Source organism: Mercenaria mercenaria, chromosome 2, assembly GCF_021730395.1.
Source record: "Mercenaria mercenaria strain notata chromosome 2, MADL_Memer_1, whole genome shotgun sequence".
Lineage (NCBI taxonomy): Eukaryota > Metazoa > Mollusca > Bivalvia > Venerida > Veneridae > Mercenaria > Mercenaria mercenaria.
In genome coordinates this window covers 56,413,783-56,485,871 of record NC_069362.1, presented here as the reverse complement: position 1 = coordinate 56,485,871, position 72,089 = coordinate 56,413,783, and the positions used below count along the sequence as shown (strand labels likewise).

Genomic DNA, 72,089 nt, shown 5'->3' with positions numbered 1-72,089 from the left:
AATTCTCTAGAAAACAAAAAACAATTTATTGGTGTATAAAGTCTGTATGTAGTTGATATACATGGTGTAGAAAAAGACAATAATCAATACCTTTAGCAGATCCGGTTTGCTAGAAATTTGATAGAAAATGTTCTGTTTGGCAAATAAGTCCTTTAATAATGCTATGAACAGACTTCAGTTAGCTGACTCCAACAATACCGGTAATTTGTGGTATAAAGGTGCAACCTTTCATTATGAAATGTAGGGGGCATTCGTTATGTCCCAACAATTATGTGAGGGGCATATAAAGTTGCCGCTGTCTGTACATCCATACTTCCGTCCTTCCCAAAATATTGTGTGTGCAACTCCTCCCAAACTATTAGCCTGATTTGGTTCAAACTTGCACAAATGAACAAGCTTGATGGATTTAAAGTTGCTCAGAGGCACAACTTTATCTGAATACAACTGGCTTCAAACTTTTCATTGAACATGTCTGATCCTTCATGTGAAGATGGTCTGTATATACTAAAAACTTTGCTATTCACAGGATGGCAAAGTATATTGGGTTTCCATGTCCTATGAACACTAGACTATTCTACTCACACTGGCGTCTGCATTGGCATCAGCGTCACCCCTTGGTTAAAGTTTTGAATGCAGTCATTTAAAGGCATACAGCTTTGAAACTTATTTTTATGCCCCCGGTATCTACTGATGCGGGAGGCACATAGTGATTGTCCTGTCCGTCCGTCAGTTCGTCCGTCCATTCATCCGTCCGTACGAGAAATGGGACCATTTCGTCTAGCATCAATACCCCTAACTAGAACAACTTGATACTAATGCAGATGTAACCTGTGACCATTCCTCATCTTCAGACATCACCTGACCTCATTTGACCTTGACCTTGAACTTGACCTCGTTTTGGACTTGGGTTGCTTTGTATCGACAAGGATGCCACCAGGGACATCAAGTGTTTATTGAACGCAGCTACAGTGTTTCTTTTTCTAGGTCAATTACCAACCTCATTGGGTCAAGTCCCATAACGCTGACATGTATTTTGGCCAAATTATGCCCCCTTTTGGACTTGGAAAATCCTGGTTAAAGTTTAACATGCAAGTACATATAGCTATTACTTAATAGCAAGTTACTATCTCCAAAACTATAATGCAGACACTGAATTGAAACTCTGTAGATATTTTAACATTAGGGTAATATTCCTGCTTCTGGGACAACAATTTGAATAGTCGAGCACTGGCTGTCTTACGGACAGCTCTTGTTTTTTAATGAAATCCCAACAAGTGATAAACATCATGTGTAAAAGGTTTCTTTTGACAAAAAAGTCCTAAAACCATATATAATTGTAACTGTAATATGAAAATTTCATGAACATTTTCGTTTAAGCACGGTAATATTGACTTCACATCAACATAAAATTTGGTGCCATACCCGTGCTGAGAAAGAGTCCTACCACATTCAATCTACTAATTTATACTTCTAAAGATCTCAGTAACTGTTCTCTGTAAGGACTGAAAAAAGTTGGAAACTCGTAACCACAGATTAAATCTCTTGAACAGATTTTTGTCGAGCCCGCTTATAGTTGTCCAAATGGTTGTCCGGACCTTAACTTTGACATGCATGGAGCAATCCCGTTTATATTTAGCATGAATGTTAATCTCAGTGAGACGGAGCGTCATGCACAAACCGCAGGTTCCTATCTCAAGGGCCAAGGTCACACTTTGAGGTCAAAGGTTAAATTCAATAATGACTTTGTCCGGAGCATTTCTTCTTCATGCATGGAGGGATTTTGATAACTTGGCACAAATGTTCACAACCATGTAACGGAGTGTCCTGCACAAGAACTAGGACCCTAGGTTTAAGGTCAAGGTCACACTTAGAGGTCAAAGAACAGATACAAGAATGACTTTGTCCAGAGCATTTCTTTTTCATGCATGGAGGGATTTTGATGTAACTTGGCACAATGAGACGGAGTGTCATGTGCAAGAACCTAGAATTACTTCCCTTTGTTGTTACTATAAATACCTTATTTGTAACTTCTTTATTATTGGTCGTAGGGAAAAATCAAGACCACTTTTCTGTAGTACAATATGCATGTTACATCCAATTTGGAGGTGTATTTTGACCTATCTCTACTGGTAAGGATTATTGTTTGGACTTATATTTTTTTTAAAGATAACTTTCCTTTGTTGTTACTATAAATAACTGTAACTTTTTGCAATCATTTTTCATTTGGCATAAATGTTTGCCTCAATGAGACAGGGTGTCATGTGCAACTCCTTGTCCTTTTGACAGCTGGTGGGCTCGACATGTTGCCCGTGGGCATCTAGTTTCTTAAAGCATGCAAAATAAAGATAATCCTGTTTTTTTGGGGGGGTTTTTTTTAGCTCACCAGAGCACAAAGTGCTCAAGGTGTGCTATTGTGACCAGTCATTGTCCGGCGTGCGTCAGTGCGTCGTGCGTCAACATTTGCCTTGTGAACACTCTAGAGGCCACATTTGTGACCCAATCTTTATGAAACTTGGTCAGGATGTTAGACTTGATAATCTCCAGGTCAAGTTTGAAACTGGGTCATGTTGGGTCAAAAACTAGGTCAGTAGGCCAGATCAAAGGAAAAGCTTGTGAACACTCTAGAGGCCACATTTGAGATCCAATCTTTATGAATCTTGGTCAGAGTGTTTCTCTTGATGTTTTCTATGTCAAGTTTGAAACTGGGTCATGTGGGGTCAAAAACTAGGTAATTAGGCCAGATCAAAGGAAAAGCTTTTGAACACTCTAGAGGCCACACTTGTGACCCAATCTTTATGAAACTTGGTCAGAATGTTTGTCTTGGTGATCTCTAGTTCAAGTTTGAAACTGGGTCTTGTGAGGTCAAAAACTAGGTCAGTAGGCTAGATCAAAGGAAAAGCTTGTGAACAGTCTAGAGGCCACATTTGTGAATCAAACTTTATGAAACTTAGTCAGAATATTTGTCTTGTTGTTCTCTAGGTTAAGTTTGAAACTGGGTCATGTTGGGTTAAAAACTAGGTCAGTAGGCCAGATCAAAGGAAAAGCTTGTGAACACTCTTGAGGCCACATTTGTGTCCCAATCTTTATGAAACTTGGTCAGAATGTTAGTTTTGATGATTTCTAGGTAAAGTTTGAAACTGGGTCATGTTAGGTCAAAAACTAGGTCATTAGGCCAGATCAGAGGAAAGGCTTGTGAACACTCTAGAGGCCACATTTGTGTCCCAATCTTTATGAAACTTTGTCAGAATGTTTGTCTTGATGATTTCTAGGTCAAGTTCGAATCTGGTTCATGTGGGGTCAAAAACTAGGTCACCCGTTCAAATCAAAGGAAACGCTTGTGGATACTTTAGAGGCCACAGTTGTGACTCAATCTTTTTGAAACTGGGTCAAAATGTTTGTCTTAATGATTTCTAGGTCAGATTTGAAACTGGGTCATGTGGGGTCAAAACCTAGGTCATAGGCCAGATAAAAGGAAAATTTTGTCAACACTCTAGAGACCACAGTTCAAGTTTGAAACTCATTAGAATTAGTCAGAATGTTTGTCTTGATTATCTATAGGTCAAGTTTGAATCTGGGTCATGTGGGGTCAAAAACTAGGTCACCCAGGCAAATCAAAGGAAAAGCTTGAGAACACTCTAGAGACCACAGTTTTGACGAAATCTTTATGAAATATGGGCAGGTTGTTTGTCTTGATGATCTCTATGTCAAGTTTTAATCTGGGTCATTTAGGGTCAAAAACTAGGTTACTACAAAGGGAGGTAATAATAATTTTTCAAACTTGCGTTTCTAATGAATTCCATCTAAATATATAATTTTTAATGCAAATATTTTACAAATATATTACAATATGTCTAATATTTATACATTTCCTTAGGCAAAGTATGTTTATCAAATTTATACTTATGATAAAATAACTCTATCTTGGTTGGGCAACCAGGATAGGAAAATGAAATTTTAAAAATACCTCCAGTGAAAATCTAATTTGTATTAAGTGTTAAGTGAACATAAATGAGTGTAAATGATCAGATGCTAAAGTTTCGAACAAATCTGTTACATGGCCAAAATCTGATTATCCACCTTTAAACTGTCCCTGTTTCAAATAATAAGTTGTTCCAGCCATTCTCAGGGACCCAACTTTTGATGTCTATCCAAATTTTTTTTTGTCATCTAAAATTTCTTATTCTATATTTCACATTGAATGGACTCCACAGTCCCAAAGAACCAGAAAATATAGTCTTAATTCATAAAGTACAAAAATATATGTCCAGTAAAACATTGCTACATGTGCCCTTTGTAATATTTCATATAAGAGGTTTGAATCCATGTTACCAGAATAGGTTTGAATCAATGTTACCATGGTAGGTTTGAATCCAGTGGAAAGCAGCATATATCTAAACAGCATTGAACCAAGAACACTTTTGGAGCCCCTCAGTTCAGTTGGTTTTCAGATGCCTTTCCACAAACTAAAATGCAAGAAGTCTGTTAAGAGCTATTTGAATGATTTGACTATTGTCATATAATCCTAGATTTATTGAAAAATATGACTGGCAGTCTGTCAAGCTGAAAAAAAGGTGATTTTCATTAATTTCTGCAATAACTGCTTAATGTGCATCTAAACCTTTTCTGGCTTTTCAAAATACTGTGAAAAATTCTCTTCTTTTGTAGTGAAATGTGTGAACTTACTGTAGAGCAGAATAGCTGCAGACATTATGAAGTTCAGATGTAAAGAGATGCTGGGTTTGGTGTACGAGGGAAACATTGCATAAGGGAGTCTTGGAAAATGTTTCATAACTAAGTATATTTTAAAGTTTTGTATTTAGAATCATGTTTTCACTGGAGAAAAAGGATTTAAAAAAAATCAAAGTTTTATATGAAATAAATTTTACAGTTGAAGGGAGGTAACTCAATTTTAAAAAAAAGGCACTAAAATTGCCTTACTCTGTTTTTTTTTTTTGTAAACCAGTTTGTAGCTTGTTTATTAGTGTCCATGTCAGCATTTGTGCCTACTTGTATGTAAGCTTGTGTCACTTACAGGAAAGGATTAAACTTCATAATACTTCTTCACTGAGGTAATCTGACATGCACTACTCCGGTTAAGTAACTCTGTTTTGAGTTTTAAGGTTGTATACCAATAAAAGAAATTATTGTTCTTTTCTTTATATAAAATTCAGCCACTTCAGATCCATGTTGACACTTTCTGGATTTTTACTCCATTAAAGACCTATTTTCCAGATGACATTCATCCATTTGCTACAAGAAAATGAAATCAGATAGGGGTGTTGAAATAGTATGCAGTAAAATGCAAGTCATCTGAAATCAGGTAAGTGCTCTGCAGAATAAACACCCTACTTTTGTTTTCATGTAAACAACTACAAACATGAGAATATCAACATGAAAAGTGTCTTACTTATGTAAAATACATTTCATGAGTTAAAAAAAGTCCATTAAATGGCCCCCATTTATGCACAAAAGGGCTTAAAATGGAAAAATTAGGATATGTTTATAAGGAACTTTTTTCGACTACAACATGGAAGCATCTTTATGACTGAATTACTGCTATGTAAAGAAATGTTCACTTGAACACTTATTAAATTTCAATAACAAGTTATGGTTACATCAGTAAACAGTCAAACTAATTATTCACAACAATGTCATATATTTATAGGTTTTGGTTTTCTCTATGAATTAATAGTATTCTATAGCCTTTCAGAGTTTTCTTCTGGTGAACAAATTTGCAGTACATGTGTGGAATTTCAAATTACCAAACTATTTCCAGTTGCAAGAAAAGTCAAGTCAGATTTGAAGGTCAGAGGCCTCAAGTAATTTTCCATGTTTGGTCTAATATATTTTTGCATCAGATTGGCTTCATAGTAAGAAAACTTGTTGAATCTAATTCTAACCCTTATCCTGCTGGTGGCAAATGATTCTGCCTTTGCGACCGTGCAGGCTGATCATAGTCTGCATAGTTTGCTGTTCTGTCAGTAAATTTTCAGAGAACACACCTTTGGATAATAAGTGGTACTGCTCAAATTGAATGATGGACCAGTCCATTTTAGAAATATAGCAAGGTGAAGGTTAGGATACAGGTGAAAGATTTTAGGGGATTATCATGAAATTGTTTGGTAACTTCTCATATGAGCATTATTTCTATATATTTTCTGAACAGAATGAAAACAGTCTTTTCTTTTGTAGTGTGAAGTAACTGTAAAACAGAATGGTTACATTAACCATGGACATCAGAAATAAAGAGATGCAGGTCTTTATGCTACATGGTATGTGAGGGAAGCATAGTGGATTTTGGGTTTCATGGCAGTCATAGGAAACATTTATTAAATAAACAGGACATTTGTATCTAGAATCATACCACCAAGAGTTACAAATTTTATGATCCAAGGGAGGTAACTCAATTAAAAAAAAACACCCAAATGCCCTTGGTCATTTGTATTTCCGTAAATGTACAGTTTTCTTACAGAAAAATTTGTTTAAACATTTAATATCTAAATCAAATATATAGTTCTGTAGTTTTTCAATAACTTTTAAGTATGACTATAATAAAGAATATGTAGAGCTGTCCTACTCTCACTGGCTTCTGTGTCCGCACTTTGGTTAAAGTTAAGGTGCTATAATAAGCTTTATCTCTATTACTGCTTGATTGATTTGCTTCAAACTAAAACTAGTCATTCCTCATCATCACCCACATCATGTGACGCAAGGTCCATAACACTCGCACCCATTTTTCATGAATTATGCCAATTCAAGGTTAATTTTGATGCACTTACGCTATATCTTTGTTGTTACTTAATCGATTTGCTTCAAACCTGAAATAGATTCTTCCACTCTCACATCATGACTGTAATAATAATAATAATAAAAATAAAGAATATCAGTGCAGTCACGTATCAAGAGAGTCAGCACATGTTACCAGTAAAAGTAAAGTTGGGCTGAAAAATGATATTTTCAATAAAAAGGCAGATGAAAAGATTTCATAAGTCTCGGACCTTTCGACTGCAGACAAAGTTGATTCAGGATCCATAATTTGCTTATGGTGGACGGACCCGCAACAGCATATCCAAACGTTTGCCAACAGTGCATGCTCACAAGAATCTCTTTGTTTGTACATGCTTTTTATATGCCCGAAGGGACGTATTATGTTATGACGCTGGTGTCCGTCTGTCCGTCCGTCTGTTAGCAATTTCGTGTCCGCTCTGTAACTCTTGAACCCCTTGAAGGATTTCAAAGAAACTTAACACAAATGTTCACCACACGGAGATGACATGCAGAGCACTTGTTTCAGATGACTACCTTCAAGGTCAAGGTCACACTTAGGGGTGAAAGGTCATATGAGTGTGTTTCGTGTCTGCTCTGTAACTCTTGAACTGCCTGAAGGATTTCAAAGAAACTTGCTACAAATGTTCACCACACTGAGGTGACATGCAGAGCGTTTGTTTTGGATGACTCACTTAGGTCACACTTAGGGGTCAAAGGTCATATATGACTTTGCTTTGTGTATATTGCTCTGCATTGCAGCGCACTTGTTTTTATTTGGCAGATCCCTTTTTAGCTCACTTGAGCCAAAGGCTCATGGTGAGCTATTGAGACCGCTCAGTGTCCGTCGTCCGTTGTCAGTCGTGCGTCGTCCGTCGTGCGTCGTCCGTCGTGTGTCTGTCAAATTTTCTAAAAAAATCTTGAAAACCACTGAGCAGAATTACACCAAACTTCACAGGAATGATCCTTAGGTGGCCCCCTTTCAAAACTGTTCAAAGAATTGAATTCCATGTAGAACTCTGGTTGCCATGGCAACCGAAAGGAAAAACTTTAAAAATCTTCTTGTCCAAAACCAAAGGGCCTAGGGCTTTGATATCTGGTGCGTAGCATCATCTAGTGGTCCTCTACCAAAATTGTTCAAATTATTCCCCTAGGGTCAAATATGGCTCTGCCCCGGTGGTCACATGGTTTATATAGACTTATATAGGCAAACCTTTGAAAATCTTCTTGTACAAAACCGCATGGCCTAGGGCTTTGATATTTTGTAGGTAGCATCATCTAGTGGTCCTCTACCAAAATTGTTCAAATTATCCCCCTAGGGTCAAATATGGCCCTGCCCCGGGGGTCACATGGTTTATATAGACTTATATAGGGAAAACTTTGAAAATCTTCTTGTACTAAACCACACGGCCTAGGGCTTTGATATTTGGTATGTAGCATCATCTAGTGGTCCTCTACCAAAATTGTTCAAATTATCCCCTTAGAGTCAAATATGGCCCTGCCCCGGGGGTCACATGGTTTGTATAGACTTATATAGGGAAAACTTTGAAAATCTTCTTGTACTAAACCACACGGCCTAGGGCTTTGATATTTGGTATGTAGCATCATCTAGTGGTCCTCTACCAAAATTGTTCAAATTATCCCTCTAGGGTCAAATATGGCCCCACCCCGGGGGTCCCAAGTTTTAAATAGACTTTTATATGAAAAAAAGTTTAAAAATCTTCTTGTCTGAAACCACAACACTTAGACCTTTGATATTTGGTTTGTAGCATTGTCTTATGGTCCTCAACCAAAATTGTTCAAATTGTACCCCTGTGGTGAAAAGAGGCCCTGCAGTGGGGGTCCTAAGTTTTATATAGACTTATATAGGAAAAAACTTTAAAAATCTTCTTGTCTGAAACCATATGACCTATGCTTTTTGATATTTGGCATGATGCGTTGTCTAGTAGTCCTCTACCAAAATCATTCAAATTATGCCCCTGGGATTAAAAGAGGCCCCGCCCTGGGGTCACTTAGTTACTATCCGAGTTATATAGGAAAAAATACTTAAAAAATCATTTGATCCTATTTCCAAGACTGTTTAATTATAATTACCTGATGACCCCAAGTAATATGATGTCACTTTACTGTGACCTTGACCTACTGACTACTTTGTTGTTTTTTTTAAGATACAGCCTTGAAATTTTGATGACATACACAGTTTTGCACACCAATCGTAAAACTGAATTTCATTGACCATGAATGTGACCTACTGACTTTCTTTAAATATTTTATCATCAGTTTGATCTTTGAAACATGTAGCTCATATTACTCAGGTGAGCGATCCATGGTCATCATGACCCTCTTGTTTGTTCTCTTACAATAATTTTTTTTGTATTGCTTCCCTTTTTAGCTCACCTGTCACAAAGTGACAAGGTGAGCTTTTGTGATCGCGCGGTGTCCGTCGTCCGTTCGTTCGTGCGTGCGTCAGTCCGTAAACTTTTGCTTGTGACCACTCTAGAGGTCACATTTTTCATGGGATCTTTATGAAAGTTGGTCAGAATGTTCACCTTGATGATATCTAGGTCAAGACCGAAACTGGGTCATGTGCCGATAAAAACTAGGTCAGTAGGTCTAAAAATAGAAAAACCTTGTGACCTCTCTAGAGGCCATATATTTCACAAGATCTTCATGAAAATTGGTCAGAACGTTCACCTTGATGATATCTAGGTCAAATTTGAAACTGGGTCACGTGCCATCAAAAACTAGGTCAGTAGGTCTAAAAATAGAAAAACCTTGTGACCTCTCTAGAGGCCATATATTTCACAAGATCTTCATGAAAATTGGTCAGAACGTTCACCTTGATGATATCTAGGTCAAGTTCGAAATTGGGTCACGTGCCGTTAAAAACTAGGTCAGTAGGTCAGATAATAGAAAAACCTTGTGACCTCTCTAAAGGCCATATTTTTCATGAGATCTTCATGAAAATTGGTCAGAATGTTCACCTTGATGATATTTAGGTCAAGTTCGAAAGTGGGTCATGTGCCATCAAAAACTAGGTCAGTAGGTCAAATAATAGAAAAACCTTGTGACCTCTCTAAAGGTCATATTTTTCATGGGATCTGTATGAAAGTTGGTCTGAATGTTCATCTTGATGATATTTAGGTCAAGTTCGAAAGTGGGTCACGTGCCGTCAAAAACTAGGTCAGTAGTTCAAATAATAGAAAAACCTTGCGACTTCTCTAAAGGTCATATTTTTCATGGGATCTGTATGAAAGTTGGTCTGAATTTTCATCTTGATGATATCTAGATCAAGTTCGAAACAGGGTCATGTGCCATCAAAAACTAGGTCAGTAGGTCTAAAAATAGAAAAACCTTGTGACCTCTCTAGAGGCCATACTTGTGAATGGATCTCCATAAAAGTTGGTCAGAATGTTCATCTTGATGATATCTAGGTCAAGTTTGAAAGTGGGTCACGTGCCATCAAAAAGTAGGTCAGTAGGTCAAATAATGAAAAAACGTTGTGACCTCTCTAGAGGCCATATTTTTCATTGGATCTGTATGAAAGTTGGTCTGAATATTTATCTTGATGATATATAGGTCAAATTTGAAACTGGGTCAACTGCAATCAAAAACTAGGTCAGTAGGTCTTGAAATAGAAAAACCTTGTGACCTCTCTAGAGGCCATACCCTTGAATGGAACTTCATGAAAATTGGTCAGAATGTTCACCTTGATGATATCTAGGTCAAATCTGAAACTGGGTCACGTGCCATAAAAAACTAGGTCAGTAGGTCAAATAATAGAAAAACCTTGTGACCTGTGTAGAGGCCATACTTTTCATGGGATCTGTATGAAAGTTGGTCTGAATGTTCATCTTGATGATATCTAGGTCAAGTTTGAAACTGGGTCAACTGCGGTCAAAAACTAGGTCAGTATGTCTAAAATTAGAAAAATCTTTTGACCTCTCTAGAGGCCATATTTTTCAATGGATCTTCATGAAAATTGATCTGAATGTTCACCTTGATGATATCTAGGTCAGTTTTGAAACTGGGTCACGTGCGGTCAAAAACTAGGCCAGTAGGTATAAAAATAGAAAAACCTTGTGACCTCTCTAGAGGCCATATTTTTCATGAGATCTTCATGAAAATTGGTGAGAATGTTCACCTTGATGATATCTAGTTAAAGTTCAAAACAGGGTCATGTACCTTTGAAAACTAGGTCAATAGGTCAAATAATAGAAAAACCTTGTGACCTCTCTAGAGACCATATTTTTCAATGGATCTTCATGAAAATTGGTCAGAATTTTTATCTTGATAATATCTAGGTCAAGTTCAAAACTGGGTCACATGAGCTCAAAAACTAGGTCACTGTGTCAAATAATAGAAAAAACGACATCATACTCAAAACTGGGTCATGTGGGAAGAGGTGAGCGATTCAGGACCATCATGGTCCTCTTGTTTGTTACTATAAATAGCTTATTTTGAAACTTTTTAATTATTGGACGTAGGGAAAAAGCGAAACCACTTTTCTGTGGTACAACCTGGATGGTACATCCAATTTTTAGATGTATTTTGTTTTTGACATAACTTTACCTGGTAAGAATTTTTTTGTGGACTTAGAATTGTTTTTTTGGAATTTTCTTCTTTTTGTTGTTTCTGTCCTTTGGGCTTAAACAGTCAAGTTCTTTAAATTTTGCTCCCATCCTCTGGTGTAACCTGCCCCGTTTGGCGGCGCTCTTGTTTCCCTGTTTGTGCAAGCCCAAAATTAGCAAAAAGCAAAGGTTTTATGCAAGAATCACTACCGTATTTACATAAATGTGACGTCTAAGCCGAAAAATTAAAATAGCATTGAGTAATGAGATTTTGATGTAATATTGACATCTTTATTGTCTGTCAATTGCATAAATAAACTTACGGTGTTATCGAACATATTTTTATCGCAATATTACATTATGTTAACCCAGCCCCAAATCACAAGATTGGACATGGTGTAATGCCGTATTATTCTCATTTCGTTCGTGAAAAGTCCGAGACAAACTGCTAGGTAAATAGCCTCATGATAGCTTTCCCAATTTCCAGCCCTACTGACCTCCCAACAGCAATTGGTCAAAGGCTGTTTCCGCCCTTTGATCAAATAAATCATTTGCTGCAGACGTCTGATTTAACATTCCCGTCCCAGCAAGCAGAAATATTAGATATATTTAGTATGCAGATTGTCTTTGTACCAGTATGGATGTACTTGCTCTTTTCTAACTGACCAGAAAACAAGTCTAGTGCTGGAATGAGATGACTTTTTACTGATAGCTTACTGTTTTACTGATCGCTCTCCTTCATCGTGTTACTGAATAGTAGTCAAAACATAGCTAAAAAAATCAGCTCAGAGATGTTTATATGCTGTCATGGAATGAACTTGTATTGAAACTCGTATTGAAACCTTACCAGAAATCATGCCAGAAATTTATCATGCTATAATATTTATGGTTTAGCTTTTGAAAAATAGTGTGATGTAATGCTGACCAATGTATTGATTTAAAAGACAAACATACAATGTGACTTCATGTGAAAGTAAACTTCAAATTTGTGATCACTAAGTCATTGTTTCAAATCACTTAAATTTACCTAAAAATATCATCAAGAATAATATCAGTACCTGCATATCTTATAATAAGTACATTGAATATATTTTATAGTATCCGATCCACAAATAGGTATCATTTCTATGTCTGGTGACCCCATTTTTAGCTCATCTGATATTTGATATACAGTTTAAACTTGTATCTCAAACTCAATAAATAAGGTTGATTAAACCTTTCTATGACTTTAGTGATTAATATGTTTGTATATAGAACTTTTGATAAGTAATGCAAATGTGTGTTTTTTTGTTCTGTAAATATATATATAATATATGATTTATTGATATGACAAAATATTATGATATAGTGTGGATTTCTTAAGATAAATAAAATCAATAAATAAGGTTAATTAAAATTTTCGATGACTTAATTGATTAGTATGTTTGTATATAGAACTTTTGATAAGCAATATAATTGTGTGTTTTATTATTCTGTAAATATCTACTGATTTCTTGATATGACATATAGTATATGAATTTGTTAAGGTACATTATATCAATGTATTATAACTATTATATCAATAAATAAGGTTAAATAAGATTTCATGATTTTAAATTGATGACAATAGAGTTACTAATTTTTGATTGTGTTGTTATGTGATAGACATTTATAAGCACTCAGTTAGCTAGCCGTGCTATCTTATAATTAAAATTTAAACTTGAAAATTAAAGTAATACAATCTATTGGCACTGCTTTCAATAATTATTATCATAATTGCCCCTTATTTGTCCATAGTGCATCTTTAATAGTCCTTAGTGGTCCATAGTGTCTCCTTAGCGATCTTTGATAGGAAAACTGCTTGAAATAATTTACTCATATCTTTTTTATTTTACCATTTATTTCTTAGATTTTTCTTAAGGGTGCTTATTGTACCCTAAGTCACCCCTTAGTGGTCCTTTGTGCTTCCTTAGTGGTCCTTAGTGGTATATTGCAGGACCCTCTTGTGAGTATTTCGTTTCCTTTGGGTTCGATTTTATTTGTTTCGTTTCCGGCAAAAATGTAAACATAGATTGGTTTGTATCATGCCTCTTCCCCATCTGACTGTTAAACTATTAAAAGCAAAGATTTAATCAGCTTTCTGCTCTCCGTTATTTACGCCTTATTCAAGATGCTAACACAAGCGTTGAATTTATTTTAAAAAATGGAAGTCCACAGGGATGTGACTAAGGAGTAAAGTGGCTTAAGTTATAGACCCTACTTAAAGATCTGCTCCAGACATACTTTTTAACCTTAAATTGTCGCTGAAAAAGTATGAAAATCCTAACTATGAACAGTAATGCCTGTCAAAATAGAGCCTATTTTATATAAAATACCTATGGTTTTGCATGCTTAAGTGTGGCATGTGGCAGGTTAACTGTTACCTCTATCCTGTTTTCTCATATTCTTGGGGGCCTAAGGGGTTGTTTTTATTCCCAATAACAAAATAACCATTACATAAACAACATTTGGGTGTTATTTTGTAGAAAATTCACTTGTCTTTCAGATGGAGTCATAAATGTTACCAAAATTATCCCATTTAATTATTTTGTTACTTTATTTGATACCACCCTCACCCGCAGAAATGGACCAAGCGTTTCTCATATTCCCGTGGATTTAGATTTGACTTTTCATCACAAATAAGTTATAGAATTTAAAACATTAAAATTACCATTGTGTAATAAAAAGATGTATTTTGTAGTAAATACATCAAGAAATATGACAATTGATTGCATAATCAATAATTTATGGCAAACTTGCTAACACCACCAGAAAAAAATAAGGATTTTTTTGAAAATTGAGTAAAATGCTGATAGTTTAGTCAATATGCGTTCAAATCACTTGAAATTTTCAGTGTGTCAGTTTTGAACCATTCCTGTCTAGAAAATAACAAACATTAAATTATTTGACAACTTTAAGGCAAAAAACAAGAATATGAGAAACCCTGAGAATACGAGAAACAGGGATATTTGTAATCATGGGTTGCATACACACAATATAATTTGAATAGCCGCAGAGTAGGGCTTTAAGTACTTATTTAATTGGCCTGTCAAGATGACTTCTTTTATGATCTGTTATTTTATAGTTGTCATCTGCCTAACTAAGTCTTACCCACATCTGCATTTTACTGTTAGGAAAATGAAGTCATTAAAAAAAATGGAAGTGTCAGTCAAATAGTTTGAAAGATATATTATAAACCAAAACCAGGTACTGATTTTTACCAATATTCTTAATATGTAAGGCTTATAAATCAGCTGTGGTTGCTAAGTGACTCTAGTACAGATCCTAGTCCAAATAATAGGACGTTTCGGGACAGCGTGATAAGTTTTGACTGTCACTGTCTCCGTCACGTCCAAATATTTTTGATATATTTCTGTTAGGAAATCCCCAATTAAAATCTGTTGGGAACGTTTCTGGTACATGTACGAAATATTTATAATGATTACATCTCTGATAATGAATTTATGTTGATATTAAAGCATATAAACTAGCTGAGATTTTATGAATGTATATTTTGTGTTTTATTTCTGTAATTTATTGTCAGATTGGCATTGAAACCGGTGTCAGGGTAGATATTGCCTTGCACCTGTCACCTCATATTTTCCAAGATTTAAGTCTCTTATTTAAAAGTATAGATTAAATTCAACTTATATGAAGCTTCTACATGGATATTTATGTTTGATTTATTAAAGCAAGTAAGTTTGACCAGTATATTATGACTTTTTTGGATTTTTTAAAGTCTTCATTTTCCTACCAGTAAAATGTAGATACAGGTAAGGCTTAGAGGGATGACAACTATAAAATATCAAATCTTAAAATAAGTCATCCCGATAAGCCAAATGAGTAAGGCTATATGGATCCGTACTCCTAGAATCAGATTCTAGAGGTACAGAAACAAAACTGTTAGGGGTTGCCTAGGGGTACGGCCCTGATTTTCCCTGATATTTTGGTTCATTTACATACTGAACTTTGTTGGAAATTAAGTATCAAATAAGATTCAATCAATATTATAAACCTAAAACATGAATCTAAATGGTTTACAGATGCCAGCATTCTGCAGATTGTTTGCATTTTCTCCCGAAATGTAAATAACCGAGGAACTCTGTTTCGTGACAATTAATTTATTTGATAAAAATTAATGAGCATATCGGCCTTTAGAATGTATTATATTGGAAAATACCAAAACAAACTTAATGACATGACATGGCATATGCACCTATTTGATATAACTTTTACAGTTATTTTACAAGTATGATAATCGACACGGAAAATTTGATTTATAATCAATTGACAGACATGAGCAAAATGGACTGTTCAATTCTTCAATGTATCACGTAATGTGAGGAAAACATAAATACCATAAAGATTATTTCAAAAAATGTTTGCCACAACGGAATTTACCATTATTTTGTCTAATATGTTGTGTCTGGTAGACTCCTCGTGATTTACCAAAGTTTGGTGTTCCTCAGTTACTTATGTTTCGAAATAACTGTGAATCTTGACAATCGGGTGAATGCTGTTAACCATATAGATTCAAATTTCTTGTGAATATTAGGTAAATCGAATTTGATATTTCGTTTTCAACAAAATTTAAGATGTAAATAACCATAAATATCTTGGAAAAGGAGGTCTGTACCCCTAGACAATCCCTAACAGGCTTGTCTAGAGGTACGGTTCAGTACCTCTGGAATATTTCCGTACGTACATCTAGAGCCAGATTCTAGAGGTACAGAAGCGTACCCCTAGACACATGGTTCAAATTTAGACAAGCATACAAGCTAAATGCTAGTGGAATTTGATAATAGCTAGTGGGCTTGGAATGTACTAGCTAATTTCAGGTAGTCAATAATTTACTTAGAGCAAAATGTCTTCAAAGTTTTAATAAAGTTGGTTCTGCAGGTATACATTTTTCTGGATGAAAGGAATTTTATCATTTATGTTTATAAATGATATTTCATTGTTACAACAAAACTCAGATATAATGCATGATTGCAGCTGGCATTAAGTAAGCAGATAAAAATGGTACTAGCTATCTTAAGCTAATAGAATTTTTTTTTGTGTGACTGGATACTTACAGGGATTTATCAAGAGATTTTGGCCAGTGAAGTATTAATAAAGTAATTAAATATTATTGTTTAACATTAGCATGTATCTTTTAATTTTAGCTAGTGAACAAAATAGGGCTCTACTACTTTTAGCTAGTAGAAAATGTTGCTAAATTTGACCCCTGCTAGACACTTCCTTAAAAAATCCAAAAAGTGATAAAAAACTGGTCAAACTTATTAGCTCCAGTAAATTAAACATTATGATATTCATGTAGAAACTTCAGATGAGTTGAATATAACTCATAATTTTAAAAAAAGAGACAAATCTTCAGAAATTTATTTGTGTAAACAGGTGCATGGAGATACTGGTATCCACCCTGACCTGGATTTCAGTAACAGCGGACTGCCAATGAATGATTAAATTGCAGAAACAAAATCCAAATAATGTTTTTATACACATTAAAAAATGTCAGCATGGCAATTTTATGCTTCAATATCAACATAAATTCATTATCAGAAATTTAATATAAATTAAACATACATAATGTACATGTACCAGAAAATATTCCCACTGGATTTCTTTGGGGATTTTCTAATAGGAAGTCAGACCCATGCTAGCCATTTATATCTTAAAATTTTCATTTATTGTCTTTAAAACTAATACACACCAAAATTACATCAGAATAATTTCTGAATGATACTTAAAGAATATTTTTACAGTAAAATTTCTGTAATTACTGTATTGTATGTCTTTGTGTACGATACATGTCTCTGTTAAGATTCAGACTAGTTTATTTACAATTTTATTTATTTTTATTACTTTTTAGCTCAACTATTCGAAGAACAGTCTAGCTATTCTACTCACCCCTGGCATCATCGTCACACCTTGGTTTAGTTTTTGCATGCAAGTACATACTGTATCATACAGCTATCATTTAAAGGCATGTAGCTTTGAAACTTATTTTTATGCCCCCGGCATCTACTGATGCGGGAGGTATATAGTGATTGTCCTGTCCGTCCGTCCGTTCGTCCGTCCGTCTGTATGAGGTTAACCAAATGGGACCGTTTTGTCTAGCATCAATACCCCTTACTAGAAGGACTTGATACTAATGCAGATGTAACCTGTGACCATTCCTCATCTTCAGACATCACCTGACCTCAGTTTGACCTTGACCTCGTTTTGGACTTAGGTTGCTTTGTATGGGCCATTTTTTGGTTAACCAAATGGGACCGTTTCGTCTAGCATCAATACCGCTTACAAGAATTAATTGATACTAATACAGATGTAACCTGTGACCATTCCTCATCTTCAGACATCACCTGACCTCAGTTTGACCTTGACCTTGACCTCGTTTTGGAAAATCTATCGACAAGGATGCGCATTTATTGAATGCAGCTCCTTGTTTCTTTTCTAGGTCAATTACCAACCTCACTGGGTCAAGTTCTATAACTCTGACATGTATTTTGAGCAAATTATGCCCCCTTTTGGACTTAGAAAATTCTGTTTAAAGTTTTACATGCAAGTTACTATCTCCAAAATGCAGATATTGAATTGAAACTTCCCATGTTCCTTCAGAGTTATAAAACTAGTTGAAAGCAGCAAGTCACATAACTCTGATATGTATTTTGGTCAAATTGTGTCCTCTTTTGAACTTAAAACTCTTTTGATATTTAACATTTTGGGAAATATTTTCCTGCCTCTGGGACAATATTTCGAATAGTCAAGCTTGGCTGTCTTATGGACAGCTCTTGTTAGATAAAGTTCCCCAAAAATCACCGTTCAAACATAAATACACAATGTCTACCTTCAAATGTATGTCTTTGTGTACGTCTTTGCATGTCTTTGTGTATCTTTGCATGTCTTTGTCGAAGTCTAGTCCAACTTTGTAAACTTTACATAAATGACCTCTGGGTAGCCCTCTTTCAAAGTTAATGGTTCCAGTTTTAACGTATGTGTCATTTTGGTTAAAAATAGGTTTTCAGCTATCAGACTTTAAAAATCTTTTTCTCTAGAGCTTTGATATTTGTCATGTGATGTAAAGGTTTGACTCTCTACCATACTTGTCCAAATTACTGCCCTAAGGTCAAAAATATGGCTATGCCCCTGTGTGTGACATGTACACACTATAGGCTAATATATACTTTGAAAATCTTCTTTGAATCAATAATAGCATTTAATGTTTTTATGGTACCTCATTATGGGTCTTTATTCGGTTTTCCATTTTTGATTTTCGGGCCTTTAAAACTAAAAGAAATTCATAAATAAGAATAAAATCTGTGGCGTGAAATTAGCCAGGCATGTTTAGGTATTGTTGTTTTAAATCAGTCGACAGGTGTAACTGATAGAAGAAATTTGTTTGCGCTAAATTTTCACAAAATTTTGTAAAAGTGAGACATGATATAAATATATATTAAATACTTATAGAATGATGCCATAAGTTTTCTGGTTTGCCAATACTTTTCCCTATTTAGAAGATCATATTTTGTGAAAGATAACTTTTTTACTAAATTCCATACATGTGGTTATTCTTCGTATTTTACAATATCTATTTGATGACATTTCATACACATAGTTGTTTAATAGTATATGATTATAATATATCAATTAATATATTTGTACTAAAAATTTGTACTAAAAATTTCATAAAGATCAGTAATGCACCGCATTCTTTGAAACCGTCATCAGTCTTGTTTTCTTATCACTGTATAATCAAGACATGTTTTATTTTCGGACAAGGGTAGTGAGGGAGAAAATAAAGGCCATGATATTTGGCATGTGATGTAAGAGTTGTACTGCCTACCGTAATTGTTCAACTTATTGCCCTAGGTTCAAAAATGTGTGACATGTGTAACACAGAAGAAACCTAACTCTATAGGAGATCGCAAGTTTTACATAGGCTTATATAAGGAAAGACTTTAAAAATCTTCTTGTCTGAAACTGCAAGGCCTAGGCTTTTGATATTTGGTGTGTTGCCTTTGCCTCTACCAAAATTGTTCAAATCATTACCTTGGGGTGAAAAGAGGCCCTGTCCTGGGGGTCCCAAATTTAACATAGACTTATATAGGGGGAAAAAATCTTTTTGTCTGAAAGAAGGTTGTTCAAATTATGCCCCTGGGGTTATAAGAGGCCCCGCCATGGTGGTCACTTGTTATATGAGTTATATAGAAAAAAATATTTAAAAAATTATCAGATCGTATTTCCTAGACTGTTTAATTATATTTACCTGATGTACCCAAGTGATTACATGATACTGGTACAGAATCCAGGAACACTGGTTAGGTTAACTGCCCGCCGTTACATGACTGAAATACTGTTGAAAAACGGCGTTAAACCCAAAACAAAACAAACAAAAAAACAAAAAAAATACATGTCACCTTACTGTGACCTTGACCTACTGACCTACTTTCTTGTTTTTTGAGATACAGCCTAGAAATTTGGATGACATGTACAGTTTTGCATACCGATCTTAAAACTGACTTTCAGTTACCATGAATGTGACCTACTTCCTAATATTTTATTAGGTGTATTTTGTCTTATCTGTTGTAAGATTTTTTTTTCAGTTTGGTTAAATTTCTTCCCTTTGTTGTTCCTGTCCTTTGGGCTTCATCAGTCAAAATTTTGCTCCTGTGCTCCTCTGATGTAATCCTTTGGGCATGAAACTACTGGTCTGATTTGAAAATAATGTTATTTGAAGTAACTTTAAGAAAATTTCAACTATGTTTTCTCATAATTCTTCTGATTGATATTGATTAAGATTTTTTGACCTTCTTGTCCTTAAGTGCAGTGAATACATGTGAGCGATATAGGGCAATTATGGCCCTATTGTTTTATTAATCCCCCGCCGTGGCGGAGGGATTATAGGAATGGTCTGCGTCCGTCCTTCCGTCCGTCCTTCCGTCTTTCCGTCCTTCTGTCTTTCCGTCCTTCTGTCCGTAACAAAATCGTGTCCGGTCCATATCTCCTAAACCCCTTGAAGGAATTTTATAAAACTTGGGTCAAATGATCACCTCATCAAGACGATATGCAGAACCCATGAGTCAGCCATGCCTGCTCAAGGTCAAGGTCACAACTCAAGGTCAAAGGTTTGAGCCTTCCATTTTGTGTCCGCTCTATATCTCTTAAACCCCTTGAAGGAATTTTATAAAACTTGGGTCAAATGATCACCTCATCAAGGTGATGTGCAGAACTCATGAGTCAGTCATGCCGGCTCAAGGTCAAGGTCTCAACTTAGGGTCAAAGGTTTGAGCCTTCCATTTTGTGTCCGCTCTATATCTCCTAAACCCCTTGAAGGATTTTCATCAAACTTGGGTCAAACGATCACCTCATCAAGGCGATGTGCAGAACATATGAGTCAGCCATGTCGTCTCAAGGTCAAGGTCACAACTGAAGGTCAAAGGTTTGAGCCTTCCATTTCGTGTCCGCTCTATATCTCCTAAACCCCTTGAAGGAATTTTATAAAACTTGGGTCAAATGATTACCTCATCAGAACGATGTGCAGAAATTATGAGTCAACCATGCCAGCTCAAGGTCAAGGTCACAACTAAGGGTCGAAGGTTTGAGCCTTCCATTTGGTGTCCACTCTGTATCTCCTTAACCCCTTGAAGGACTTTCATCAAACTTGGGTCAAATGATCACCTCATCAAGAACTCATGAGTCAGCCATGTCAACTCAAGGTCAAGGTCACAACTGAAGGTCAAAGGTTTCAGCTCTGTATCTCCTAAACCCTTTGAAGGATTTTCATGAAACTTTGGTCAAATGATCACCTCATCAAAACGTTGTGCAGAATTCATGAGTCAGCCATGTCAGTTCAAGGTCAAGGTCACAGCTAAAATCAAAGGTTTTACCCTTTCACTATCCATAGCAGTGGCGGGGGATTTAGCTGTCATTCAGACTGCCTTGTTGTTAGCTCACCTGTCACAAAGTGACAAGGTGAGCTTTTGTGATCGCGCGGTGTCCGTCGTCCGTGCGTGCGTGCGTCCGTCCGTAAACTTTTGCTTGTGACCACTCTAGAGGTCACATTTTTCATGGGATCTTTATGAAAGTTGGTCAGAATGTTCATCTTGATGATATCTAGGTCAAGTTCGAAACTGGGTCACGTGCCTTCAAAAACTAGGTCAGTAGGTCTAAAAATAGAAAAACCTTGTGACCACTCTAGAGGTCACATTTTTCATGGGATCTTTATGAAAGTTGGTCAGAATGTTCATCTTGATGATATCTAGGTCAAGTTCGAAACTGGGTCACGTGCCTTCAAAAACTAGGTCAGTAGGTCTAAAAATAGAAAAACCTTGTGACCTCTCTAGAGGCCATATATTTCAGAAGATCTTCATGAAAATTGGTCAGAATGTTCACCTTGATGATATCTAGGTCAAGTTTGAAACTGGGTCACGTGCCGTCAAAAATTAGGTCAGTAGGTCAAATAATAGAAAAACCTTGTGACCTCTCTAAAGGCCACATTTTTCATGGGATCTGTATGAAAGTTGGTCTGAATGTTCATCTTGATGACATCTAAGTCAAGTTCGAAACTGGGTCACATGCGGTCAAAAACTAGGTCAGTAGGTCTAAAAATAGAAAAACCTTGTGACCTCTCTAGAGGCCATATATTTCATGAGATCTTCATGAAAATTGGTCAGAATGTTCACCTTGATGATATCTAGGTCAAGTTCGAAAGTGGGTCACGTGCTATCAAAAACTAGGTCAGTAGGTCAAATAATAGAAAAACCTTGTGACCTCTCTAGAGGCCATATTTTTCATGAGATCTTCATGAAAATTGGTCAGAATGTTCACCTTGATGATATCTAGGTCAAGTTCGAAAGTGGGTCACGTGCTATCAAAAACTAGGTCAGTAGGTCAAATAATAGAAAAACCTTGTGACCTCTCTCAAGGCCATATTTTTCATGGGATCTGTATGAAAGTTGGTCTGAATGTTCATCTTGATGATATCTAGGTCAAGTTCGAAACAGGGTCATGTGCGGTCAAAAACTAGGTCAGTAGGTCTAAAAATAGAAAAACCTTGTGACCTCTCTAGAGGCCATACTTGTGAATGGACCTCCATAAAAATTGGTCAGAATGTTCACCTTGATGATATCTAGGTCAGGTTTGAAACTGGGTCACGTGCCTTAAAAAACTAGGTCAGTAGGTCAAATAATAAAAAACCTTGTGACCTCTCTAGAGGCCATACTTTTCATGGGATCTGTATGAAAGTTGGTCGGAATGTTCATCTTGATGATATCTAGGTCAAGTTTGAAACTGGATCAACTGCGGTCGAAAACTAGGTCAGTAGGTCTAAAATTATTAAAATCTTTTGACCTCTCTAGAGGCCATATTTTTCAATTGATCTTCATGAAAATTGATCTGAATGTTCACCTTGATGATATCTAGGTCAGTTTCGAAACTGGGTCATGTGCGGTCAAAAACTAGGCCAGTAGGTATAAAAATAGAAAAACCTTGTGACCTCTCTGGAGGCCATAATTTTCATGAGATCTTCATGAAAATTAGTGAGAATGTTCACCTTGATGATATCTAGGTAAAGTTCAAAACAGGGTCACGTACCTTTGAAAACTAGGTCAATAGGTCAAATAATAGAAAAACCTTGTGACCTCTCTAGAGACCATATTTTTCAGTGGATCTTCTTGAAATTGGTCAGAATTTTTATCTTGATAATATCTAGGTCAAGTTCAAAACTGGGTCACATGAGCTCAAAAACTAGGTCACTATGTCAAATAATAGAAAAAATGATGTCATACTCAAAACTGGGTCATGTGGGAAGAGGTGAGCGATTCAGGACCATCATGGTCCTCTTGTTTTGAGATGTTGCTTTCCAATCAAATTTATCAAATTTGAATTACGAGACAATGCCTATGAATTGGATACCCGAAAATCAGCCCAATAATATAGCATTATATTTTGTCCGTACTTCAGTCAAAAAGTGCAGGCAGGTCACAAACAAGATCTGAAATAATAATCAATATTTTACGTAAAATCAGCCATCTCTCTAAGATAGGAAAAAGTGTTCCCTAGTATGGATTCCAAGTCATATAGGCGTTATGGGAAACGAAGGGGTCAATCAACTAGCAAAGCACAGTTCCGAAAATGGTAACCAACACATGGTCAGACTGGCAGAATTAGAAGTAAACAATCTAATATAGTCTGGTCTGTATAGATTGAAAAACTCTCCCCTCCAAAGGAAGTGGAGCAACAAGTCTACAGCCTCCTATTACATTTCACCACCAAAATAGGATATATAAATGGAAAATAAACAGGAACAAAACATTATAACAACACAGCACAATGATAACATTACACAGGGGCCCACATATGCTACATTATTCCCTTTTTATGCCCCTGGCATCTACTGATGTGGGAGGCATATAGTGATTGTCCTGTCCGTCCATCCGTCGTCCGTACAAGGTTAACCAAATGTGACCGTTGCGTCTAGCATCAATACCCCGTACTAGAATGACTTGATACTAATGCAGATGTAACCTGTGACCATTCCTCATCATCAAACATCACCTGACCTCAGTTTAACCTTGACCTCGTTTTGGACTTTGGTTGCTCTGTATGGACCATCTCTTGGTTAACCAAGTGGGACCATTTCGTCTAGCATCAATACCGCTTATAAGAATGAATTGATACTAATACAGATGTAACCTGTGTTCATTCCTCATCTTCAGTTATCACTTGACCTCAGTTTGACCTTGACCTTGTTTTGGAAAATCTATCGACAAGGGTGCCACTGGGGGCATCAAGCGTTTATTGAATGCAGCTCCTTGTTTTGACTTGAATGAAATAGCACGAATTACCAGGGGGTTTGAGCTCATATATATGCAGCCCGTCCGGGCGTACCATATAAGGCTTTCAGCACTAGTATTTGCAATAGGGGTGATATAGCCTCAGGGGAAAGGGTGCAGTTGTATAAAATTTTCAAAATTTAAAAATAAAAGTGATAGCGTCAATAACCAGGGGGTTTGAATCTCTATATGCAATCTATCTGGGCATGCCATGTAAGGCTTTCAGCACTGGTATTCGCAATAGGAGCAATATAGCCTCCAGGTGAAGGGCACTGTCAATATAAGTTGTAGCCAGCGGGCGTCCACTATATGTATTAAAAACATAGTGTCAGGAGCTGATTATGATAAGCATAACCAGAAATAGGAGCCCAAAAGATATTTTCATGTTTTCATCTTATTACTATAATATTTTTACGTACGGTAGTATAGAATGTAAATATGTTCTTAGGATCTTGATTTTATAACATAAATTATACAACAACCTCTAACTGCATATTAGCAAACAAATTTCTTCCGCCATGGCAACGATGTTAAAAGGGGGTCATCTCATTCACACGAAAATTATCTAGATAAAGTATCACTCATGTGTTTCGTCCAATATTTGGTGTCCAGAACTAAGATAGTTCTTTGAAAAAATTGTGATTAGATATACATGTTTTGATTTATGGAGGGCCGTACATGCCATAATGTTATAATGGAAGTCTATGGGAAAACAGTTGGTGGTAGTAGTTAGAGTGTCTGCCTACAGTTTTGTATGTCTAGGGTTTGATTCTCAGTAGGGACCTTGGTAATTTCACCTCCAAGTTTACTTCGATGATGTCAAGACATATTTGACAGACTCTTAATCTAAGGGCAGTCAGTTCTGAAAATTTAAGAGAGAAGTGATAATAGGTCTATAAGTCACTTCCAACAGTCTTGCTGTTGGGTTAAAGTGAGGGACCTTTGTATTTTCTCCTCCAGGTTTACTCTATTAAAAGTATGTTTTTTGTGTTCTTTCAGCATGTTCAGTTTGATTTGTCTGCTGAACACTGTGTTACAAATATTGTAACAAAAATGGTAACACTAGTGTGAAATGGTGACAGAAAAATTGTAACAAAAATGGTAATACTAGTGTGAAATGGTGACAGAAAAGAAGAAGACATCTGTTATAGGCAAGACTTTACTTGCTGGAGGTGTGTCTTTAACATCATATTTTAGCTTTTGTCAGTGACTTTTAAATGTTTTTTCAGTTTCAGCTTTTCTAGTGGCATCCTTTGAGTATTGATAAATAAGGCCACTTTAGTTAAGTACTTTATATTGCTACTCATTTCTTAGTATTTGAATCCTTTTGAGGGATGTAAAATAGAGTAGATTCATATTGTTGTGCAGACTTCACTTTAATTTATCATTCTTTTGTGAGACTTGCAAACAAAGGGTTGCCAGTTGCCAGAAGTGCAGGGTTAGTTACTGTGATCGAGCTGTTTGTGGTCCAGTGTTGAACAGCTTCTTCTCATGAACAACTTAGTGGGGGTCATTTTTAGCAAAACAATAATATTATGAAGTATATGAAGAGATATCCTACTCGACTCGGTGTATGCGTCTGTTTCTGTTCAGCGTCCACACGGATAAAGTTTTGATGCACTTTCACTATATTTCTTTATTACTTGGTCTATTTGCTTCAAGCTTAAAATAGTTATTCCTCATCGTCACCCACATTCCTCATCGTCACCCATATTCCTCATCGTCACCCACATTCCTCATCGTCACCCACATCATATGACACTCCTTTGCTAATATCATTTCACCTCCAAGAAATATCCTCCTTTTTACTTGGAATTTCATGTTAAAATTTTGGTGCACAACTACCTCTGTTTTTACTAAATAAATTTGATTCAAACTTAAAAGAGTTGTTCCACATCATCACTCACATCATATGACAGAAGGCCCAAGTTTTAGCTCGACTGTTCAAAGTATGGAGAGATGTCCTACTCGACCAGGTGTCTGCGTCCGCACCTTGGTTAAAGTTTTGATGCACTTTCTCTTTGTCGCTGTAATAACTTGATGGATTTGTTTCAGACTTAAAATGGTTATTCCTCATCATCACCCACAAGGGTCATAACTCTCACAACAATATTTCATGAATTATTTCCTATTTTCATTTAGAATGTCAGGTCGACTATTCAACGTATGGAGCGCTGTCCTACTTGACCCGGTGTCTGCATCCGCATCTTGGTTAAAGTTTTGGTGCACTTTCACTCTATCTCAGTTATTACTAAATGGATTTGATTCAAACTTAATATAGTTGTTACACATCATCACCCACATCATATGGCACAAGGGTCATAACTCTGACACCAATTTTTGGTGAATTATGCCCTCTTTTTACTTAGAATTTCAGTTGAATTTTGCTGCTTTTACATCATATCTCTGATGCTTTTTCATCATAAATATCTCTTTTGTTACTACGTGAATATGATTAAAATTTAAAATAGACTATAAGTTATTCAGAATCACCACCCATATCATTTGTTACAGGGGCCATAACTTTAGCATCAAAATTTTATGAATTATCCCCTTTTTTACCTAAAATTTCAGGTTAAAGTTTTGATGCTCTATATCCATTATTACCAAATGAATTTGATTCAAACTTAAAATAGTTCTCTGTTATTACTTTTGACACAAACAGTTACTAAGTGACACAGACTAAGTGCAATATCTTCATCTACATTGGAGTCATTAAACACTCCAACATTGAAATAGTCTAGTGTGCAGTCTCTTGTGACCACTCTTGTTCATGAATTATACCCCCTTTTAGAATTATGTCTCCCACCACACAGTGGTGTGGGAGACATATTGATTTACTCCAGTCTGTGTGTCTGTCTGTCTGTCACAAAGCTTGTCCGCACTCTTGACAACTTAGGCCCATTTAAGCTTCTTGTTTTGTTAAAATCATGCCTCTCTTTCACAGTTTTGTTCAAATGTTTTCAGATTCCCCACACATCTTTGGCATTATGAGATTATCTTACTTGGCCACTCTGGCTATACAATTTGGCAATATTATGCCCATTTTTCGCTTCAAAATTTTGGTGTACATGTAGTTTTACATGTTAGCGTCTTTCTCAGGAAGTATTGTACTGAATATTTTCAGTCTTCGTAAATCTTCGGCATCATGAAAAGAGCCAAGTTCCATATCTCAGACTTACAGTTTTCAAAAGTATGCCCCTGTTTACAGTTAGAAAATGTTGCTAAAGCTTTTGTGTATAAGCTAGCATTTGGGTGGAAGGGCTTCAAATAGTCAAGTGTGCTGTCAGTAGACAACCCTTGTTAAGTCAAAACCGCTTTTTGCCTAACTGGAAGATTTTTTTTGTCAACATAGTGTATAATATTCTAATACTGAGCTGATACCTGCAAATTTAGGACAAAATCCCTCTGCTCAATTTAACCAAGGCAGACAAAAACTTTAAAATTGCAGAAAGTCTCAACAAATTGAAAAGCTAACAATTTTCAATAATACATAGAGGATATTTTGTTTGTTTCAGTGTAAGATTGAAATATCTTTCATGAGTGAACACCAGATTCAATATTTTCAGGAGAGACACAGCCTTGAGTGAAATTGTAAAATATGGTGTTCATTAGTGAATGATGTTTTGATCTTACATGTATAACAAACATTTTTTCTTTTAATTACATATTTTGACTAAATTTACCCATTTTATAGTTTCTTACCAGTGAAAAATATTTTGATACTTTTACCTGTGAAAATAACATAAGTTTCACTTTAATATATTGATAATTCACTGAAAAACATGTAATAAATTATCTGTTTTTTAACTGAAATGGATTGAAAATTATGATATGTTTGAAAATATCACAAAGGGGAGCTCAAATGCTGTTGGGATGGGGTGGGGGTGCCGTTATTCCAATATCTATGATCAGAGCTGTAAAAAAACAAAATATTGGAATTTAAGATAAGGTGGAGTTTTTTATATGACGTATACAGGTAAGGATGGAATGTACTGTTAAGGGATAGATTTGTGTAAAAAGGGCAGTATGGCACATTTTTAGGGCAGCTAAGTGGTATTTGATAGTTTCCTAGCTCTAGAAATAACTCTAGAAGGGAAAATAACCATAATTATCTGTTGAATTACAACTGAGTCTTGAATTAAAGCTGGACTTTATGTTGGTCAGTACCCCAAGTGGAATTCTGTGGACATTTTGACAGTGATATTTGCAAAAAGAAAAAGAATGTCAAAGTCATTGTTAGTATATTAGATAAGTACTTCCGAATTTTAACAAGATATAATGTTCCCACTGACAGTATACTTGGTTAAAAATAGCACTGTGACTGATAATTTCCCATAGATGTTCACTAGAAAATGCAAATGAACAATTATGGCCTAACTTATCATAATTTTCAAGCCACGTAGATAGAGAATAGATTGTTTATTAAGGTTGTGTTTCAGGAATAGCAGGATGTTGTGCGAAGACTGTCGTAGCTCCTCTAGACAGAGTGAAAATTCTGATGCAGGGACACAACAAGTTCTATAAAAATACAGGTTTGCTCATTGATAAATCTTATTAATATCCCACTGGAGAATATCATAAGCTTTGATGTTGTCCCCCTATCTGTCCACCTGTCCTGGAGCTATATTTAGGACATGGTTTGTAGTATTAAAATAAAATATGGCAGAAATGTTTATCACTATAGGGAAATGCAACCTTATAAGTTTTGGTCAAATTGTTTCAGAAGAAAAAAAAAGTTATGACCCTTTGTGCTTAGATATCAGTAATTAGGTTATGTTACAGTTGAGATAAATAGTCTGCTATTGTAAGTCTTTATATTGCATAGAAGTAATTCATTACTTGTTTGTTTTTTTACTTTCAACATATCAGTTACACATATATTGCTTATGTAATATTTCAGGAGTTTATACATCTTTGACAGGAGTGTATAACAAGGAGGGGTTTTGGGGTCTCTATAAAGGCAACTATGTTCAGATGGTGAGAGTGTTTCCCTATGCTGCGATACAGTTTATGTCATATGAACAATATAGAGGGGTATGTATGGTACTATATGGTATATTTGATATACTCGATATTCCTAAATGTAAGATCTGATGGTAGCCCCTGTATAATCAGACTCCCAGTTTTGCTATTTTTATTTCCAACAAGCTGTTTGATTTGTACTAATCAGATGACTTGTTTCAACAAATGTTTGGCTTACCCTCCAAAATGGTGTCAGTTAAGGGAGATGACCTGAAGATGTTATTTCAGTGTTAGAAAAAGCAAACTAGGTGTGGATTTCGCCATATCTATCTTCTTTTTGCTTTATTATTATAAAAAAAACATGAGGGCATAGTCATGATGTCATCATTAGAGTTATAAACCAATGATGATCACATATCCAAAATTGGAATCCCAGCTAAATATAGATTTTTTTAACTCAAAATGTTGAAAGAATGGCTCTGATTTGCTAGCGGAAAGGTCATCTGAATATGGCCCTATATCGGTTGCCCTCAGGACCTATGGGTTGCGTTAATAGGAGATGATTTTAATCAGATAGGTATGCTATGTACAGTTCAAAGGTGTTTACCTTGATATTCTTGGGGTCACAGCAGTAGATATGTCATGCTGGTGAAAAACTTGCATATTGTTTACATTTATTAGTCCCCTAATGCGCTTTTCCGTCCGTCATTCCGTACGTCCGTCTGTCCGCAATTTCGTGTCCAGTCCATAACTCTGACATCCATGAAGGGATTTTAATATTACTTGGTACAAATGTTCCCCATGATGAGACGATGTGTCATGCGCAAAAGCCGGACCCCTAGTTTAAAGATCAAGGTCACAATTGGAGGTCAAAGGTCAACATGGCTTTTTTCCTGTCGGGTCCATAACTTTGCCATCCATGAAGGGATTTTAATATTACTTGGCACAAATGTACCTCATAATAAGGCGATGTGTCGTGCACAACTTTCAGACCCCTGGCTCAATGGTCAAGGTCACACTTGTCAGTCAGATGTTAACATGGCATGAACAGGATCTGTTTCGTGTCCTGTCCATAACTCTGTCATTCATTAAGGGATTTTAATATCACTTAGCACAAATGTTCCCCATGATGAGACGATGTGTCGTGCCCAAACCCCGGACCCCTGGCTCAAAGGCCAAGGTCACAATTGGAGGTCAAAGGTCAACAGGGCTTTTTTCTTGTCTGGTCCATAACTCTGCCATCCATGAAGGGATTTTAATGTTACTTGTCACAAATGTTTCTCCATGATGAGACAACTTGTTTTGCACATAACCCAGACCCCTAGCTCAGAGGTCAAGGTCACAATTGGAGGTCAAAGGTCAATAGGTTTTTTTTTCCTGTCCGGTCCATAACTCTGTCATCCATGAAAGGATTTTTATATTACATGGCATAAATGTTCCCCATGATGAGATGACATGTCATGCGCAACACCCAGAACCCTAGCTTAAAGGTCAAGGTCACACTTGGAGATCAAAGGTCAATGGGACATTTTTCCTGTCCGGTCTATAACTTTGTCATACAAAAAGGATTTTAATATTACTTGGCACAAATATTCCCCTGGATGAGGCACTGTGTCATGCGCAAAACCCGGGCCCTTAGCTGCAAGGTCAAGGTCACACTTGGAAGTCAAAGGCCAAAAGGGCTTTTTTCCTGTCTAGTCTGTAACTCAACAATCCTTAAAGGGATTTTAATATTACTTGGCACAAATGTTCACCACCATGAGACGGAGTGCCTTGCACAAGAACCTGGTCCCTAGGTGTAAGGTCAAGGTTACACATAGAGGCCAAAGGTCAGATACAAGAATGACTTTGTCCGGAACATTTCTTCTTCATGCATGGAGGGATTTTGATGAACTTGGCCTAAATGTTCACTATCATGAGACAGATTGTTATGCGCAAGAACAAGGTCCCTATATCTAAGGTCAAGGTCACACTTAGAGGTCAAAGGTCAAGTTCAAGAATGACTTTGTCCCGAATATTTCTTCTTCATGCATGGAGGGATTTTGATGTAACTTGGCACAGAATTAATGTTCACCACCATTTTTTATGCCCCCGAAGGGAGGCATATAGTTTTTGAACCGTCTGTCAGTCTGTCAGTCTGTCCGCAATTTTCGTGTCCGGTCCATATCTTTGTCATCGATAGATGGATTTTCAAATAACTTGGCATGAATGTGTACCACAGTAAGACGACGTGTCGCACGCAAGACCCAGGTCCGTAGCTCAAAGGTCAAGGTCACACTTAGACATTAAAGGATAGTGCATTGATGGGCGTGTCCGGTCCATATCTTTGTCATCGATGGATGGATTTTCAAATAACTTGGCATGAATGTGTACCACAGTAAGACGACGTGTCGCGCGCAAGACCCAGGTCAGTAGCTCAAAGGTCAAGGTCACACTTGGACATTAAAGGATAGTGCATTGATGGGCGTGTCCGGTCCATATCTTTGTCATCGATGGATGGATTTTCAAATAACTTGGCATGAATGTGTACCACAGTAAGACGACGTGTCGCGCGCAAGACCCAGGTCCGTAGCTCAAAGGTCAAGGTCACACTTAGACTTTAAAGGATAGTGCATTGATGGGCGTGTCCGGTCCATATCTTTGTCATCGATGGATGGATTTTCAAATAACTTGGCATGAATGTGTACCACAGTAAGACGACGTGTCGCGTGCAAGACCCAGGTCTGTAGCTCAAAGGTCAAGGGCACACTTAGACGTTAAAGGTCATTTTTCATGATAGTGCATTGATGGGCGTGTCCGGTCCATTTCTTTGTCATTCATGCATGGAATTTAAAATAACTACGCATGAATGTGTGACACAGTAAGACGATGTGTTGCGCGTAAGTCCCAGTTCCGTAGGTCAAAGGTCCTAAACTCTAACATCGCACATAACTATTCATTCAAAGTGCCATCGGGGGCATGTGTCATCCTATGGAGACAGCTCTTGTTTTTAGCTCACCTGAGCACAAAGTGCTCAACGGTGAGCTTTTGTGATCGCCCTGTGTCCGTCGTCGTCCGTTCGTCGTCTGTCCGTTGTCAACAGTTTGACTGTTAACACTCTAGAGGTCACATTTTTGGCCCAATCTTAATGAAACTTGGTCAGAATGTTACCCTTAATAAAATCTTGGATGAGTTCGATATTGGGTCATCTGGGGTCAAAAACTAGGTCACCAGGTCAAATCAAAGGAAAAGCTTATTAACACTCTAGAGGTCACATTTTTGGCCCAATCTTAATGAAACTTGGTCAGAATGTTACCCTCAATAAAATCTTTGACGAATTTGATGTTCTGGGGTCACAAAATATGTCACCAGGTCAAATCAAAGGAAAAGCTTGTTAACAGTCTAGAGGTCACAATTTTGGCCCGATCTTAATGAAACTTGGTCAGAGTGTTATCCTCAATAAAGTCTTGGACAAGCTCGATATTGGGTCATCTGGGGTCAAAAACTAGGTCACCAGGTCAAATCAAATGAAAAGCTTGTTAACACTGTAGAGGCCACATTTATGACAGGTCAAGTTCAAATCTGGGTCAGATGGGGTCAGAAACTAGGTCACTAGGTCAAATCAAAGGAAAAGCTTATTAACACTCTAGAGGCTACATTTATGACTGTATCTTCATGAAACTTAGTCAGAATGTTAAACTTGATGATCTTTAGGTCAAGTTCGAATCTGGTTCATGTTGGGTCAAAAACTAGGTCACCGGGTCAAATCAAAGGAAAAGCTAGTTAACACTTTAGAGGCCACATTTATGACCATATCTGAATGAAACTTGGTCAGAATGTTAATCTTGATGATCTATAGGTCAAGTTCAAATCTGGGTCAGATGGGGTCAAAAACTAGGTCACTAGGTCAAATCAAAGGAAAAGCTTGTTAACATTCTAGAGGCAACATTTATGATGTATCTTCATGAAACTTAGTCAGAATGTTAAACTTGATGATCTTTAGGTCAAGTTCGAATCTGGGTCATGTCGGGTCAAAAACTAGGTCACCGGGTCCTTTCACGCTTCGGTAGAAACAACATTTTTTACACGAAATTTGTTTTGAAAATATTTCTGAAATGTCTTGGTCTGCAGCTTTCAAATTATACGGTTATATCATACATCCGAGGCATATACTGACACTCTCAGACAACATCAAAAACGACCTTTTGAGCTATTTGATGAAGTTCCAAAGTTATCAATGTACCCTTGCTCTGTTATGGACCCCTGTGGGATTTGTGTTTACCCCGAGCTCAAATATCTTTTCGTAGAGGAAAAGCTGACATGCCTTACTAAAGCCCAGGTAATTTCAATTCCTTAGAAAGTGCTGAAAATTGACTCCCCAATAGCAAAAAGAAAAAAAAAAAGAAGTCCACGCGCATACATTTAACCGGGGTGACCCCTGCTGCTGCGTGTGACCCCTGACTATCTACGAATCAAAATACGGCTTTCATTTTCAAGTTTAGCATTTCTACTTTCATTTTGTTTACTTCCTGGAATAGCTGAAGGTCGAGTGACGTCATTTTCTGTGTTGTCAAAAACATATATATGCCTGGCGAGATTGCATAAATATGTGCTGGCCGTCCTAAGTTTATACAGGTGTAAAACGGGGTTTAAAGTTGTGGCAGGCAGACTTTTTAGACTAAGTTATTTATATTTCAGATCTTGCAGACACTGACTCACCATGACCATCATCATTTGGTACACTTGTGCTCAGGATCCTTGGCAGGTACTCTTTGATAGACATAATTATAGTTGTGATTTTTTTTCATAAAAGGCCATAAATGCCATTGATTGAAAAGTGTTACTCAATTAAGGTCATTTCCGGCAGTTGTTGCTACGCAACTTATTGCACAGCACCAAAGTCTGTCACATATAGATGCTGTTCTTATTAAATAGAAAGTTACTTTTTTTTCAGACAGTATCAAACACTTTGCGTTAATGTTAACAAATTGGTTGTGAATTATGTTTTAGTTGGTAAAAAATAAATTGGTTGGCTTCTATCTAAAGGAAAGGTAAATGCAATGAAAAAGATGTCTGTTTACAAGTAAGACGACGGAAGGTGAAGGAAATGAACACAGTGCTCAAGGTGAGCTATTGTGATCACCCTGTGTCTGTTATCTGTTGTGAGGTGTTGTGCGTAATCTGTCGTCAACAGTTTAACTGTTAACACACCAGAGGTCACAATTTTAGCCTAATCTTACTGAACCTTGGTTAGAATATTAACTCAATAAAATCTCACATGAGTTACTGGATCACTGGCAGCCCTTCTTAACACTATAGAGGCCGTATATATCTGGGGTAAAAACTAGGTCAGGTGAACAATACAGGGTCTTCAAGGCCCTCTTCTTTCAATCTGCATACCTTCTCATGAATTATATGATATATAGTTATGACTTATAAACATTTTTAATATGTTACCCCCCCACACACACACTTACTTTGAAGAAGATGTATTGGCATGCAATATGTTTTGTGAAATATGTCCCTAGTCAGGGGACATTGGTAACAATTTCTTGTTTACCTTGTCAGATTTTGGAAAAAAAATCTATGAAGTGTTGTTGTCACTTGATCATCAGTGTTGGGTAAGATTTTTGTTAAGGTCCACTTTTTATCAAAAACTATAAGAGCTGTAGCTTTGAAACTTTGCACAGATGTTTATCATCATTAGATGAGTAAGTTGACAAAGAATCATAACTATATCCTGTATTTTATCAAAATTATGGCCTTCTTATACTTAGAAAATTTTGTTTAGGTCCACTTTTCTTGAATACTACAAGAGTTATAGCTTTGCAATTTTGCAGAATTCTTTATCATTTTTAGATGAGTACATTGGCCAAGAACCATAACTCTCTTGGATTTTGTTAGAATTTTCTCCCTTTTTGTACGTTCTAGTTAAATTCCTTAGGACTTAGGATTATTTAAATAGAACAATATGAGCAATAGCTTTGACACTTTGCAAACTTGATTATCATAATTGAGTAGGTAGGCCAAGAATCATAACTCACATATGCATTTGGTCAGAGTTTTAACCTTTATGTACTTAGAGAATAAGAATTTCTTGGTTATTTTTGTTTAGCTTCCTTTTTGTCTCGCTCACTTTAAGTGAAAGCGAGACTAAGCAATCCACATTCCGGCGGTGGCTGTGGCAACGGCATCAACAATTGGGAATAACTCAAACTCTGTTACATAGATTTCTTTTTAACTTTGTAGGATTATTTAAAACTAATTTTACATCCGCCATGGTGAGCCCTGGTCCATTAGTGACCTTGTCTTGAAGAAATAGCATATTTTTAGATTTTTTTTACACCTTTGAAAATTCACAAAAATTACAATGTCTCAAAAACCGTTACATATATTGCTTTGAAACCTTGTAGCATGATTTAAAAAAATCACTTTACACCCCATGGTGAGTCCTGGCCCCCTAGTGACCTTGACCGTGAAGAGATTAGCATTTTTATACGCCCGAAGGGACGTATTATGTTATGACGCTGGTGTTCATCTGTCTGTCCGTCCGTTAGCAATTTCGTGTCCGCTCTATAACTCTTGAACCCCTTGAAGGATTTCAAAGACACTTGACTTAAATGTTCACCACATCAAGACGACGTGCAGAGCGCATGTTTTGGATGGCTTGCTTCAAGGTCATGGTCACACTTAGGGGTCAAATGTCATATGACTTTGTTTCGTGTCCGCTCTGTTACACTTGAAACGCTTGAAGGATTTTAAAGAAACTTGGCACAAATGTTCACCACATTGAGACGACATGCAGAGCGCATGTTTCGGATGGCTCGCCTCAAGGTCAAGGTCAAACTTAGGGGTCAAAGGTCATATGACTTTTTTTCGTGTGTATATTGCACTGCATTGCGGTGCTCTTGTTTTTATTTGGCAGATCCCTTTTTTCTTCACTTACAATAATTTTTTTATTGAATTACTTCCCTTTTATGTTACTATATATAGCTTATTTTGTAACTTTTTTATTATTGGTCATAGGGAAAAACCTAGACTACTTTTCTGTGGTACAACATGGATGGTACGTCCAATTTTTAGGTGAATTTTGACATATCTATACCTTGTAAGGATTTTTTTTGTGGTCTTATATTTTTTTTCTGTCGACTTAGAATTTTTTTTTAATTTCTGCCCTTTGTTCTTCCTGTCTTTTGGGCTTCAACAGTTAAGTTCTTTAAATTTTGCTCCCATCCTCCTCTGATATAACCCTTCGGGCGTATATTGCCGCGCTTGGTGGAGCTCTTGTTTTTAGTTTTTCGACGACTTTGAATATTCGCAAAAATGACAGTTTCTGAAAAACCGTACAATATTTTGCTTTGAAAGATTCTAGGATTGTTCAAAAACTTGCAACACTTGTTCACCATCAAAAGCTGACTTTGTACAGCAAGAAACATAACTCCATCCTGCTTTTTGTAAGAATTATGGCCCCTTTTGGACTTAGAAAATATCAGATTTCTTGGTTAAGTTTTGTGTTTAGGTCAGCTTTTCTCCTAAACTATCAAAGCTATTGCTTTAAAACTTGCAACACTTGTTCACCATCAAAAGCTGACTCTGTACAGCAAGAAACGTAACTCCATCCTGCTTTTTGCAAGAATTATGGCCCCTTTTGGACTTAGAAAATATCAGATTTCTTGGTTAAGTTTTATGTTTAGGTCAACTTTTCTTCTTAACAGTCAAAGCTATTGCTTTGAAACTTGGAGCAGTTTGTCATTGAAAGCTGACTCTGCACAGCAAGTACCATAACTCTACATTGATTTTTGCAAGACTTATGTCCCCTTTTGGACTTACAAAATCATGGGTAGGACAATATTTCTGTTATACAGAGACAAAAAAATCAGATGAGCGTCTGCACCCGCAAGGCCATGCTCTTGTTGCAATAGTGTTAAAAATAAAATGTGAGTATAAGTGCCCCTAGCATGAGTCCAGTCACCCTTGGGCGAGAAAGTTTCTGGCCGTGGCCTTGTTTTTGAATACTATTTATAGCTTTGAAACTATACATTTTTTTGTTATGAACAGAAGGCCAAGAACCAAAACTTTTTTCTCACATATTGCCTTACAAAAAGCACTTGCAGAAGATCATTGGCACCTGCAGGCAGTGCTCTTGTTATGTCTCCCACCACACAGTGGTGTGGGAGACATGAATTTATTCCAGTCTGTGTGTCAGTCACAAATCTTGTCCGCACTCTAAAGTCGAACATTTCTCATCCAATCTTCACCAAACTTGAACAAAATGTGTTTGACAAAAAGTCATCAGCCAAATTAGATATCTAGCCAAATCAGCCAGGGCATTTTGGAATTATGGCCCTTGAATTACTGAAAATCAGCCTTTTTACTCTTGTGCGCGCTCTAAGTCGAACATTTCTTATTCGATCTTCACTAAACTTGAACAAAATGTGTTTGACCATAAGTCCTCAGCCAAGTTCGATAATTAGCCAAATCGGCCCAGGCACTTTGGAATTATGGCCCTTGAATTTCCGAAAATTGGCCTTTTTACTCCTGTCCGTGTTCTAAGTCGAACAGTTCTCATCCGATCTTCACCAACCTTGAACAAAATGTGTTTGACCATAAGTCCTGGGCCAGGTTCAATAACTAGCCAAATTGGCCCAGGCACTTCGGAAGTATGGCCCTTGATTTACTGAAAATCGGCCTTTTTACTCTTGTCCACGCTCCAAGTCAAACAGTTCTCATCCGATCTTCACCAAACTTGAACCAAATGTTTTTGGCACTTCAGAATTATGGTCCTTGAATTACCCAAAATCAGCCTTTTTACTCTTCAAAGGTATATTTGTAGTGAGTAAACAGTATATAAAGAATGGCTTACTATTTAGATAATTAGGCAGATGTGGGAGACATGTGCTTTTCCCAAAAGCAGCTCTAGTTTATCTTGTGTTTCTTGATGATATTTTGTAGTATCCATACCCCAAACCCCACCATGCCCTGCTTGTGACTCATATTCCCAACCCAAGGTGATATAAAAGTTTACAGAGTCTTGTGTTGTCAGCAAGTAAAATATCACCATTCAGTGACAGGAAGTTGGGGGCTTCAGTGTCCTATGGACACAAAACTAGTTCTGACACATTTTTAAGGTCAGATCTTCCAAGGTCAAGATCACAGATCTGATGTTAATTCTGATTTCTTGTTATGCCCCAGAAGGTGGGCATATTAAAATCACACTCTCTGTGCGTCCATTTGTGTAAATTTTTGTCCGGGCTGTAACTCTGCCATCCGTAAAGGGATTTTGAAATAACTTGGCATAAGTGTTCACCATAATGAGATGATGTGTCATGCGCAAGACCCAGACCCCTAGCTCCTCAAGGTAACAGGGTCTGTTTTGTGTCCGGTCCATAACTCTGCCATCCATGAAGGGATTTTGAAATAACTTTGCATAAATATTCACCATAATGAGAAGACATGTCATAATTATGCAAGATCCATACCCCTAGCTCTAAGGTCAAGGTCACACTTAGAGGTCAAAGGTTAACATGGTCTGTTTCGTGTCCAGTCCATGACTTTGCCATCCATGAAGGGATTTTGAAATAACTTGGCATAAATGTTTACCATATTGAGACAACATGTCATGTGCAAGACCCAGACCCCTAGCTCCAAGGTCAAGGTCACACTTAGAAGTCAAAGGTTAACAGGGTCTGTTTCGTGTCCAGTTCATAACTCTGCCATTCATCAAGGGATTTTGGAATTACTTAGCATAAATGTTCCCCAAAATTCAACATGTCATGCGCAATATCCAGTATCCTAGCTGCAAGGTCAAGTCACACTTAGAGGTTAAAGGTTAACATGGTCAGTTTCTTGTCTGGTCTATAACTCTGCCATCGATGAAGGGATTTTAAAATAACTTTGCATAAATACTGGGGGGCATTTGTCACTAATAGTGACAGCTCTCATCTTGGTCATATCTTTGTGCATTTCAGCATCTCTTATTTTTAGCTCACCTGTCACATAGTGACAGGGTGAGCTTTTGTGATCTCGGTTCCTTTCGAAAACTGGCCAGATCCCATCATGGGTTGCAGTTATGGCCCCTTAAAGGGCCAAAATTTGCCATTTTTGGCCTGTGAACACGATAGAGACCACATTTTGCAATCAGCTTTAATAAAAACTTGTACACAACTTGGATTGGCATAATATCTCGGTTCCTTTCGAAATCTGGCTAGTTCCTATCATTGGTTTCAGAGTTATGGCCCCTTAAAGAGCCAAAATTTGCTATTTTTGGCTTGTGAACACGATAGAGACCACATTTTGCAATCAACTTTAATCAAACTTGCCACAACTTGTATTGGCATAATATCTTGGTTCCTTTCGAAAACTGGCCTGATCCCATCATGGGTTCCAGAGTTATGGCCCCTTAAAAAGCCAAAATTTGCTATTTTTAACTTGTGAACACGATAGATACAACATTTTGCAATCAACTTTAATTAAACTTGCACACAACTTGTATTGGCATAATATCTCAGTTCCTTTCGAAAACTGGCCAGATCCCATAATGGGTTCCAGAGTTATGGTCCCTTAAAGGGCCAAAATTTGCTATTTTGGCTTTTGCAGCCATATAGAGACTTCATTTATGGTTCGATTCGATACAGACTTGCAAAATATCTTCAACAATGATAAATCTTGGATTCCATGATGAATCTGTCAGATCCGGAGTTATTTTATATTTGATTACCTCCCCTGATTTTCATCAAAATGGATTTATATCAGTAAGTACTTATAGGACTCATTTGAAATTTCATTATTGTCATTAGTTGAACTCAGACAATCAGAATAGATAACTATGGACTGATTTAATGTCAAATTACCTCCCTTTATTTCAAATTAAAATGGGTATATCTGCATAACTAATGAAGATACTGATCTGAAATTTCATTTATGCCATCAGATGGACTTGGACAATCACTGAAGATACATATTGACTGAATTTATGACAAATTACCTCCCTTTATTTTTTTATATAAATGAATATACCTAGCAGCTTCTAATGAGATTGGTTTGAAAGGTTATATATGTCTTCCATGGTAAGAAATAGTCATGTTAGATAACTCTTGAATGAATGTTTATCAGTATGAATACTTTTCTTATATATTGTTGTAAAAGCTTGTACTCTGTATCTTCTACATGCATATACCAATGCATGATTACCTCCCCTAATTTTTATAAAAATGGATTTATCTCAGTAAGTATTTATAGGACTCATTTGAAATTTCATTATTGTCATTAGTTGGACTGAGACAATCATTGTAGATAATATAGACTGATTTTATGTCAGATTATCTCCCTTTGTTCCATATTAAAATGGGTGTATCTCAGTAATCAATGAAGATACTGATTTGAAATGTCATTTATGCCATCAGATGGACTTGGACAATCAGGGTAGATAACTTTTGACTGAATTTATGACAAATAACCTCCCGTTATTTTATGTAAATGAATATACCTAAGCAGCATCTAATGAGATTGGTTTCAAATGTTATTTAAGTCTTCCAGGGTAAGAAATAGTCAAGCTAGTACAAAAATGCAGCATTTGAGGCTAGGACCCTCAAACTTGATATGGAGATGGGCCCTGACTAGTATGTAACCCATAGGTAAAAAGGGACAGTTACAAGAAATATTTTATCTTGATGATATTTAATGTGTATGCCCATGTGATCTATGTCAAAACTTGATCTTATCATTAAGAGCAATTGTACTCAGGTGAGCGATATAGGGCCATCATGGCCCTCTTGTTTCATATTGAACATAGTTGTTACCATTCATGATACAGTGTGTCACACATATATTCAGGGTCAAATAGTCAAAGTCAAGTGAGCTACTTAGCGTCATCATGTATGATTACAAATATAACTGTACATTATTTAATTCTTAAATATGTATTTTATAGGTATGACTGCCGTGTTAGCAACATATCCTCTTGATGTGATGAGGGCCAGGATAGCATTTCAGTTGAAAGGAGAACAAATTTACTATGGAGTGTTTGACACAGTTAGAACTATATCACAACAGGAGGGAAAGTGGGCATTGTTTCGAGGCATTGTTCCTACACTGCTGGGAATGGTCCCTTACGGAGGTCAGAAATTATTATCTGTAGTACTATGTGGAAATTATTACTTCTAGTCATGTGTGGAAATTATTACCTCTAGTCATGTGTGGAAATTATTACCTCTAGTCATGTGTGGAAATTATTGCCTCAAGCCATGTGCGGAACTTATTACCTCTAGTCATGTGCAGAAGTTATTATCTCTAGTCATGTGTGGAAGTTATTACCTCTAGTCATGTGCAAAATGTATTACCTCTAGTCATGTGCAAAAATAATTACCTGTAGTCATGTGTGGAAGTTATTAACTCTAGTTATGTGCAAAAATTATTTCCTCTAGTCATGTGTGGAAGTTATTACCTCTAGTCATGTGTTAAAGTTATTACCTCTAGTCATGTGCAAAAATGATTACCTCTAGTCGTGTGTGAAAGTTATTACCTCTAGTCATGTGCAAAAATTATTACCTCTAGTCATCTGTGGAAGTTATTACCTCTAGTCATGTGCAAAAATTATTACCTCTAGTCATGTGTGGAAGTTATTACCTCTAGTCATGTGTGGAAGTTATTTGTTGCTTGGTGAGAAGGCAGGAACACTGACTGCCATTACATAACATCAGTGTCATTGAAAAACAATGTCAGAAAACAAGTAAAATTGTAATTAGTGAGTTTGTAATGTCTTAGACTTTCATGCGAAATTATGTTTTGTTATAAGTATTTGTTCATATTCTAACGTTTGTATATATTTGCAGGAATGTCATTCTACACGTTTGAAACTACAAAAACATTCCTCCTGGATAACTTTCCTGATATTTTTGGAAGTCCATGTCCAAAAAATACAGGTGGACTGGTGCTTATTTTACCTGCCAAACTTCTGTGTGGGAGTATAGCTGGAGCAACAGCCCAGTCTATTGTGTGAGTCAGCATTACCCTTTCCACATGGTGATTAATACATGTTTACAGGCCTTTCACAAATAGTACCAACTTGTTTCTGCTTAAAATTTTGTAAGCAATATGCTTTTGCACTTGTTATGACCACTTCAGTTGTGCCCCTTTTGAAGAACAGGGGTTTATTTTTTTACTCATGTTGGTTGGCAGGACTGCACTGGTCTGTCTGTTGGTAGATAAATTGGTTTTCGATGAAAAACTACCTCATTGAGTACAAACAGGTTCATTTGTTATGGATGAACCAGGCCTGAATCTTCTATATTGATTTTACTACTTGAATAGCATGCAACTTTTAAAAGGATTTTGATGAAATTTAATACAAATAATAGATCACTGTAGGGCAGTTGTGCACATGCAACTTTTAAATCAGTCAGTGAACAAACAAACCATAGCACAGTCTTATTGTATATAACTTGTGTATATCTAGAAATTGAATATCTTTCAAAATATATTCCTCTCATTCACAAAACGATATACCGGTATTCAGTTTTAATATAAATTCACTGAATTTGCTTGCTTTTTACTTGGATTCTGAAAATTAATTAATTCCGTATTGAATAAGAGCCAGATGAGTGTATTTTGTACTTTTCCTGGCATTCCAGAGACAAAAATTGGCACTTTTAGTCTTTGCCGAAGGGGGATGGATATGATTTTGGCATTGTCCATCAGGCTGTTCATGTGTCCATCCAGCCATCCGAAATTGAAAATGCTTATAATTCAAAAAGTATTTATAATAACTAGAATCACTAAACCTCCCATAATTTTTGATAAGCAAAATTTAATGACCTTTGCTCACACATAGTATTATCCCCCTTGACCCAGTAATAGCAGAATTTTTAGAATAAATAGGGATTTTTGACTGTATCTAAGTAACCTTTTGATAGATCTTTATACTTTACACATATATAGATCTCTATCTAAGGATGGTGATGCACATGAGTTTCGTCATGATCACTTTATTAACGAGTTATTGTGGTTGAATTTTTGTGCCCCCCCCCCCCCCCGAGTGGTGGCTAGCTCCAAAAGTATTTGACGTAGAGTCGCAAAACTTTACAGGAATGTTGGTCAGCATGTGTAGTTGTGCACCTGGGGTTTTGCGTCCGGATTCATTCAGTCTTGTAGGAGTTACGGCCCCTGACTGTAAAAATTGGTCATTTTAATGTTGTGTCACACTTAGCTCCAAAAGTATTTGAAGTAGAGTCACAAAACTTTACAGGAATGTTGGTCAGCATGTGTAGTTGTGCACCTGGGTTTCGCCTCTGGATTCATTCAGTTGTGTAGGAGTAATGGCCCCTGACTTAGGTAAAAATTGGTCATTTTAATGTTGTGTCGCGCGTAGCTCCAAAAGTGTTTGACCTAGAGTCACCAAAGTTTACAGGAATGTTGGTCAGCATGTGCAGTTGTGCACCTGGGGTTTTGCGTCCGGATTCATTCAGTATTGTAGGAGTTATGGCCCCTGACCTAGGAAAAAATTGTCATTTTAATGTTTTGTCGTGCATAGCTCCGAAAATATTTTACCTACAGTCATTATTTCACTTCACAAGACCAGACTTCTTGTCCAGACTTACTCAAAAAAAAAAAATGTTTGTGAAACATGTATGTTAAAATGTTCTTGACCTAGAATCATAAAACATTAGAGGATTGTTTTATAGCCTATGAAGTGTTCTCTTTAGGATTTTACTCAGCTAGGCCAGAGTTATGGCCAACTAAGTGAAAAATACACATAAGGTTCTTAAAAGTTTGTGTTGCAAACATCTTAAAAATTGTTTAACCTGAGTCATTAAACCATGTTACAGTGGCAGGAGTGGGGGCACCTGTGTCCTATGGACACACATCTAGTTTTACAGTCCGTAAATTCCCACATAAGAAAGTAGTCCATTGATGGATCTTGATGAAATTCAACACAAATATAGATTACTATAAGATGGTGGTGCATTGGTATCTTTCATCAGGATCTCTTCAGTAATTACAGTGTTATTGCCCTTTAATTGTTTTAAAATTCATAAATTCACACTAAATAAATTAACCTATTGATGGATCTTCATAAAACTTGATACAAATACAGATCACTTTAGAGCAGAATTTTCCCCCTTGATTTTGTTTTGAGGCCCATATGCCATGGTAGATGGGGACACCCAATGTGTAGCCTCGTTAAATAAAGTCGTTACTTACTTACTTGTCAAAAATAGGAACCATCAAACTGTTACATGGTCCTTTTGTACATAACTTGTGTATACAAAATGTACCTGGAAACTAAATATCTTCCAAATTATAGTCCCCTCATTAAAAAAAACAACTGTTTTGGTTTGGGGATATAAATTCACTGACTTCGCTTGTTATCCCAGAAATTATCGCAGATAGGTGCACTTGTCCAAAATAGGGACACAAATCAGTATTTTTCAATGTTTGTGATTATTTTGCATTGAAAACACCATTTGATATCATATATATCTGGTACCAATTTTTACGTCTTTGGTATGATGCGGCTGGGCATCGAGCCTATGACCTGCATTCAAAGCTGAAGCTCTACCACTAGGCTATCGAGATGGTTATGGTTTGTATATAATTTGGTATCTCAGTATCCATTAATAGGAATAAGGACTGGGAATTGATTTAAAGTTCACACACTTGTTCACTGTGATGATCTGAAATGCAGTACCCAGGTTCATTAATCCCCTGCCACGAGTGGTGGGGTGGGAAGGGGTTATAGGAATGGTTTCCGTCCTTCCATCCGTCCGTAATACTTCTGTGTCTGCTCCATATCTCCTAAACCCCTTGAAGGATTTTCATGAAACTTGGGTCAAATGATCACCTTATCAAGACGATGTGCAGAACTCATGAGTCAGTCATGTCGGCTCAAGGTCAAGGTCACAACTCAAGGTCAAAGGTTTTAGCCTTCTATTTCGTGTCCGCTCTATATCTCCTAAACCCCTTGAAGGAATTTTATAAAACTTGGGTCAAATAATCACCTCATCAAGACGATGCGCAGAACTCATGAGTCAGCCATGCCGGCTCAAGGTCAATGTCACAACTTAGGGTCAAAGGTTTGAGCCTTCCATTTTGTGTCCACTCTGTATCTCCTAAACCCCTTGAAGGATTTTCATGAAACTTGGGTCAAATGATCACCTCATCAAGACGATGTGCAGAACTTATGAGTCAGCCATGTTGGCTCAAGGTCAAGGTCACAACTCTGGGTCAAATGTTTGAGCCTTCCATTTTGTGTCCGCTCTGTATCTCCTAATCCCCTTGAAGGATTCATATGAAACCTTGGTCAAATGATCAACTCGTCAAGATGATTTGCAGAACTCATGGGTCAGCCATGCAGGCTCAAGGTCAAGGTCACAGTTTAGGGTCAAAGCTTTGAGCTTTCCATTTTGTGTCCACTCTGTATCTCCTAAACCCCTTGAAGGGTTTTCATCAAACTTGGGTCAAATGATCACCTCATCAAGAACTCATGAGTCAGCCATGTCAACTCAAGGTCAAAGGTTTGAGCTCTGTATCTCCTAAACCCCTTGAAGGATTTTCATGAAACTTTGGTCAGATGATCACCTCATCAAGATGATGTGCAGAATTCATGAGTCAGCCATGTCAGTTCAAGCTCAAGGTCACAGCTCAAGGTCAAAGGTTTACCCTTTCACTATCCATAACAGTGGCGGGGGATTTAGCTGTCTTTCAGACTGCCTTGTTAACTCTATTTTTTTGCGTATTTACAAAGTTATGCCTTTTTTATGTCCTAGCAGTTTTTGGTTAAGTTTTGTATGGAAGCTGGTGTGTCAGTATACGCAAATGGGAATGGATTGAAACTTCTTACACTTGTTCACAGTGATGATATGACATACAATGCACAGGTTTCATAGCTCTGTTTTGTTTTTTCACAAAGTTATGCCCCTTTCTCGGCCATTTTTTGTACCTAATTAATCATCATAAGTGGGGAAAGATCTAAATTATTGTGGCCTTTCATACTTGTTTATGTCTTTGTTTTCATTATATTAACTTTTTGTCCCCCGCCTTTTTCGGAGAAGAAAGTGGGGACATAGAAATAGGCTGCGTCCTTCTGTCCATCCGTCATTCTGTCAGTCACACTTCGTGTACGGTCCATAACTCTGCCATCCATGAAGGGATTTTGAAATAACTTGACATATATTTCCCATAATAAGACAATTTGTCATGCACAAGACTTAGACCCCTACCTCTAACGTCAAGGTCTCCCTTAGAGGTCAAAGGTCAACAAGGTCTGTTTCGTGTCCGGTCAATAACTCTGCCATCCATGAAGGGATTTTGAAATAACTTGGCATAAATGTTCACCATAATGAGACGATGTGTCATGCGCAAGACCTAGATCCCTAGCTCTAAGGTCACACTTAGAGGTCAAATGTTAACAGGGTCTGTTTCGTGTCCGGTCCAGAACTCTGCCATCCATGAAGGGATTTTGGAATAACTTGTTATAAATGTTTACCATAATGAGATGATGTGTCGTGCGCAAGACCCAGACCCCTATCTCCAAGGTCACCCTTAGAAGTCAAAGGTTAACAGGGTCTGTTTTGTGTCTGGTTCATATCTCTGCCATTCATCAAGGGATTTTGAAGTTACTTGAAGCAAATGTTCCCCATAATGAGACGACATGTCACGCACAAGATGCGGACCCCTAGCTCTAATGTCAAGGTCACAGAGGTCAAAGTCAGATACAAAAATGACTTTGTCTGGAGCATTCTTCTTCATGCATGGAGAGATTTTGATGTAACTTGGCACAATTATTCACCTTCATGAGACGGAGTGTCATGTGCAAGAACCAGGTCCCTAGTTTAAAATTATTTTAGAGTATTTTGACCTATCGCTACCTGGTAAGGATTTTTATGTGGACTTAGATTTTTTTTAAGAATAACTTCCCTTTGTTGTTACTGTAAATAACTTATATTGTAACTTTTTTATAATTGACCATGAGTTTTTATGTGGACTTATATAAACAAAACTTACTTCCCTTTGTTGCTACTATAAATAGCTTATTCTTGAAACTTTTTAACCTGGTTGTTAGAATTGGATATGCCATTGTTTTGGCTTACTGTCTAACAAACATACAGAATATGTTTTACTGTAAAATCTACATGATGGGTGTATATTGTGTCATTCTGGCACTCTTGTTTTGTTTTTTCATACAAAGATGCTGTATTGGCATGCAGTATGTTTTGTGAAAATTGTCCTTAGGCGAGGGACCTTGGTAACTCTGTTACAAATTCTTGTTTTACTGACAAGGCTTTCAAATTAGCAACCATTGCTGTCCTCCGACAGCTCCTGTTTAATATGTATCATAACATAGTGGCGACCAAAGCCATTTGCAAGGCAAGGTTGGTCAAAAGAGCCTTTAATGTTATTCTTTCTTGTCCTGGTTTTAATCTGGCATTTATCCCAAGATTTGCAGCAGGCAGATTATGCAGTGTACTTTCTTCGAGGTGAGGAAAGGCTCCTAAGAATTTCCCCGAAATTACTCCAAGTATGGCTATTTTGGTCAATATTAGCATAAAATAGTTTTAAAAAATGGTGAAGATCATTAACATTTGACATTGTTCAATTACTTTCCCATTTATTCTGCTTTAAAGGTGGTCAGTCACATTTTAAGCAACAATTTTTACTTTTTAGCTCCACTATTCGGAGAAGAGGGGGGCTATTCTACTCGCCCCGGCGTCAGCGTGACCTTTCTTGGTTAAAGTTTTTCGGCAACCTTTGTTTTTCTGTCATATCTTTGTTACTATTGCTTATATCTTACTGTAACTTCACATAAACATTGTCCAGTATACAAACAAAGTATGTAAAGGGGCTGAGCCCATTATACCCAAGGTCAAGGTCAACAAGGTGTTATACTTAGATTATTTTTAAGGTTAAAGTTTTTCAGCAACCTTTGTTTTTAGCTATCTTTGTACACAAATGACATAACTTTATAAACATGCCGTGTACAAACGTCGTAGGTCGAGCCTTATACCGAGCGTCAAGGTCCCGATGTAAACTTTTCTTTTAATTAAGTTTTTTGGGAACTTTTGATTTGTCTGTCATCGCTTTGTTACTATTGTTCAAGTTTGATAACTGTACACGTGCACAAAACTGTCAGATACAAAAATAGAAAAACCGGGCCCACTAAGCCATAATCATCACAAGTATCTTATGTAAATTTAAGGTTAAAGTTTCGCACCTTGATTTTTCCATCATATCTTTGTAACTGTGTTTCACGTAAGTGTCCAAAAACATGTCAGTAGCATAAAACAAAGTATGCACGGCTTGGCCTCCAAGGTCAGTCACATTTTTACTTGAATTATTTCATGATATTTGTTCGAAATTGTTTATCTTATGTATTAAAGGATCAATGATTTTAAAGTCTAAAAAAATCTCTATAATCATTAGTCTGCATGTAGGAAAAACCCTGTACCTCTCTAGTATTTTCTGACAATTTGCATCTTGAAAATTTTTGTCGCAATTTCCTATCTGGATATAATTAATGTCAAATAGACTGAAACTTCAAATGGGTTTAAACAACATAGATCTAAAAATCAAAACCTTTGTGACTCTCAGATAGGCCTTGTCTTATCTATCCTTATAAAGGGAGAAGGTTCTATAAGACATATATTCATTTAATGTCAACGTAAGGGTCTAAGACAGCTCTGTTAATAAAAATATAAAAAGCTTGTCCTCTTCATTCCAATATTTCTTCATATGCATCTTGACAGAACAATTGAGGCGAAATTTTAATATTCATGATATGATTAGGTGATGTCGAAACTTCCCTTATGCCTCTTCATTATATTTAGCAAACTAAATTCTGAAAATAAAAATATCCTTTTGTGACCAATTATCTAAGGACGCATATTTTTCAAAAAAAACTTCAGGGAATATTGTCATAATGTATCACGCTGAGTATAAAAGTCGGTGGGGTAAATGTGAGGGAATAAAAGCAGTAGGTAGTGTATGAAAATGAGGAAAAACATTTAGGTGGAGTGCTGAGGGGCATATTTTCAAGAACTCATGAAATTGTCAAATGTTTACCTTGAAGATATCTAGGTCAGGTTCGAAACTGGGTCACGTGGGGTTGAAAACTAGGTCAGTAGATCTAAAAATAGAAAAACCTTGTGACCTCTCTAGAGGCCATATTTTTCATGAGATCTTCATAAATATTGGTCAGAATGTTCATCTTGATGATATCTAAGTCAGATTCGAAACTGGGTCACGTGGGGTCAAAAACTAGGTCAGTAGGTCTAAAAATAGAAAAAACCTTGTGACCTCTCTAGAGGCCATATTTCTCAATGGATCTTCATGAAAATTGGTGAGAATGTTCAGCTTGATGATATCTAGGTCAGGTTCGTAACTGGGTCATGTGCGGTCAAAAACTAGGTCAGTAGGTCGAAAAATAGAAAAACCTTGTGACCTCTCTAGAGGCCATATTTTTCTTGAGATCTTCATGAAAATTGGTGAGAATGTTCACCTTGATGATATCTAGGTCAAGTTTAAAAGTGGGTCACGTGCCTTCAAAAACTAGGTCATTAGGTTAAATAATAGAAAAACCTTGTGACCTCTCTAGAGGCCATATTTTTCAATGGATCTTCATGAAAATTGGTCAGAATTTTTTATCTTGATGATATCTAGGTCACATGTGCTCAAAAACTAGGTCACTATGTCAAATAATAGAAATAACGATGTCATACTCAGTTGAACCCTTGGTCATGTGGAGATAGGTGAGCGATTCAGGACCATCATGGTCCTCTTGTTCTGTCATATCTTTGTTACTATTGCTTATATCTTACTATAACTTCACATAAACATTGTCCAGTATACAAACAAAGTATGTATAGGGGCTGAGCCCATTATACCCAAGGTCAAGGTCACCAAGATGTTATACTTAGGTTATTTTTAAGGTTAAAGTTTTTTGGCAACCTTTGTTTTTCTGTCATAGCTTTGTTACTATTGCTTATTTGTTACTGTAACTTTACATAAACATTGTCCAGCATACAAACAAAGTATGTACAGGGTCCGGGCCCATTATACCCAAGGTCAAGGTCACCAAGGTGTTATACTTAGGTTATTTTTAAGGTTAAAGTTTTTCGGCAACCTTTGTTTTTCCATCATATCTTTGTTACTGTTGCTTATATTTTACTGTAAGTTCACATAAACATTGTTCAGCATACAAACAAAGTATGTGCAGGGTTTTGGCCCATTATACCCAAGGTCAAGGTCACAAAGTTGTTATACTTGGAATTATTTTCATGTTATATTTTTTCGAAAGCTTCGTTTAAAGACATATCTTTGGTACTTTAAAAGATAATGACTTGAAATTTAAAAAAATCTCTTTATAATCATCATCTGCATGTGTGGTTACAAACCCCGTAACTCTAATTGTATTTTTGACAGGATTATGTCCCTTTTATACTTAAAGTTTTTTTGCAATCTTCGCTTTCTGGATATAACTTTAATGCAATATAAGATAAAGACTTGAAACTTAAAATGTATTTTTACCAACATCATCTGCATGTGCGGTAAAAATCCCAATAACTCTAGTTTGTGATCTTGACAGACTTATGCCCCTTGGTGTATCTTCCTATTAAAGTAGAGGTCTCTTATAGAGACATATATTCATTTTATTGTCAAATCGCCGAATAGTGGAGCGCGCTGTCTTACGGACAGCTCTTGTTTAATATGAAATTATTTAAAAAGCTATGTCTTTTCATTTCAATATAATTTCTAGTTTACATTTGCATTTGACAGATATCTAGATGTTAGAGGGGGACAATTTTTAAATTATTCAAGATAGAGTTATGGTGATTGTGCTGTACACTTCCCTTCATTGCCATCTTCATTATATTTAGCAAACTTGAATTCTCTTTGAAGGATTTAAAAATTTTATCTTTATCAGTAACAAGAGTTATCTGAAGGACAGTGCATTTGACTGTTCAAAAAAAAATTACCAGGATATTATATAGTATAGGTAAGTGTGAAAAAGTGGGTGGGGGTTGCAGCAGATGTATGAGGGAATTGAAACAGCAGTATGAGATAGTGTGTATGTGACGAATGTAGGAATGTACATTTTAAGGGGTGGGGTGGGGGAGGGGGCTGGCTATTAGGGTTACTAAGAAACCATATGAGATATATGATATAATGTTTTTAGTGGAAGGTGGGCATTGGTAAGGGAGGCACTTAGAAGTGAGTGCGTATAAGGGTTCAGTGATGTTGAATTTTTATTTTCTTTTATTAGATACCCACTAGATGTTGTGAGAAGGAAGATACAGTTATCTACAATGTTGTGTGAACCTCATAAATACACAGAGTATGTACAATGTTTTTTTTTATTTAATAATAAAACTTAAGGGACAGTCATGTTTGAAAGCCAATGTAACAGTCAGGTACACATTTAATCTTCATATAAATTTGAATACAATGTAAAATTTTGTTCTGACCAGATTTGATTTAATTAGTCCAATAAATTGGCCTTGAATGACACACCTGTGGTTAAATGTCAGATACAAAGTGTATGGGGGCTATATTGGAGTCACACATGTCCCTCCATTAGTCTGTTAAAATTTGTTTGTCCATCTGTCTGTCTGTCTGTCCATCCATATTTGTGTCCGCTCCATATCTTTCTAACCGTAGGGAAGATTTTTATGAAACTTGCGTCAATTAAGTCTCATCAAGGTGCAAAGTGCACAACCTAGGTCCAAGGTCAAGATCACACATGGAGGTCAAAGGTCAAATAGCTTAGTTTCATGTCCGCTCCATATCTTCTAAACCTTTTGGAAGATTTTCATAAAACTAGCATCAGGTATTAACCTCATCAAGCACACAACCTAGTCTTAGTCTTAGTCCAAGGTCAAGGTGACATTTTGAGGTCATGGGTCGGAAAGGTCAACTTCATGTTCATTCATTATCTTCTGAACCACTTGGAAGTTTATCATAAAACTAGCACCAAATATTTACCTTCTCAAGATGATGTGCAATGTATGACCCAGGCCACCAGGGCCAAGGTCAAGGTCACACTTTGAAGTCAAAGATCAGAGAGGTTAAATTTTTGTGTGTTCCAAATCTTCTTAACCAGTGGAATGATTCTCATAAAATTTGCATCAGTTGTTAACGTCTTCAAGATGGCATGCAGAATTCACAACAACCCATGTCAATACATCCAAAGTCAAGGTCATGGTTAGAGGTCTAAGATCAGATAGCTCATATTTATGTTTGTTCCATAATTTCTAAACCACTGAAATGAAGTCTTAACCTAATCAAGACGAAATGCATAGCGTACAACCAAAGACATAAGGTCAAAGGTCAAATAGCTTAATTTAGTGTCTGCTCCATATCTTCTAAACCATTTAGAAGACTTTCATAAAACTAGCACCAAATATTAACGTCATCAAGATTTTGTGAAGAGTGTGCAACACAGGTCACCAGATCCAAGGACTCACTTGGAGGTCAAATGTCAGATAGCTTAACTTTTTTTCCATTCCAAATCTTCTCAACCACTGGAACGATTTTCGTAAAACTAGCTTCACCTTAACTTGCAGTTTTCTAAACTAGGGATGACAAGGGTTAATCGGTTAACAGAGTACTTGCTCGGTGTTCCGAGTAGCGATTACGAAATTTAGAATTCGAGCACTTGAAAAAAAAAAAAATTGAAAAATAGAAGAAAACTAGAAACACATCAGTTTTAATGCAGCCATTTAAACGACACCAAAGTGTCTAGCTGTCATCTTTTTCGATCAGTTACCCAGATTATATGAACATGAAGGTGTGAATTGATGCACTATGGTCAATAATGAATCCTGACACTGACAGGTAACACGTGTTTGAAAAATCATGAATGCTGTTAATTGTAATTATGCCGCTTATTGCAGTACCGCTTATATCATATACAATTAGAAAATCACACCATGCCTGTGTGCAAATGTTAAAATTAGTGGTACATCAGTGGTATACGAAGTATATGGAGAGTCCCGGTGTTGGCGTCTTTCCGCGTCCCCACATTTGTTAAAGTTTTTACGCACTCTCTCTTTTTATGCCCCCGAAGGGAGGCATATTAGTTTTCAACTGTCCGTCCGTTCGTTTGTTAGTTCGTTCGTCACAACGTTAACTTTTTGCATGTAGGCACTTTACTCGCGAACCACTGCACCCAGGACCTTCAAGCTTCACATGCTGATAGTACTTATTGAGTACACGACCCCTACTGATTTTGGGGTCAAAGGTCAAGGTCACCAGGTCAAAGGTGAAGGTGCTGCGGGGGCATTTATCACCATTAGTGACAGCTCTTGTTTCTCCTTATCTCTGTAATTACTGGATGGATTTGCTTTAGACTTAAAATAGTTATTCTTCATCATCACCCTTTTCATCTGGCTTAAGGGCCATAACTCTCACACCAATATTTCATTAATTATCCCCCCCCTTTTTACTTAGAATTTCAGGTTAAAGTTTTGGTGCACTTTCACTCTATCTCAGTTATAACTATGGATTTGATTCAGTTTTAAAATAGTTGTTCCACATCATCACCCACATCATATGACACAAGGTCCATAACTCTGGCACCAATTTTTCATGAATTATGCCCCCTTTTTTACTTGAAATTTCAGGTTAAAGTTTTGGTGCACTTTCACTCTTTCACAGTTATAACTAAATGGATTTGATTCAGACTTAAAATGATTTTGGTCCACATCATCACCCACATCATATGACACAAGGTTCATAACTCTGGCACAAATTTTTCATGAATTATGCCCCCTTTTTACTTAGAATTTCGGATTAAAGTTTTGGTGCACTTTCACTCTATCTCTGTTATTGCTAAATTGATTTGATTCAAACTTACAACAATTATTCGACATCATCACTCACATCATATAACACAAGGGTCATAAATCTGGCACCAATATGTCATGAATTATGCCCCCTTTATACATAAAATTTTAGATTAAAGTTTTGATGCACTTCCACTCTTTATCTGTTAGTACCAAACGGATTTCATTCAACCTAAAAATAATTGTTACACATCATCACCCACATCATATGACACAAGGGCCATATCTCTGGCACCAACATGTCATGAATTATGCCCCCTTTTTACTGAGAATTTCAGGTTAATGTTGGTGCACCTTCACTTTATCTGTATTATTACCTTATAAATTTGATTCAAAATTAAAATAGTTCTTCCACATTGCCATCATCATCATATGACACAAGGTCCATAGTTCTGGCACAAATATTTAGTGGCTTATGTCCCTTTTTATCTCACCTGAGCCAAAGGCTCAGGGTGAGCTATTGTGATTGCTCACCGTCCGGCGTTCGTCCGTCTGTCCACACTTCCCTTTAAACAACATCTCCTCCTAAACCACCAGGCCAATTTTGATCAAACTTCACTGGGATGTTCCTAGGATGGTCTTTTTTAAAAATTATTTCAAGAATTGAATTCCATACAGAACTCTGGTTGCCATGGCAACAGAACGGAAAAACTTTAAAAATCTGCTTGTCCAAAACCACAGGTCATAGGGCTTTAATATTTGGTATGTAGCATCATCTAGTGCTCCTCTACCAAGATTGTTCAAATTACCCCCCTAGGATCAAATATGGCCCCGCCCTGGGAGTCACATGGTTTACATTGACTTATATAGGGAAAACTTTGAAAATCTCAATATTTGGCATGTGACATCATCTAATGGTCCTCTGTTAAGATTGTTCAAATTATGCCCCTGGCATGAAAAGAGGCCCTGCCCTGGGGGTCCCAAGTTTTACATAGATTTATATAGGAAAAGACTTTAAAAATCTTCTTGTCTGAAACCACAAGACCTAGGCATTTGATGTTTGGTATGTAGGATTGCCTTGTGGTCCTCTACCAAGATTATTCAGTTTTGCACACCAATCTTAAAACTGACTTTCAGTGACCATGAATGTGACCTACTTTCTTAATACATGAATTTTAGCATCAGTTTGACATTTGAAATATGTAACACATATTACTCAGGTGAGCGATCCAGGGTCATCATGACTCTCTTGTTTTACTTAGAATTTCAGTTTAATTTTGATGCTTTTTCACTATATTTCTGTTGTTATTAAATGGATTTTATTCAAACTTGAAACAGTGGTGCAGCATGGTCACCAACATCATTTGACACAAGTTCATGATGCTGGCACCAAAATGCTATGAGTTATTCCCCCCTTTTACTAGAATTTCAGGTTCAGGTTGTGTTGCATTTCTGTTCTGTCTCACTTATTTGATTAAAACTTCAAATAGTTGCTCCACATTTTTTGTTAGCCACATGATATTACACAATGTCTTGGTGCATTACTTTTGCAGAAATTTCTATGAATTATGTCCCTTTTTTACTTATTTAATATTTTGATACACTTCTCTATCCCTGTTAGACACAGACTGTTACATTTGACACAGACTTAAGCTATTATCCAATATCTTCATCCACAATGGAGTTATTAAACACTTCAGCTTCCTCACATGTGCCCAGTTTCAATATCCAGCATCGAAAATGTCGAGCGCGCTGTCTCCTGTGACAGCTCTTGTTGTGTTTTGATATTTTGATTATCTTACCTTATTACGTGGATATAAAAAGTTACTTGTAATATATCAATAAATTGTTATCGTCTGTGTTGGTTTTACATTCTCGAGTTTTCCATTTAGCACAAAGTAATTACTTACAACTGTATCCAACAACAAAAATAGTTTTGAAACATTGTATCACTGCTTACGAGAGCAATGGTGAAACAACAAATTATTTTAAATTATCTCCCTTTAATAGGGAACTAAGCTGATTCTCGCCTATTCTGGTTACAGAAACCACTTTTAACGAGTAACCGAGAACTCAATCGAAAAAATCTGCAAGTACTCAAGTACCAAAATTGGTACTCGTTGCCATCCCTATTCTAAACCCCTTGGATTTTCATCTAACATCAAATACTTACCTTATCAAGACGATGTGCAGAACGCATAACTCAGGCCACTTAGTCCAAGTTCAAGGTGAGAGGTCAGATAGCTTAACTTTATGTCTGCACCATATCTTTTAAACCATTTTGAAGATTTTCATAAAACTAGCACCAAAAAATATTTCTCTCATCAAAATGTAGTGAAGAGCATACAACCCAGGTCACTAGGTCTAAGGTCACACTTGGAGGTCAAAGATCAGATATCTGAATTTTTTTCCGTTTTAAATCTTCTAAACCACTGGAACAATTTTCCTAAAACTAGTATCAGAAGATAACCTCATCAAGACAACATGGCACTAGGTTCAAGCTAAGGTCACAATACAAGGCCAAAGGTGATAATCACAACATTTTACTTACCATGTATCAAAGCAACATCTGGGGGTATTAATCACCTTTAGTGATATCTCTAGTGATATCTCTAGTTCCTCTGTCTTTTGCTGAAACTTGTACTTTAATACATGCAAACTTGTTGGTACCACAGGCACCCATGTTAGCTGTGGATGTACACATCATTTTAGAAAATATTGCTGCATGATTTTGAAAGTTTATTAAGAATCTACTCTAAAGTATTCGGGTTTTTTTATGACACAGCTTTGCCAGTCTGTTTAATTTTCATTTCTATAATTTGAATTACCTCCCTTTGACCATTGGAAGAGTATTGATAAGCATGTGATTTTCTATTTCAGTAAATCTCTGTGGTCAATTTTAAAGACAGTATACTGTGAACATGGTATAAAGAATGGACTATATCGTGGAATTACTATAAACTATTTACGTGTAGTGCCAATGACTGCCGTATCGTTCTCTGTGTTTGAAACAATGAAACAGTTACTGGGGCTCGATACAGGTGTTTCCAGATGATACAGGCTTTTTCTAGTCAATTCATTCATCCTAGGATAGTTATTGTACATCATCATCAGAAATTGAATTCATTGGATATGTTTTACAAACAAATGTTTTGTAAAAGCTAGAGTAATTATGTTATCAGTGCATTTATAGATCCTCAGTTATATCCTGTCAGCACTGATACACAACTTTAATTACAACTCATGTCTGCAGAATATAACAAGTAGAGTATTTTGCTAAAGTTTACTGTTCTCTGCAGCTTAGGAAGTACCGTTGTTTGTTTTAATATTATTTTTTTTTTACCAACTTGAAGAGATAAACGTGAAAGCAATGTCAGTATTTTGAATTTTTCAGTATAGTTGACAGAGTTGTTTCATCTCCGATATATTGTTGTGCAGTTGAGAGAATTTTCTGTCTACTTTAGTTTTCACTGAATGGTTTCTATGTTATTGAAGGGCAACATATAGTAATCAAACTGCCTGTCTATTCATTTTGCTTGATAGGTGTTACCATGTTTTATGCATGATACTGAAATAAATTTATAATTCTATTGAGGAGAAGTGCAGTGTACAATCACCATTTCTGTAGCAGCACCAAACTTGGTGTGTGTGTAATTTTTATCAAAACAAAGGTTGGGGTCATTTTGATCAATGTTAAGGCCATTCTTATTAATAATAAAATGTTTCTAATCATTATCTTTAGTTTGTGTAGACCTATTGTCACCAAACTTGGTGTGTAGATAGACAAAGCTTTTCACTGATAAGTGTACTTGAATCCAATGGAATATCTTCTGTGTGAAGTCTGTTGCATGTTATATTTAGTAACATTTAGTAGCTGTAAAAACATTTTGTGCTCTTACAATCCTTTGCTTGTTTGGTGCATAACTTAAGAACTATGAAGAGCTAGACTTCAAACTTGTAATAATGGTATAGTACCGGTAATAATTTACAATAAGGATGAGTGCATTGAGCACTAGTCATAACTCTAGCACCAGTAATACTGGAGATTTTTTCCTTATTATGTCTCCCCCAGGAGACATATTGTTTTTGCCCTGTCCGTCCGTCCGTCCGTACGTCACACTTCATTTCCGAGCAATAACTGGAGAACCATTTGACCTAGAACCTTCAAACTTCATAGGGCTGCTGGAGTAGACGACCCCTATTGTTTTTGGGGTCACTCCGTCAAAGGTCAAGGACACGGGCCTGAACATTGAAAACCATTTCCGATCAATAACTAGAGAACCACTTGACCCAGATTGTTGAAACTTCATAGGATGATTGGTCATGAAGAGTAGATGACCCCTATTGATTTTGGGGTCACACCGTCAAAGGTCAAGGTCACAGGGGCCTGAACATTGAAAACCATTTCCGATCAATAACTAGAGAACCACTTGACCCAGAATGTTGAAACTTCATAGGATGATTGATCATGAAGAGTAGATGACCCCTATTGATTTTGGGGTCACTCCGTCAAAGGTCAAGGTCACAGGGGCCTGAACATTGAAAACCATTTCCGATCAATAACTAGAGAACCACTTGACCCAGAATGTTGAAACTTCATAGGATGATTGGTCATGAAGAGTAGATGACCCCTATTGATTTTGGGGTCACTCCGTCAAAGGTCAAGGTCACAGGGGCTTGAACATTGAAAACCATTTCCGATCAATAACTAGAGAACCACTTGACCCAGAATGTTGAAACTTCATAGGATGATTGGTCATAAAGAGTAATTGACCCCTATTGATTTTGGGGTCACTCCGTCAAAGGTCAAGGTCACAGGGGCCTGAACATGGAAAACCATTTCCGATCAATAACTTGAGTACCACTTGACCCAGAATGTTGAAACTTCATAGGATGATTGTACATGCAAAGTAGATGACCCCTATCGATTTTGGGGTCACTCCATCAAAGGTCAAGGTCACAGGGGCCTGAACATTGAAAACCATTTCCGATCAATAACTTGAGAACCACTTGACCCAGAATGTTGAAACTTAATAGGATGATTGGTCATGCAGAGTAGATGACCCCTAACGATTTTAGGGTCACTCTGTTAAAGGTCAAGGCCACAGGGGCCTGAACATGGAAAACCATTTCCAGTCAATAACTAGAGAACCTCTCGACCCAGAATGTTGAAACTTCATAGGATGATTGTCATGCAGAGTAAATGACCCCTATTGTTTTTGGGGTCACTCCGTTAAAGGTCAAGGTCACAGGGGCCTGAACATTGATAACCAGTTCCGATCAGTAACTTGAGAACCACTTAACCCAGAATGTTCAAACTTCATAGGATGATTGAACATGCAGAGTAGATGACCCCTATTGATTTTGGGGTCAGTCTATAAAAGGTCAAGGTCACAGTGGCCTGTACATGTAAAATCATTTTTTGGAAATAACTTGAGAACCACTTGACCTACAATGTTGAAACTTAATAGGATGATTGGACATGCAGAATAGATGACCCCTATTTATTTTGAGGTCACTTAATCAAAGGTCAAGGTCACAGGAGCCTGAACAGTGACTTGAGAACCACTAGGCCAAGAGTGTTGAAATTTAGCGGGATGACTGGACATGCCAAGTAGATGATCCCTATTGCAGCCAACCATCAGTGTCTCTTTGACTTTCGCTCCTGACCCCTATTGAGTTCTTGCCTATAGGACTTTGCATTGGGGGAGACATGCGCTTTTTTACAAAAGCATTTTCTAGTTCATTTATTTTCTCAGTTATTATAGAAAATGATAATAAATTGTCTTTGAGGTCAGTAGGTCAAAGGTCAAGGTCACATTGACCCCGAACAGTTAAACGGTTTCGGATTATAACTTGAGAATGCTCGGGCCTAGGATCATAAACTTTGGTACACAGGTGTAACATTATGAAATACAGGTCAAGTTTGACTTTGAGGTCAGTAGATAAAGGATCAAAGTCAAAATGACCCAGAACATATCAACAGTTTCCGAATGATAACTTGAGAGTGCTTAGGCCTAGGATCATGAAAGTTGATAGGGAGGTTGGTCATGATCAGCAAATGACCCTTATTGATTTTGTGATCAGTAGGTCAAACGTCAAGGTCACAGTGACCCAGAACAGGTAAACCGTTTCCGGATGATAACTTGAGAACGCTTGGGCCTAGGATCATGAAAGTTGATGGGAAAGTTGGCCATGACCAGCAGATGACCTCTATTGATGTCAAGCTCAGAGTGACCCGGAACAGTTCAATCGTTTCCGGACAATAACTTGAGAACGCTTGGACCTAGGATCACGAAACTGAATAGGGAGGTTGATCATGACCAGCAGATGACCCCTAATGATTATGAGATCAGTAGGCCAAAGATCAAGGTCACAGTGACCCGGAACAGTAAAACCATTTCCGGATGATAACTTGAGAACGCATTGGCCCAGGGTCATAAAAGTTGATAGGAAGGTTGGCCATGACCAGCAGATGACACCTATTGATTTTGAGGTCAAAGGTCAAGGTCAAAGTGTCTCGGAACAGTTAAATCATTTCCTGATGATAACTAGAGAACGCTTTGGCCTAGGATCACGAAACTTAATAGGGAGGTTGATCATGACCAGTAGATGAACTCTATTGATTCTGAGGTTAGACTTTGACATTGGCTTACTTCTGTGACAAGGTACTGTGACAAGGTACTGTGGGGGTATTATATATCATCACTCCTATGACAGCTCTAGTTAAGAGTATAGAATAATTAGAAGAGGTGCACTGCATAAAACCATAACTATACCACAAATACATTTTGAATTATCTTGCTAAAAGTAAGTTAATTTTTTCTTTTCCAGATATATATTAAAAAATCCATTTTAACTGGGTTGGCTGAAGCATTGGTCTACAGTACCTCTTTAAATGGGGGAAATTTGAAGGTAATAGACAGGCAGCTGTTCAAATGTTGGTTGGGGACTTAATTATTTTGGTATGAAAGAAGTAAGATTTGGGTCAGTGAAGTCAAGGTCACTTTTACTATATGCAAGTTTTTGTCATTGATGTCACCAGTTCTGGTGTATAGCAAACTTATATAAATACCTAACCTGGAACTTACTTGGGCCACTGAGGTTAAAGCCAAGCTCATTGATAAAAAAATCCATTTAATTCTAGACAGAAATGTGATATTGCAATAAAACTTGGTTGTTGGTAGCTTACACAAAAATTAAGATTCTGTTGAAACCACTAGGCAGTAGGGGAAAGCCTTTTGAATAAAACAAGTCAAAAAAGCAAAAAAGAATGATTTTACTTCCCAATCTGGAATCAGGCTCCTATTACTATGTTTACTATCAAGAAGAAGTGGAAAACCCAGTGGTTGACTTCCAGAACAGAAAGTTTCCCCTACTGATACGTAATGTTCAATTTTGATATGCAGCAGGTCTATTCAGTATGACAGATACACTGAGGTGTGTATGTCCATTTACAGTGAAAGCTCTTGTTTTTACTATTTTGTTTTAATATGTGATTATATTCAGAGCATAATTGTGTAATTCCATGTAAATAGACACTTATTTATTTTACCAGTACATTTTTGTATATATGTAGATTTTTGGCAGATTTCTTCTCTTGTTGATACATGCAGGGGTGTTTTTCATCAAACGGCTACATGTTATATTTGTTATAGAATTTTTAGTCTGTTTTATTTGCAATTTCATTAAAACATTAAAAACTGACATACATAGCAAAATCATAGAAATAAATCCTACACATAATCAAAGCAGGAAATATGGATATATTTTGTCCAATATTGGACTATTTTCCTTCTTGAAAATGAGGTAAGGACATCAGAGAAGCATTTCAGACACTTAAAGACATATAAATGACATCAGGATGAATATGAAACCGAACAAGAAGTTGTAATAGAAGGACAGTTACATATTTAGTGTGATGTACAGAATAAAACTGAATTGATAACTAATTTTTAGCTTGACTATACCAAGTATATAGAGAGCTATCCTACTAGACCTAACATCGGTGGTGGCGTCCACACCTTTGTTAAAAGTTTTGAAGCACTTTCTCTTTATCTCTGTAAATACTTGACTGATTTGTTTCAAACTTAAAGTAGTTTTTCCTCATCATCGCCTACATCAAATGACACAAGGGCCATAACGCTGGCACAAATATTTCTTGAAGTATTCCCCTTTTCTACTTAGAATTTCCGTTTAAAATTTTGATGCACCATCACCTTTAAATAATTATTTCTCATCATCACCCACATCGTATGACAAAAGGGCCATCAATATGGCATCAATATTTCATGAATTATGGCCCCTTTTTACTTAAGATTTTAATTTTGACTTTAATTATATCATTGTTATTTCTGAATGGATTTGATTCAAACTTTCACATTATCACCCATATCATAAGTCTGTAACACTGGCTACAATTTTTCATGAATTATGACCACCTTTTAGCTCACCTGAACTTAGTTCAGGGTAAGCTATTTAAGTCTAGGTGGCTGGTCTATCGTACTGCTTCCTGCATCAACACTTTTACTTAAAAATCTTCTCCTCTGAAACTACTGGTCAGAATTACACCAAACTTGGTCAGTAGCATCCTGGCATGAACCTCTATCAAATTTTTTCAAAGGATTCAACTTGGCCCCTTTTAGGGGCAGCCAGAGCTAAAAATAAAATAACCTTTAAAGAACTTTTTCTTGTGAACTGCTTGATGGATCCTCATCAAACTTTGGAAGTTGCATCATTATAAGGTCCTCTCCCAATTTTGTTCAAATGGGGGCACTTGGCCCCTTTTTGGGGCGACTAGATGATAAAAATAGAAATACATTTAAACAACTTGTTCTCATGAACTGCTAGATGGATCTTCATCAAACTTGGTGTGTAGCATTGTTATAAGGTCCTCTCCCAATTTTATTCTAATGGGGATGATTGGCCCCTTTTAGGGGCTACCAGAGCTAAAATTAGAAATGCCTTTAAATGACTAATTTTCATGAACCACTCTATGGACCTTCATCAAACTTTATTTGTAGCATCATTATAAGTCTGGAACTTAAAATAGAAATACCTTTAAAGACTTCTTCACATGAACCACATGATGGATCTTCATCAAACTTGGCCTATAGCATCATTAAAAGGTCCTCTCCCAATTTTGTTCAAACAGGTCACTTAGCTCCTTTTAGGTGACAGTAGGTAGAGCTGAAATTAGAAATACTTTTAAACGACTTCTTCTTATGAACAGCTTCATGGACCTTCATCAAACTTTGTCTGTAGGATAATTATAAAGTCCACGCTCAGATATATTCAATGGGGGTAGTTGGCCCCATTTATGGGCCGTTAGGGCTAAAATTAAAATTACCTTTTCACGACTACTTCTCACGATTAGCTCAATTGATCTTCATCAAATTTGATCTGTAGCATCATTATAAAATCCTCTTTAAAATTTGTTACCCACCGTCGAAGGCAGAGGGATATGGTTTTGGCGTTGTCTGTTCGTCCTTCCGTCTGAACTTACATTTGCGTACTTAGATGGCTATAGGAACAATAGGTAAATGCACTTTTTCTTTGATGTCATTCATTCTGTAAGCTTTCATGTGGCTATTTTTCTTTTACGTGGCTAAAGGAACAATAGAGAGAACAAAAGAGTAGCCACATAAATACCCGTATGTAGGAACTTCCATCTGTCCGGAGCCATATCTAGGAAATGGTTGGATATATTTAAATAAAACTTCATATACATGTTTACCACTATAGGGAAATATGGCCCATCAAGTTTCAGTCAGATAGCCCAAGTAACACCAGAGTTATGGCCCTTAGTGTTAACTATATAAGGTACTGTAAGTATGGCAATTTCTGCTTCATAACTTATGACATATTTGACCTAGAACTATGAAACTTAAATTGAATTTTGATCATAATGTGGTAGCACACACACACTTTTGTCAAGATCTCTATTAGTAACTTTAGAGTTATTGCCCTTTAATTGTTCGGTAGAATTTCATTAAACTTCTTTCATTCACCTTCCCCCATTTCATTGTTGTAACTAAAATAAAAATAGAAATACCTTTAAATAACTTCTTCTTATGAACTGCTTGATGGTTCTTCATCAAACCTTGTCTGGAGCATCATTATAAGATCCTTTACCATGTTTGTTCAGTTAGGGGCACATGGCCCCATTTTGGCACCACTAGAGCTTAAAATAGAAATATCTTTAAAGTACTTCTTCTCATGAACCGCTTGATGGATCTTCATCAAACTTGGTTTGTAACATCATTATAAGGTCTTATGCCAGATTTGTTTTAGGGGCCGTTAGAGTTAAAATAAAAATACCTTTAAATGATTTCTTCTGATGGTTATGTGTTTTTGGTGTGTGACAGTGAAATATAGAATAAAACTTTAAATAACTTTTGTTTTAATGAACATCATAAAGGATTTTCTCCAAACCAAGTTAAAATCAAAGTCAGATGGTTAAGATTTTCTTCAGGTGAGTGACTTAGGTCCATTTGGGCCTCTTTTTACTTATTTCAGGTTAAAATTTAGATGCACTTTCTCTCTAGCTCTGTTATTACTTAGTGAATTTGATTCAGACATAAAGCAGTTGTTCCACATCATCACCCACATCATATGATGCAAGGGCCAAAACTATCACACCAACATTCCATTAATTGTCCCCCCTTTTTACTAAAAATTTCAGATTATATGTAGATGCACTTGCACTTTAGCTCTGTTATTAATAAATGGATTTGATTCATTATCACCCGCATCATATGACACAAGGGCCATAACTCTTGCACTAATATTTCTTGAATTATGCCCCCTTTTTTACTTAGAATTCAGGTTAATGTTGATGCAATTTCACTAAATCTTTGTTAGTACTTAATGGATTTGATTCAAACTTAAGTGTTCTTCCACATCTTTGTCCTAATCATATGACATAGCTCTGGCATAAATATTTTATTTTAATTATGTCCCCCTTATACTTACAATTTCAGTTTAATTTTGATGCTTTTGCACCATCTCTTGATTCAAGCTTAAATGGTTATTCCACTCCATCACTCGCTTCATATGACACAATGTCGGTAACTCTGGCACCAATATTTTAAGAATTATACCCACTTTTTACTTAGAAGTTTAGGTTAAAGTTGTGACACACTTTCGTTCTCTCTCAGCTATTACTAAGTGCCACATGATATGACACATGGTGCATTACTCTTGCAGAAATATTCCATGAATTTTGTCTGGTTTTGATACACTTCCGCTCCATCTTTGTTATTATTAAATACATTTGACTCAATATCTTCATCTATTTTTGAGTCATTAAACACTACATGTGATAGCTCCCACTTTTTCAAATGTGCCCTTTTTCACTATCCATCATGGAAATAGTCCAGCTTGCTGTCTCTTTTGACAGCTCTTGTTTATCCTTTATTTCTCTGGTAGAAGAGGAAGATACCGTCAAACAAAGTATGCCTTTGTTTATAAACACAAGACCAGAGTTATGGCCCTTGAATATGTAAAAAATATGCATGGAAGGACTTTTAAGTTTGTGTCATACATATCTCAAAAAGTATTTGACCTGAAGGCAGGAAACTTTATAGGAATATTCTTCAGAATGTGAGGTTTTGCCCCTGGAGTTTTTAGCTGTAGCACCCCTAAACGAGGTCAAGAGGAACTTGGTCTTTAGCATCATTACAAGGTTTCGATCCAAATTTATTCAAATGGGGCACTTTTCCCATTTTAGGGGCCCTTAGAGCTAAAAATAGCACAACCTTTAAACAACTTCTTCTCATGAACCACTTGATGGATCCTCATCAGACTTCATGAAAGACTTCATATTGAATTTATTAAACATGTTGAATGAAATAATTAAACGGGTAGGCTTTCAATAAGTTTGATAAATTCAGTGTGGAATGGCACAAATGCAGTCTTCTTATCACTTGTTACTTTGTCGTGCTGAAACATCAAAATTTCTTCTTTCTTTGCCAATTATAGACCAAGTCATTTCCACCAACACTTCCTATACTTAAAACAAAGTCAGTGTCAAAGCTTTATTAACACTAGTTTAATACCAAAATTATGTAGTGACTTTATTGTCAAAGGTGATAAAATGCTTGAAGAGTTGTTACCTCCCTTCGACCAGCAAAATATCCAGCGTTGTTAATTAACACTCTTCGTAAATATTTTACGAGATTATTGTGAAGGTTAAACCCATTAAAAAGCCTGAAAGTAGTGCAGTATTTTCAATTAAATTTGATGGCCATATGTTATTTAGATGAAAAGAAATTTTAGACATGCATTCAACAAAGATCTTCATAATGTTTATAAATCTTTACCTGTATATCTTGTAGAGCTTTTGATGTTAGGTACTATGTCATAAGTTTTGACAGACACCTTTAAAACTTGTCAATTTCAATCTGTTTTCAAACTCCACACTTAGGCCTAAGTGATTTATAAGCCAGAGAATTACCTGGGGCCTTTTGATCTGGTAAAATGAATACCATAAATTGAGTGATTTCAGCAGAGAACATAAATACCCTCTAGTGACTTTATTCAATAAACTGACATATTTTTTGTAGTTAGGAAGTGGCCTGAAGTTAATTCAGGCCTTAACCCTTATCCTGCTAAATTTCTAAAATGAACTTGTCTGTCTTTCAATTTGGACAGTACCATTAACTGTAAAAAGGGATGCTTACCAAAAATATACTGACTGAATGGCAAACAGTGCAGATCATGATCAGACTGCATGCATGTGCAGGCTGATCATGATCTACATTAGTCGCAAAGGCAGAATTAATCGTGTCCAGCATAATAAGGGTTAAGGTTAAATTGTTTTCTCTTTTCTAGCACTGCTTCATTGTTGATAATAGAGAATTTGCAAAATTAGTTTGAATGTATTCTTGATTTTATGCAAGTTTATGAAATATGTATTAATGTTAGGTTTACAAAGCAAGAACCTCACACAGAAATTGTATAGACAGATTGAAAATAAAAACATCTAACTATAATGTGGAGAGAATACATTTTGTATCCATTTCACCACTGTGCACATAATAATATAAACATTTTTGTCATTATAAAGTGAAGAGAATATTTACCATTGTACACATAAATACCAACATAATATATTTTAAAATTATTCTGTAAACTGAGTTTGACTGTTGATTTATCACATTTAATGAATTAAAATCAGATTTTAAATGTCAACTTTATAACATGATTTTCTTATATTTTTCAGCTCATCTGAGCACAAAGTGTTAATCTATGTTCAATCTGCCTATATTGGGAAGATTAAAAAAAACACTTTTATTTCTAATGAATTTCAGCAAAGTATACATTTGTTAATGCAAATCTTTGACAAGTTTAATACAACAATCCATATTTATTCATATCATTCCAAAGGCAAAATGTGTTTATTAGATTTTTGCTTATGCTAAAATATTGCTACATTGGTGTGGCAACCAGAATAGGAAAATCAAATTTAAAAAAAAAATCTAACATATATCAAGAACTTAATGAACACAAATACATGTAATAAACGCATTAGCAGACCAAGATGTCATTAACTACCTTTAACTGTGCCACGTGAATCTTTAGTGTAAATGGTTTCCTTGCTAAGGGACGAAAATTGAATCCTATGTGACAGAAGGCCATGCACAGTCACACTATCTGAAGTCTCCACTGTACATAAAGTATCAATTTACTTTTCATTTTACTGCAGTTTTGAAATGAAAAGCTGTAATAAGAGAGGAGTAGTGAATGACTGTTGTGACCCTTAGATCAAGTCGTTCAATATCATTTAAACAGCAATATATTATGCTACCCAATTCCATTAACGCTATATGCCACCAGTACTTCTTAATTTTCAGTATTTCTTTACTTTAGTTCAGATATATTGGCGCTACGGCTTTGAAAAAGGAAACTGTAAGAAATTAATATCTGTCAGCATTGAAAAGCACATTGTGCGACCCAGACAGCCCAGTCAACTTGACACAGTCTGATGTGCCCCTGTTATTAATTAGGGGCGTTCAGGGGTCACCCTTATTTGGCGTAAATACAACGTGATGAATACCTCATAGCTAGACCGAGCGATCCATCAACAATACACTGAATGGTATATTTTATAACAGGGCTTATATCAATGATATATCATTTTTGTGGAGTAAGAAAAGATTTAATGGCCTTTCATTTCTCTGTAATGTAGGAATAATAAATTGAATTTCTCAAACAGATTGTCAGGAGTAAAATATTTCCCTTTATTTAGTAGCTAATAATATCTTTAAAATTTGCTCTTGGAATAGTAATGTGCCACAGCACGGGGTTGTTTAAGGTATTCAAGTGGGTAAAAAGGAGAGAAGTTTTTGTTACTATGAACAGTGATAACTATACAAGAGGATCAAAAAGTCGTTATTACCCATACACGTTTTTAGTACAAACTTTGTTACAAAGGCAAGGTTTGTGTGTTTACTAATGTTTATGCTGTATTTATTCTCCCCGCCTCGATATAGAAGCAATTCTACTCCCGTTTCATTCGGAAGTGTCGCTCAGTCGCCACAAAAGTTAAGGAAGATCAAAGTAGTTGAAGTACTTGTCAATCAAATCTCGAGCACTATGGACAGGATCAAGAACGTGTTCATATCCGGGTAACAAGTTGGTAACGAAGGGATTCCAGACGATTTGCAAACACTTAGCAGCAAAGAATGGGGGATTTGAAATTCAGATAAGATTTATTCGTCTTCAATCAATGCTCTTTATGTCTGGTTTTAGACTGGCTCCCGTCCCTATGTTTGTTCTTACTTACATATATCAGTTTTCTTCATTAAGAGGGAAGTAACTCCAGAAGGTTGTTTCTACATTGACATTTTTTATTGCCCCTGGCTCCAAACATAGGGACTGGTGAAAGTTGGCTACCAGTGTCTCACAAATTTGTGAGACAAATTCCCATTAATTTCTTTCAGTGACAATCGGCTGCTATTACTGTGATGTGTTACCTAAGCGTTTCATGTGCTAACCATCATTTAATGAGCCGCAGCTAATTCATCGATTTATGGCCTGCCCTCAGCTTGTATTGGCTTATCAAACAAGGGGAATGAGCTTTTACTTATTTATTAAAAGATTTGTGATCTTATAATCAAGAAATAAATAATTTTAAATTTCACTTTTAACAATGAAATGGTTGAAGCTATACTTTAAAGTTTTGAAATGTGAACAAATAAGACAAGAACATGTTGTAAAAGAATATTTAAAAGGACATTATATCTTATTCTTTTGACCAACTGGCAGTTGCAATAGCTTAACTTTTAAAATTGCCCCGTTTGCATTTGCTTTTTTCCATTATAACAGAATAGAAACAGAACAGAACAGAAAGTTTATTTAACGAATACACTACAGGTACTTTGTTAAACTTAAATATGATTTACATAATACAATTCCAGATGTCACGGATACAATGAAATTGGCTAATATTATGACAACACATATGGAAAACTTTTGCAATACAAAATAGAGACATAATTCCATCAAAGCAATTAATACAAATGTGCTGAGCTGAAAAAAAGAAGAAGTATTTTTAAGTTTATTAACTTAATCCTTAATTCAACACACAAAGTGGAGTATGAACAGAATTAAAGCGAAAGTGAGATATGTTTTTCAATTTAAACTCTGCGATATGCTTTATTATATAGGAAATATAAAAAGTTCTCTTAAGTTACATTTACTCTATTTGCTAACTGGTAATCTACAGGTGAGTAGATAGTTCATTTCGACTATTATTTGCTTTTACAATAAATTTACATAGATTAAGCTGACTTCTTATTTGCTCATATGCTTTACGCTTTAAAATGAAATGGTACTCGTCTTCGACATCGTTTAAATCGCAAAACTGACATAAGTCGTGTCAAAGCAGACCTGAAAGTTTTAGTTTGAAACAGATTGAGGTATTTTTCAAAGCAGAAATCTTCTTTAATGTAAAAATATAAATGTGTTAACGCTATTATTTCTTATGTCAGTACGCCACTGCTGCAAGTAACGATCTATTAATTTTTGCTTGAATATCGGTAAAAATGAATTTATTTCAACACTGTGGGGGAAATCCCATACTCCAGCAAACCAAGATTATGTAATAACTTTTTTTTACCTTACTGGCCCAGTTATTAACACCATTATCACATTTACTACAGGCATTCAGATATATATTTTTTCAATATGATATTAACAGCACACAATTAATGTATCATTATTGTTGAGTCACCTCTTGTACCTGAAGTGGCGTCCCATAGCTCTGACTTGCAATGGCCAAATTCTGCCCCCTTTTGGACTTACAAAATCCTGGTTAAAGCTTTGCGTGCAAGTTTCCATCTCCAAAACTAATGATTGTATGTATTGAATTGAAACTTCATACGTGTCTACTGGTTTATAAACTAGGTGAAAGCATCAAGTTCCATAACTCTGACATGCATTTTGGCTGAATTATGCCCCACTTTAGACTTTGAAAATCCTGGTTAAAGTAAATTTTGCATGCAAGCTAGCTGAGTTTCCATCTAAAAAAACGAATGCAAATACAGGATTGAAACTTTATAGATATTTTAAAATAGGGTAATATTCCTGCTTCTGGCAAAACGATTTGAATAGTCAAGCATTGGCTGCCTTAGGGATAGCTCTCATAAAGAAAACACTCTAACACATAGACCAAAAAATATGAATAACAATATTTATAATTTAAACTCTTTATAATACACAACAATTCATCACAAAACTGATTTAAAACTTTGTGTAAAATTTCATTAACTTATGAACTCCAGCGTCTGTCATGCTGTCACTGGAAATAAAATTGAAAATAATCTACTGACTTGATGTCATCTAGAACTGGCTGTAGCTGAAGACATCTCACTGACGAGAAAGACAGATTTCAAGGCGCTGAGCACTTTTAAATTCACCAGCACCCTATTTTCTTTGTTTAATAAAAAATAACATTTAAGATACAAACTTTTCTCCGGTGAAACAATATTATTACACAACAGTCGCTCAGTTATGTACCAGTACAAGTCTGTTTTTTCTTGTCCATAAAACAAGCGCTTTCTTTTCTGTTTTCTTTCATTTTTCCACATAAAATACATTTTGAACTTTTTTATGTATGGGTTAATTTTACCATAACAGTAAACACTTTCTGTTGTTGGAGTTTCCATATTTAGCATTTAATAAAATCTAAAAATTCATAAAAAGATCCTGTCAGTATATGCTACCTCCAAATAATTATCCATATACAATATTTCACACTTACATTTACTAGTAAACTGTTGAATCATAAATGGGCTCAATATCACATACTCTTCTAGAAAATAACAACAACTGATGTTTTCTCAAATGACCCTTATCAAATTGGTAAGGAGAACTTGTCATTACATTGGGTAGTTAATTACTTTACAATTGATAGGGTTCTCAGTAGTTAACAGTTTACAGGGTTATTCTAGGGTTACATTGGCCAACTTTCACCAGGCTGTATGGTTCAGCCATCAGATAAAATTGTGCTACTTTAGAGGCTTACAATTTTCTAATAAAATGTTTCCTGTATTTATATAAAAAATAACCATGCAGCCAGGGAGCCAGGCTAGTCTGGTTTATACTGTCTAGCTGTCTGTCCTGCTTTAATGTGTAAGTCGAGTCCGCTGTTCTAATATGACAGTATGTCCGTCCGTCAGAAGGCGTGTTTATATAATTTCAACGTGAGATTTTTACCGCATGAGCCTGCAGATACTGGTAATTATTAAGAACGCTGTGTCGGGTGAAGCTCGGCGAATGTTTTTGTACCACGGAACACCATTAAGCTGTAGATTAGAGAGGAGAAACCCCGCACTACATACCATTTAATCAATGCGATTTTCTTTGATGCAAATCCTACAGTTATGTAAATTTACAATAAAAACGAATTTAACGATTCCTGTCTGTCTTTATGCTAGTAAATTGTCTGCTTTGCGAACATATTTCATCGAAAGCGCAATATAACGGAGGCATTAATTTTATGAAAACGGCTTGCGAGATTTGTACCTTGTTAATTCTTATAGGTTTACTGTCGCGCTTACTAATTGGTGAAAGGAAAGCTCTTCTTTATGGGAGGTATTAGCATTTTATTGCCGGTGCGGATCCAGCATAAAGAAGCTAAATGTCCATTACGAAGCGTTCTTTGAGAAGTGATA

At 36.3% G+C, this 72,089-nt stretch overlaps 1 protein-coding gene across 2 annotated transcripts; it reads left to right on the top strand.

Moving 5' to 3' along the window:
• The first annotated feature begins 13,340 nt into the window (after positions 1-13,340).
• Positions 13,341-66,905, top strand: LOC123563998 (solute carrier family 25 member 16-like). 2 transcript variants are annotated; one of them, XR_008369826.1, is made up of 10 exons: positions 13,341-13,390; positions 25,190-25,362; positions 28,633-28,725; positions 29,094-29,227; positions 33,833-33,899; positions 41,064-41,249; positions 41,965-42,127; positions 51,390-51,461; positions 56,791-60,854; positions 60,892-66,905. XR_008369826.1 is itself a non-coding variant. In XM_053536652.1 (9 exons), exons 2-9 carry the CDS (start codon positions 25,308-25,310, stop codon positions 56,963-56,965), a joined length of 945 nt encoding a protein of 314 aa, XP_053392627.1. In that variant the 5' UTR covers positions 13,341-13,390; positions 25,190-25,307; the 3' UTR covers positions 56,966-66,905. The 2 variants fall into 2 exon arrangements, 1 of the variants encoding a protein (XP_053392627.1); XM_053536652.1 differs by having other exon boundaries at positions 56,791-66,905.
• Positions 66,906-72,089: the final 5,184 nt, after the last annotated feature.

Excerpts from the sequence above, each read along its gene's own strand:
- LOC123563998 (XM_053536652.1), top strand. The coding sequence starts at position 25,308 with ATGGTGACAGAAAAGAAGAAGACATCTGTTATAGGCAAGACTTTACTT. Across the intron at positions 41,250-41,964 it reads GGGAATGGTCCCTTACGGAG|GAATGTCATTCTACACGTTT; the intron begins GTCAGAAATTAT and ends ATATATTTGCAG. Across the intron at positions 51,462-56,790 it reads GAACCTCATAAATACACAGA|TAAATCTCTGTGGTCAATTT; the intron begins GTATGTACAATG and ends TTTCTATTTCAG.